The sequence below is a fragment of the Dipteris shenzhenensis genome, chromosome 17 (genome assembly GCF_047967505.1).
Source record: "Dipteris shenzhenensis isolate YYH24624 ecotype China chromosome 17, Dip_SZ_1.0, whole genome shotgun sequence".
Classification (NCBI taxonomy): Eukaryota; Viridiplantae; Streptophyta; class Polypodiopsida; order Gleicheniales; family Dipteridaceae; genus Dipteris; species Dipteris shenzhenensis.
The window spans coordinates 2,291,871-2,342,335 of NC_141612.1; the positions used below are offsets into that span (position 1 = coordinate 2,291,871).

The 50,465-nt window shown below is 43.6% G+C and overlaps 1 protein-coding gene across 2 annotated transcripts; it reads right to left on the bottom strand.

Moving 5' to 3' along the window:
• Positions 1–22,078: 22,078 nt before the first annotated feature.
• Positions 22,079–49,335, bottom strand: LOC147891517 (putative LRR receptor-like serine/threonine-protein kinase At1g63430). Of its 2 annotated transcripts, none has more exons than XM_087388740.1 (13): positions 48,955–49,335; positions 48,702–48,834; positions 46,628–46,699; positions 46,230–46,373; positions 45,966–46,112; positions 26,851–26,970; positions 25,519–25,604; positions 24,846–24,905; positions 23,692–23,879; positions 23,433–23,565; positions 23,172–23,329; positions 22,828–23,043; positions 22,079–22,673 (listed from the first exon to the last, which is right to left on the bottom strand). In XM_087388740.1, the coding sequence occupies exons 1-13, from the start codon at positions 49,049–49,051 to the stop codon at positions 22,419–22,421; spliced, it is 1,809 nt and encodes a 602-aa protein (XP_087244866.1). In that variant the 5' UTR covers positions 49,052–49,335; the 3' UTR covers positions 22,079–22,418. The 2 variants fall into 2 exon arrangements, with proteins under 2 accessions (XP_087244866.1, XP_087244865.1); XM_087388739.1 differs by having other exon boundaries at positions 22,082–22,673; positions 24,516–24,905.
• Between the last annotated feature and the right edge of the window lie 1,130 nt (positions 49,336–50,465).

Below are 50,465 nucleotides of genomic sequence, written 5' to 3' on the forward strand. Positions count from 1 at the left end.
CGTCTCTCTCTCTCGCGACTCTCTCCCTCCCTCTCTCTCTCTCTCTCTCCTCTATCGCGGCCCCCTCTCTCTCTCTCTCCTCTCGCGCGGCCCTCCCCTCTCTCTCTCTCACTCTCTCTCTCTCTCTCTTTTACCTCTCACCCTCTCTCTCTCTCTCTAAACGTCTCTCCTCTCTCTTTCTCTCTCTTTCTCTCTAAAAGTCTCTCCCTCTCTCTCTCTTTTGCTACCAAGGCAGCAAGACTCTCTCTTTTACAATCTCTCTCTAAAAGTCTCTCCTTCACTTTTCTCTCTCTCTAAGTTCTCTCTCTATAATAAAATTTCAAAGAATACAAATTTTAAAAAAAGTACCTGGAAGAAAGTTGAGATCTATGCTTGTGTTTGCTTTTGCTCTTGCTCCTCTTTTTGCTTCTCCTCTTGCTCTTCCTTGTTGAAATGAGAGAAACAATGAGAGGAGGAGAGTATATATAAGAAAAACTAGGGTTTTAAGTGCTTCTCTCTCATTGGTCCTTCTATATCATTATCTCCTCTCCCATTGGCCTCTCCATCGCATTATCTTCTCTTCCTCTCCCACCCACTCCCATTCTCGCACCTTCACCTCTCACTCCCACTCCCATGCTCCCACTCCTACTCCCATCCTCCCACACCCCCACCCCTCCCCCCCCATTCCCACTCCCACCCCCACCTCCCCCATTCCCACTCCCACTCCCACTCCCACCCCCATCCTCCCACCCCACCCCTCCCACTCCCATCCTCCCACCCCCACCTCCCCCATTCCCACTCCCACGCCCATTCTCCCACCCCCACCTCCCCCATTCCCACTCCCATCCTCCCACCCCACCCCTCCCACTCCCACTCCCATCCTCCCACCCTCACCCCACCCCCACCTCCCCCATTACCACTCCCTCTCCCACTCCCACCCCCACCCCCACCTCCCCCATTCCCACTCCCTCTCCCACTCCCACTCCCACTCCCATCCTCCCACCCCCACCCCCATCCCCACCTCCCACAATCCCACTCCCTCTCCAACTCCCACGCCCACCTCCCCTCTCCAACTCCCACTCCCACTCTCCCTTTCTCCCACTACCACCCTCCCAACTCCCACTCCCATTCCCACATTCCTACTATCAATTCCACTCCTACTTATGAATCCTAATTAAAACTATTACTTAAATAAATGATATTACTCAAAACACTCATAGGATTTAAGGTTTAGGGTTTAGGGTTTGGGGGTTAGGATTTAGGGTTTGTGAGTTAGGGTTTAGGATTTTAGGGTTAAGTGGTTTGGATTAAGGGTTTGGGGGGTAGGGTTTAGGGTTTAGGGTTTAGGGTTTGGGGGTTAGGGTTTAGGGTTCAGGGTTTAGGGGTTAGGATTTAGGGTTTGGTGGTTTGGGTTTAGGGTTTGGGGGGTAGGGTTTAGGATGGTAGGGTTTAGGATTTAGAGTTTGGGGGTTAGGGGTTAGGGGTTAGGTTTTGGGGGTTAGGGTTTAGGGGTTAGGGTTTGGGAGTTAGGGTTTAGGGTTTAGAGATTAGGGATTAGTTTTTATTTGTTAGGGTTGAGGGTTTAGAGAGTGAAGATTAACATTTACTGTTTAGGGATTAGGGGTTAGGGTTTAGGGTTTAGGGATCATGGATTAGGGATTAGGGTTTATGGGTTAGGGTTTTAAAATTAGGGTTTATAGGTTAGGGTTTATGGTGTAGGATTTAGGGTTTAAGGTTTAGGGGTTAGAGGTCTAGCATTAGGAATTAGAGATTAGGGTTTAGGTTTAGGTTTAGGGTTTAGGGTTTAGGGTTTAGGGTTTAGGGTTTAGGGGTCAGAGGTCTAGGATTAGGATTGAAGGTTTAGGAATTAGGGGTTAGGGTTTAGGTTTAGGGTTTTGAGATTAGGGATTAGGGGTTAGGGTTTACGGATTAGGATCTGGGGATTTAGAATTTAGGTTTAGGTATTAGGGTTTAGAAATTGGGATTAGAATTTTGGGATTAGGGATTAGGGGTTAGGGTTTACATATTAAGATTTAGGGGTTTAGGATTTAGGTTTATGATTAGGGTTTAGAATTTAGGGCTTAGGGTTTAAGGGTTAGGGTTTAGGAATTAGGGTTTAGAATTTAGGGTTTAGAAATTAGGGGTTAGGGTTTAAGATTTAGGCTTTAGGGTTTAGGAATTAGGGTTTATGGTTTCAAGGGTTTGAATTAGGGTTTAGGGTTTAGGGATTGGGGGTTAGGGTTTAGGGTTTAGGGTTTGATTAATTTTTTAAACAAGATCTAGATTTTTAAATAATTAATAAAGTAGATTATTGAGAAGAGACTAATGTTCTTTATAATGGTTGTTACAGCTTGTTTGCAAAGGAAACTCACAAAGGAGATGGCTACAAAATTTATTCCGGGGATGGAGGTGATTCTATGTTACAAAAGAGAAGTAGTTGCATTTGCTACAATCCATGAAAGTGATCCAAATTCTATTTGTCACTTTAGAAGACTTGGCGAAGATAAGGTGGCGGTTATCGTATCAAGGATTCTTAGTGCACATGTTGAGCTAAAGCATAAGTGTGGGGATATGGAAATCCTTGGAGATGTTATGCCCTATAATACTTCCAACAAAGCATTTATTGCATGGGACAGAGATGAGAGTTATCCAACACGTCATCAGGAATACAAAGTGCATGTCTTTGGATTTTAGAGAGGGAGATATTTTACAAATGTTATCATTTGCAAATAAGAATGTAGCAGAAGGTCAAGTCTTGGGATTTGAACAAGTGGAACACTGGACATTTGCGTAGATGAGAATTCAAAAAGTTAATGATGATGGTATGGATGGTAACTCAATCTCATTGGATGGTCCCTACTATGAGGTAGGTAAGGATTTGAGATGGATATAGTATCTTGACACTCTCTCTCTCTCTCTCTCTCTCTCTCTCACACACACACACAATAGAGAGAGAGAGAGAACTAAAGTGTTCGGAAGAGACTAATGGGTCTATGAGACTATGAAAACCCTGGTACAATCGAGCTGTGAGGGTGGAGCTACTAAGCGAGCATCCACACCAATGCATAATGAAAAAATAATGCAAAATGATAGTACTAAGTACTAAGTACAACATAGTCATGTCGATTATTGAAGTACATATCAGTCACATCATCATCATCATTCTCATCAGGACATCAGGGGTGGATGAGGCCCTGGAAGTAAGAAATTGGCGATAGAGTACTATGGGCCACTCAAGGGTGCGGTCCTATGATGTCTCCTGGTCATAAGTCTATGCCTAACAAGGGCTACAGTAACACCTATCGGCCAGGCTTTGATGCTAAACATGGAGAGGATATCCCCAAGTGTAATCTACGCATCCATCCTTTATCTGAGCTATCGAGTCCATCCTCTGTCTAAGCTATCGAGTCATTGGATTTGAGCCCTGAGCATGTCATCTCGGGGGGGTCCCAAGTGATCTAGCTGAAAGAACTCTGTGATAGAGCTCTGGGAGGGGTCTACCAAGGAGGAGGTCTACTCCTACCTCTGTGATTGAATTATCCTCTCGCGGTGCCTAACTACCTCACGCATGAAGCCTAACTACCTCATGCATGAAGCCTAACTATCCTCTTGTGGTGCCTAACTACCTCATGCATGAAGCCTCTTTCCATCACCTTAACAACATCCCTTGGAGTTGATATTTGCAAGTTGGGCAATTCCTACATCTTTTGTATGGCATATGTCGAGTTCTCCTTCCTACTTAGGCCAACCAATTTACCCAATTAGCATGAGTCTTACTCAAGGACTTCATGCAGCCCCCACTATTTCTACCATCACAGACTCCATTCACCTTTGGCATGAAATATTTGTGGGCCATCCCGATTGCCAATGTATGCAATAAATAGCCAAGAATTCATTAGTGAATGGGCTCCCTATCTCAATGCTTATTGTTGATGATCCCTTTTTCTACTGTGATCATTGTCTTAGGCAAGGACAACTGCACCTCATTCAAACAACAAGCTGGGCACCACACTTCCAAATTCATTGTCTTAATCATCATATATCTCTATGGTCTAGATAACTTTAGCATGTTCACTTACATCTACTTCGTGGACCACAAGCACCAAGTACTCGATTTCTTCTTGTAAGTTTAGCGTCTATTCAAAAGACATACTGGAAGTCTTCTCAAGATTCTTTGCTCAGATAATTGGGTAGAATATTGCTCCAACATATTCTGGTAGTAAGGAGAATTCCATGGTATCCATGATCCACCAACTAATGACCCCAACTGTGAATTCCATGGTATCATCCACCAACTGATGACACCCAACACCCCATCGTGTAATGGCATAGCCAAGAAAAAAGTTGCACCTTGGTTGAATTTTCATGCTCCATGATCTTTGGAGCTTCTCTTCCTACATGCTTCAGGGGCAAAGCGGTGGCAACGACCACATAACTCTAAAATATCTCTACCAAGGCAGCATGCATTAAACGATCATGCATAAGCTATGGACCAATTGGTGGCCAACACTGTATCACCTACATGTCTTTAATTACCAAGTCTATGATTGAATCTCAGATGACACGTGTAAAAGATTTGACCCTAAATCTCAATCTTGTGTGCTCATAGTCTATGGATACCCGCATGGTGTTAAATCCCAAAGAATATTCAACTCATGAACTCGCTCATTTGTTTACTCAAAGAATGTCATCTTTCACACATTAAGACGTGGCATTCTCTCTGTTATCCTAGTAGCAGATCCATTCAAGATTGTTGACATGGTAACCATTCTTCATGATGAGGTCTAGATCCCAATCCCATTGACCTTAACTTTGCATGTCCACGGGTTGCAACTGCTGGCCCATCCTACTCCCACTACATTGCTACCACCCGTCACTCTGCAACCCCATGCAATTGTGCATGATGGACTACATCCTATTGTCCTTTCACATGTGTGCCTCCCTCAACTAGTCACATAATGATGGGGTAGAACAACAACCCATTACCTAGATGGGTGCATTTGATTTGACCACTCCTAAAGCCCCTCAAAGGATGGACATAGACCCCAAGTCTTGCTAGCCTGCTTACCTTGGGGATGCCTCATGAATCTCACATTGAAACCACTGTCCCTACTCCTCAAAGGATGGACATAGACCACAAGCCTTGCTAGTGTGCTCGCCTTGGGGATAGTCAAGTACTCATTATCCATCATGATTTACATTGTTTCTTTCTCTACAAATTCCACCCCTAACATGGTGGAGGACTTTTTGCATGCAGAAGACCATGTTGCCCTTAATTCATCTAATGGACATCACTAGCAGGACGTGATGCATAATGAAATCTCTTCCCTATAAAAGAATAAGGACTGAGTACTAGTAGATCCTCCTAGGTAGGAATATTGTTGGTTTTGAATGCCTCCTCAAGATAAAGCTTCACTCTAAGGGAAGTTGGGCTTGATTCAACCCAAGCTTGTTGCTTGTGGATTTTCCTAGACATTGGGGGATATATGGAGTCAAGAAGGGCCTTCTAAGCAGAGCATTAAGGAATGAGTAATCTCCTAAATTTCATGGGGAAATAATTGGTAAGATGCATAAACTCATAGGATTTTATCGGTCAAAAAGGTGGCTCCAATAATTTTGAATGGTTAAGATGCATCAAGGATCTTGATCCAAGGGATCAAAGGGCTCTAAAAGACCCCCAGATTATTTCCATTAGATGGAGAAAGTTTACCATGATCCCCCATTCCCCTTCTCCTCCTTCTTCATCCCCTTCTCTTCCCCTCCCTCTCTCCCTCTCCTTTCTCTCCCCTTTCTTCTCGGTGGAAACCCCATTGCAATAATTTGGTAGGCATTGAGTGACACGGACGACCACATTGGACATAATACTCTTGCTAAGAGTTGCTACATGGGAGAGGAGTTCTTCGATGGCATCCCTCTAACATCCCCATGACACGTGTGTCTCTACTGAGCTACACATTTTTGGTACCGTTGCCAGGGTTTTGAGGTATGTTTTTGTGTTTTTATTTCTTCCTCCCGTAAGCCCACCCATTGCACATGCTTTAGGTATGGTTAGTGGAGAGTAGGGAGTGTTGGAAGTGAAGGGAAGAATGGTTTTGAGCTTAAAAACCAAAACTGTGTTTTTCTATCCATAGAGCTAGTTTACGTTATCCAAGCTTGTTTTTTAGTGTTTTTTGTTGTTTGTGGATTGTAGAAGTTATTTGAGGGATTTTTAAGGTGTGTCGGCTGTCAAATCTCAAAGAAAACAACCAAATGAGGTGCTTAAAGCAAGTTTTTGTAGAGGTTTTTGACTGAAAACAATCCCACCCATGAAAATCCTTCATTTTGACTTCAAAAGTTGTTGTTTTTTGTTGTAGAGGTAGATTAGGTAGGGTAGAACACCCCTAGATTCCCAAAGCCTGAACAAAACTCACATTTTGGAGGAAATCACAAAAAACCAATCGACGAAACTGTGTGGAGACATGGGGTTAAGAAATTAACTCCACATCATGTGGCATTAGGTTAATGCACCGCCACATGGGGTTAATAACACATTGCCACGTGGGGTTGGTCAACTTCCACTGATAGTCATTCATTGCATGTCACACGTGGCATTAGCATAACTCAACATCATGCCCACTTAAAGCCATGCCACGTGGCATTTGCCAAATCCATGTGGCATTAGCCTAGCACATTGCCTCGCCAACTTAATGCCATGCCATGTGGCATTAGCTTAATGCAATGACACTCTCAACTAATGCCATGCCACATTGTATTGAGATTGTATTATAATGCATTTCCCCACCCACTTAATGCATCGCCATGGTTGCCCTTAATGCCACATCACATGGTGTTAGTCCCTAATGCAACCCCACACCTCTAGAATGCCGTGCCATGGTGCATTATAATGCATCACCACACTGGGTCCACATGGCATTACGCATCACCACGCCAACTTAACGCATCACCACATTGGATCTACATGGCAATATAATGCAATGCCACATGGCAATATTATGCATCACCATGCCTAGGTGCAAAAAAAAGGTAATCATTATAGAAAAATCAAAGCTCATTTTAGGGCCTTTTAGCCCAGAAAGAAAATAGCCCTCCACCAATCAAAGGAGGGCCAATGTAACGTTGGAATAAATCAAAAAAAGGGAAAAAAAGAAATAACACCGAGTTTGCATTCAATGAGGCCAACGCATTTGGAGAGGGCAAAACCCTCGAAATGACTTTAGAAATGCTCCAAACGGGCACCCGAAGGCCCAAAAAAGGCCAAAAAGGCCCGGAAAGCCACATGTACAAATGAAAGTGAAGCTATCAAATCGCTTTCATTTGTACACGTGGCTTTTCAAGCCTTCAGGTGCCTATTTTGAGCATTTCAAAAGTTATTCTAGGGGTTTTGGGCCGCAGCGAACACATCGATTATGTCAGAAATATCAAATTCTACACTGTATGTTAGTGGGGTTATGTCATATTTTATTGTTTTAGAGGAAAGAACAATTAAGAAATCATGAATTTCTCTCAGGGCCCCGAAATGAGCTCCCTTTTTTAGTGCTATAAATTTGGGACCCTGAGCTCCAAGAAATGATAAAATTTGCATGCATATTGCATTGAAATAAACCCAATATTGCCGCCCCTTGAGCCCGCATCGAGAGAGACTCAATCTAGGATTGGGGCCTCAACTACGCCGATGAACACATGCTCCTGAGATCAAGAAGAGTCCTATAAGCTCACCTTGATCCTGAATGTTGTGCCTCAAACACCATCTTGTTGAGCTCTATACCTAGCTTCCCATCCCTAGGGTCAGTAAGCTCAAGAGTCAGTTCTTACTCCTTAGTCGAACCACCAGGTGACTTATCCATCAGCTCAGAATAGTCCATGATCCAGGATGGAGACATGGGAGAACCCTCTGATGTTAGAGCCTTAATGGATCCAAACTCTAGCCCCAATGATCTCTAGTCTCCCACCCCTTCAACAACAACAGCAGTAGCTAGATAAGGTTTGGATTCACAAACCTAGTTGACTTACTAAACCCATTTGTTGGGTAGACTAGAGCCCCAGAAGAGCCTCAAGTACCAACCCAACCACTAGTCTTAGAAGCCATGCTTAGGGAACCCAGTCCCACTATACCTATGGGCAATCAACCCCCACCGTACCCATTCTTCAATGGTAGAAAGTCATATGGGGAGGGATTTGGCCCTACATTCTTACAAGAGTCCCAAATGCCAAACCAAAGCAGAAAAAGTGGTAGTCTTGAAGGCCCACAATTTAGACCCTCCACCTTGGAAGCCCCAATGATTCCTCCTTGGTAACACAACATTCCTTACTCAACAAGAAACTCTTATAGACCTATGCCTAGGATGAACATTCCACTTCCTAGAGGACCTCCAATCCAACCCATTAAGCCCAACTGGACCCAAGTCATAATGCAAATGCCGAGTGGACCTGGATCCTCCCCTCCCAACTTTGTGCCATTAAATCCATGGAACCCTTCATCGGGGCCACCAATGTATGGGACAAGGCCCACCATTCCACAACCTCATCCTATGCCTCATACAGTCCTGATTGATGAAAGTGTTCCAAGGGAGAGACACCAACCCCTCAAGGAGCAAGCCCATCACAATCTCCAAGCTAATCACTAAGTTCGTAGGAGAAGGAGACCCAGTCTCCCATGTTGAGAGATTTGAACAAATCTATGACATATTTGGTGATATTGGGGACCTAGACAAGGTCAATGCTTTTGGCTTGAGTCTTGATGGCATGGTTCTACCGAGCCCTAAACATCGAGGAGAAAATAAATTGGGACATGTTGTGTGAATCGGATTTGGCCCCAGTGGAGCCTGATTAACCAGATTTACAAGATGAAGCAAAAGGTCACCCAATGAAGAAGGCAAAGAGGGTGCCTAGCAACCAAGTAGATATGGGTACGAAAGGATCTACTATTTAGTCTCAAGGATACTTTGAGGGTGAAGCCAATATTTGGATTCCAAAGAAACCTCAACATATAAAGACACCCCCTTCTCTAAACATCAAACCTCACCATTGCAAGCCACCTTCTCATGTAAACAACAAACCCCAACATCGAAGAAGAAGGCAATCCAACAAGGAAGGTACATTACTAATGGGTTCCCACAAGGCTACTCAAGGCTCAGGGATATTACCTTGGCAACTCTTATATATGGGTACACAAGCCTTGCCAAAGTAATCAACAATCCTTCCATGCTTTCCCTAAGACTAAATGTGCACCATTTTCATTAAAAAAAGAAGGAGCAAAGTACCAAGCCTATCAATACGAAAGCATCAATGAGTGTAGATGTACGAGTAGTAGTCACACAAGAACCTACACTGCAAAGATGCCAAGAAATGAGAACCTACTTGCAAGGGCAAGGGAAAAGCACCAATGCAGGAGTCTCACACACAAAGGACGTCATCTACCTCCTCTCAAGTAGTTTCACAAGAACCTATCTAGATAATAACACAAGAACCTGCTCGACCATAAGTCGATCAAATAGCCTATTAATATATTGCATCCTCTTCAAGGCAATTGGTAGTTACACAAGATCTTGTCTTCAAAATAGAGACAGTGACACAAGAACCTGCCCAAAAAAAAATGAATCCACATTGGGAGACACACAAGAACCTTCTTTACTGAGAAATTTGACATCTCTCATCAGGGCAAGTACACAAGGATCTGCCATACTAGTGATGCCTCCCACAACGGAAGTCCCACAAGAACTTTCCAATTCGAACAATGAATTATCTTCCTCGTCGACAACTTCCTCAATAGAAACCTGGGCTCAACAAAAGAAAAAGATCTCGAAGACATTGCAATCCTACTCACATTTGATACATAAAACATATATCATAGAAGTGGTACATGTGGGTGATCACATAAGTATCATAGAAGTGGTACATGTGGGTATCATAGAAGTGGTACATGTGGGCGATCACATTATTTATTATGTTGAGTATCATAGAAGTGGTACATGTGGGCAATCACAATATTCAATGGTGCAACACCAACAATAGTGAATGTGCCAGTAGTAGATCCATAAGAACCTACTCCTAAAAATAGAGTAGCTCCACAAGAACCTATTGCAATGAAAGATATCAAAGGTCTTCAAGAAATGTTGTGGCCAAATAAGAAGCCAATTGCCCACCCACAAAGGTCTCCATGAATGTGAGTGATGGTGGTCAACAAAACGATGTTCTTCGTAGGTCTGGGTTACAATGGATAAATGTGTCACTGCACTCCCCTCCTGATGCACTCATAGGTACTAAGGCCATTTAGGTGAATAGGAACTCAGCTCCAAGTGTTAGGTCTAGGCGTGTCCATGAAAAATCAATAAAGTTATAACATGTGGAAGTCCTACCTCTCTACTCGCTTCAAGGCAAGTGCAATGTGAAAATAGGACTAGGTGAAAATAGGTAGTCATTCCTCTTCAAGTCCTTAGCACAATACGTCAGCACACCACTTCTTGCACAAGCTCCACTGGGGCCCATGGCTTAACCAAGTGATGTCAAGGCATCCAAGAACTCAAATCTGTATTAATCCTAGGGTTACTTGATCAAGAAAAGGTTATAATTGTTACACAAAGTCAGTATACCACAATCAATAGAAAAAATGGAACATGGTCCTGAAGAGCTAGATGGACCCAAGAGAATGGGAAAAGGATAAGGAGAGAGAGTGGTAGAGAGAGATTAAGGTTGGCCCTCCCTTCAAAATGTGACATGTATAAAAGGCCAAGTTGTTGACTTTGGTCTTCATTGGTGTTTGCACACATTGAGAAATACAAGCTCTCTTCTTGCTCATGTGTTGAGATTGAGGTTTGCTTGTTCTCTTTGCTTGCCTTTCGAGTTTGCCTTACGATCCCCCATTCCCCTTATTCTCCTTCTTCATCCCCTTCTCTTCTCCTCCCTCCCTCCCTCACCCTTATGTCCCCTTTCTTCTCGGTGGAAACCCCATTGCAACGATCTAGTAGGCATCCGAGTGAAATGGACTACCACATTGCATACAAGAATCTTGCAAGGAGTTGCATGGGATAGGACTTCTCCACGGTATCCCTCTAACATCCCCATAACATGTGTCTCTATTGAGCTACACAATGATCTAAGGGCATGAAAGTGGCCTAGGATATCCAGCCGTCGAGAACCAAATCTCCTCCATTGATCACATTAGTTCATCCAAGGAGCCATGTTGAGCACCAAAAGTAGATCATTGATTGCATATCTTAATCCAAGGGCTTGTGGTGCACATTGTTTAATAGCCCAAGTGACCATCAATCATGGGATCCACAATTGTACATGCATGTCAAATGCGGTACATAACCCAAACGGCATAAGAGTTTCATTCCATTCTGGCTCATGTGCCCCAACCTGCAGTGCCACAAAGAAGTGCTTGGCTGCTCGGTTATTGCAACAACATGATCAAATACCCTTGATACATGTAAGGGATACAAAGTCCCACACTTGGCACCCCTGGCCAAAAGCATAGAGCCCTTCTAAATTTTCCAACTCTGAAAGCCAAAAGTGGTGTGAAAACCAGCATCTAGCTGACCCACTGAAATAAGACTCTTGGTCAGCTTAGGCACATGTCTCACATGTTTCAAAATAAATGCAGACCCATTTGCAAAAGAAAACTTTATGTCACCTACTCCCACTATGTCACATGCATAGTCATTTCCAAGATGCACACAACCTGTCTTTCCACTATCATAAGTAGAGAACCATTCCCTATGGGGAGTAACATGGAATGAAGCACTAGAATCCAAAATCCAATCCTTGGAATATGCATCATCTGAAGTGGTAAGCAACTCTGCAGATAAACTAGACATGAACAAAACGTCATTGTCACTATCATGTGTGACTGCATTGATCTCCTCGATCTTAATTTTTCCTTAATCCTCCCTTGGACTCTCTTCCTTTTGATTTGCACCCCAATTTGCATTCTTTTTCTTATCCTTTTGCTCTCTTTTCAGCTTGTAGCAATCCTTTTTCATATGGCCCTTCTTGCCACAGTGGTAACACTCCATGTTCCGTGCCCTGGATTTGCTACGAGACTTCCCTCTTTCTTGGGACTTCCCCCTAAACTGTGATCTACCCCTTTGCACATTTAAGGCTACATCCTGCTTGTTTCTATCCATAGACTTCCGTCTAATCTCCTCGGCCAATAAGCTACCCACAACATCATCAAATTTCAGTACTTCACCAGGTGCAGAGTTACTGAGAGCTGTACGACGGAAGGTATCCCATGAGGATGGCAATGAACATAAGAGAAATATTGCCTTAGACTCCGCATCAAAATTCATCTTCTAAGCTTGAAGCTGGCTGAAAATAATTTTGAATTCATTCAAGTGAGAGGCAATGGAGACCCCTTCCTTCATCTGCAGCTCAAACAACCTCTTCATGAGGTAAACTTTGTTAGAGGCAGTTTCCTTCTCATAAGTGGCACACAGTTTCTTCCACAAATCTTTCGTAGTCTGCTCATTTACTACTGTGAAATAAACTAACTCTGCAAGATGAAGTCTAATAGTAGACTTTGCTAATGCATCCAACTCATTCCAATCATCCTCAGACATATTTGCAGGCTTAGCTTCAATCCCTGCCAAGGGTTTAATCTGCTTCTTTTGAATAAGCACATCCCTTATCTGTTCTTTCCACAAAGAAAAGTTTGTCCCATCAAACTTTTTATTGTTGAAAAAACTCCTTTTCAGACATGGAAGAGGATGCCATGATGCAAATAAAGCAAAATCCCAAATGCTAGTGCCTGTAAGAGAGAATCACACCAAATACTAGGTGCACTCAAATGTGTATGCCATAATAGACTGAAATATCACCAAAACTCAAAGCTCAAAGCATCAAAAGATGCAGCTGACTCATGTGCATGTACTATGCATCCATATGAGCAAATCTGGCCCAAAAGAAAATGCCAACTGCAATGGCAATCCAAAATGCCAATAGGTGCCAAATGGCTCAAGCATAAACACCGTCCATGGGCATATGCATTAATAATATCTCATCCAAGAGAGCATAACACTATCAGTGCATCACCTACAATGTGTCAAAGCTATCCCTCAGCATAATATAGCATCCATGTGCAAAGCGTCCATAAAAATAGCATCCCACAAGGCAATCTGGGCCTATCAATGCATCCAATAAGAATTGCAATGCATCCAAATGGCCTATAAATCATCCACTGCAACCCAATGCACACCACAAATGAGCGCACATGGCTCAAACTGCAACCAGAGTGATCTGCATAAGGTATGCTCAAGAAATCATGGTCCCACGAAAAAGACCACTCCTGAAAATAGAACCTGAGATGCCTCAAAACATGGGTGCCATTGCATAATCGGAATCAACAAGAAAATCTACAAATATCTCTCTTCTGCCAAAACTCCAAAATCCCAACCGATGAGTGAGAAATGGGAGTCAACACTTATCCACTGCCATGTGGCATAAATCTAAGGTTTCAAAACCTTAGAATGAAAAATGCATAACAGAGAGACGAAATCAAATACACAGAGATATATAACTTTGAAAATACTCCACCGAATCGCGCAAGAACTGACAGGTAGGGGTTTTTGGACATTCGGAACGCAATGGGATAGACGGTTTTGGAAACCGTGGTCTTAATCACTGGGTCCAACACACGGACTGAAAAACGTTTTTGGAAACAGAGCTATTTGTAAACTCCACCAGAGTGCGAATGATGAGCAACATAGAAGTTTTAGGACCTCGTGAGTCCACCGGAACTGACAGATTTGCAAATGGTTGCTCCAAACTTGAGTTCCAACACCCGGGCAGAAAAACGCAGAAACTGACACAGTGAGTCAGAAATCCAATGAAATGATCCCAGATTCAAGAATGAAGGTGTTTCCAAGCTTTTGAAGTGAAGTGGATACCAAAAGCAAGCAATAGTTGCCTCTGCAAGTCAATACGGAGTCTCTGTCATCGAACGGAACAGGGAAAAGCTCAAAAAACGACTTTTTCTTTGAAAACACTTAACAAGCTCTCAAAACCACTTTGCAAAGCCAAAGTGACTTTTCCAAAGGTTCCTCCAAGGTCTCTACACACTTGAATGCAAGTAAAGTCACCCACAAAGCTTCCCACAGAGCTTCTCCTTCCTCCCACAGAGCTGCTGAGCTTCCAAGCATTCACACACGCTCAGTTAGATCACCCGAGCTCTGATACCAGTTGAGAGTGCTCTCAACGGAAGCAAGAACGGAAGAGGGAGAGAGAGAAACAAAGAGCCACATAAGTTTTGGTGGGTGCAGAACACCCTAATCTTCTTTTTCATTCATTTATATATGCATTTGAGTATTGTACATAACCGGGGTAAAGGCATAGTGACCTTTAACCCCCACAAAAAGAGGATGAGGGGTCTACTGGAAGAGTGGCTAAGAAGCATCGAAGAAAAGGGCCTCATCTGAGTCAGGGGGTGGTCTCTACCCTTGCACCCTTGACTCCTTCTCATGCAGGTGGAACGGGGAGTGTCTTCACCAGTGCAGTGGCATCAACGTAAATTACTATAGTTCCACCGAATACATCACCAGTCATGGCGAAAAGGGTGACGGTGACGGTGACTCTAGCGACCACTGCAATGGGGATTCCTTGCAAATACCTTTTTTCTTTATTAAGGTGAATCGATGCTTTTTAGTACAAATGAAGCCGATACTTATTCATATTCACATTTGTACGGGGATGGATGCCTTTAATATTTTTGGTTGGATTATTGAGCAATAAAGGGAAGGTTGGAGCTCTGAGGACAATTTTAGGCCCCCTCATCCATTGCAAATCACCCCTAGGCAAGTGAACTTGGCCACACAAGTTCCCAAAGGTACTATGCTTCGATGACTGCACTAGTCAAATTAGCAAACACTTTCACCTCAAGTCTACACTTTTATGATACTTGCACAAGTTTTTGTAAAGAAAAATGCATTTATATTAAGTGAGCGCATTCAACTCAAGACAAAAGTTTTTTCCCCTCTCATATACCATGACCACAACAATCTATAGACAATATTTTGGTTACATGGGTTATATCAAGAAAGATCTCCCAAGGCCCCATGACAGCAACCATGTTGCAACCCATAACGAGAGGGTATCTAGAAGAAAAATAAAATCCTCCTATGCCATCAACTCTCCCCAATCTGGGTCAAAGGGTGAGAGGAAACATCTAATAAAATCCATAATGAGGGAGTATATGCCTATCTAGTTGCAATTTATATAAACAAGGATGATACATACTACAAATAAACTAGCATGGCAACAACTATTCATATTAATGATTATTTGCTTCAAATCAATACATAGTAAAGCCAACAACAACAAAAAGGTGGATCAATGGCTGGTTGCAGTCAAAGTTTATCCTTAAAGACATCTACATAAGATAAATAAGAATTACTTTACCCTTCCTTGGGATCAAGAGGAAACAAGAGAAGTCCTATCCACTCGTTCAAACTGAGAACAAAAAGGGAAAGGTATTGACAATAGTATGCCAAAATGACCAAAAGCAATTTAAGTGGAAGACACATTTAATAAGGATGAGAAAGATAGAGACTTCGGAATCACAATTACAAACCTCTTGGAATAATTGATGTCTCAAACACTGTGTTGGAAGCATGGACCATCCAAAAGATGTATATGAGGCAAATAGTACATTTACACATGTATGCTAACTAAACCAAGCAATGCCATGTATGTGAGTTGCATGGGTGCTAATGAGTGGGTAGGTAAGCACATGGGTGAATGTAAGTAGGTAGGGGTGTAGCCAAGCACAAGCGCACTACAAATATACATTAATCCAAGAACATGCCCAATCTCATCCTCTAAAAATGCAACACGGTGTGCAATTCCAATCTCATAACAATCACTCAAGTTTGAAACCATAAATTCCATCACATACAGCAGGACGAGTAAGAAAGAAAGAAAGAAAGTTTATTAAAGTCTTGAAAAGACCGATGGGTCTATAAGACTGTGAAGACTCCTGATACAACAAGCTGGGTGGGTGGAGCTACTAAACGAGCATCCACTCCAATGCAGAATGCAAAATGATAAGTACTGAGTGCTACATAATCATGTCAGAATGATGATCGTCTACACAAAACTAACATTCTCATCATCACACCGTCAAGTGGGATGAAGTAGTGAGGCATAAAGTCAGAGATAGTGTTGGCGGCTACCTGCAAACATGGCCATGTGTCATCTCCTAGTTGTATCTCTGCGTCTGACAAGGGCTATTGTGACCCATGTCGCGGTGAAGGCCCAACTCTGAACAAGGAAGGAATATCCCCAAGTGTAATATGTGCATCCACCCTAGTCTGAGCTATCGCATCGTTGGCCATGTGTCATCTCCTGGTTGTAGCTCTGCGTCTGACAAGGGCTATTGTGACCCATGTCGGTGAAGGCCCAACTCTGAACAAGGAAGGAATATCCCCAAGTGTAATATGTGCATCCACCCTAGTCTGAGCTGTCGCATCGCTGGCTCTATGTCACGATCATGATGAGGCCTCGTGGTATGGGAGTCTCCATGGTCTGGCTAGAAGAAATCAGTGATCAAGCTCTAAAAAAGTCTATCAAGGAGGTCTCTGATCCTGTCTCTGTGATCGAATTAGATGCTCCTGGTGTCTCACTGCCTCGTGTGAATGAAGGAGGCTAAGCTTCTTTGGTCTGGAAAGGAGAGAAATCGGGACAACGTTCTGGAACTGTCTCTAAAGAGGCAATAAAAGCGCCCTCAAATCTCATAGTATAATAGGCATCTAAAAACAAAATGCTCCTCTAACTCAATCTCCTGTGTGTCACATAATGTGCATAAGCACCTCTCCCTGGGCAAACTCTTAGCCCTACCACTCTCAATGCGAAGTCTATGTGAGGAGACCCAAAATTGCCCAATAGAGATCCTAAGTGAGTGGGGTAGGTGGATCTGCATATATCCTGGTGGGTCGATAAATCCCTCCGCTGTGATATATAAACAATGATCCCTATAGAAGCTGAGCCTCACTAGAAGCTCACTCGGTCCCACCAACCAGGTCCTGAAAGTGTGTAGCTGCAAAAGATCCTCACGAATGACCTGGTTGACCTCATGAGACAAGAGAGGACAAAAAGGCGCATCAACGCTATACTGGAAAGGGGAGAGTCTATCCATGTGGAGTCCCAGTCGCTCAAACCATCTCTCTATGCGTGCAAACTAGCATCTCTAATCACCTACTTCTGATAGTGCCATAGAGGAGGACAATGCTACCCACGGTAATCTGATGCATCCAGAAGTGCAATCTCTGTACCCCCTAACCCGATATAGGTAGGTGATAACCTGAAATGTTGCATCAAGCTGTAGTGGAGATGATCCAAGCTCCAGCCTGAATGATCTAGTGAGGAATTGATGCTTACTGTGGATCATCCATGATAGCATAAGAACCTATAGGCACTCCTAACTAGGGCTGCCATACATCCCCACTAGGTGGACCAAGCAGTCAAAAAGTAAGCCCTTGGTCTGCGAGTCCTAAAAATGTGAACGAAAGCATAGTCTCTCTAGTCTGGCCAATGAAGCGTATCCTCCGCTCAGTCAAGCTTGCATCGCCGGTCTCATAGTAAAGATAGGTCCAGAGAAAAGGACCCCTAGGTATGTATATGACGAAAGTGAACTGCTCCTGGTGCATAGTGGCTCCGGATGTGTTGAAGATCATGACCTTGGTTTTACCAAGGTTGACCTTCAAATCATGGGAATCACAAAAGGACTGTAGTGTATCTAGGTGTCTCTAGAGACTCTCTGTTGAGGAAGCTAAGAGTGCCAAATCATCTACGTATAACAATATCTGAATCAGAGTGCCAATGAGAGAGTGTCCCTCCCCCCCAATGTCTACATAACTATCTCAAGCTCATCAATGTTGAGGCCAAACAGAGTTGGTACAGCCTTGTTTGACCCCAATAGTACTCGTGATCTCATTTGTCCATCCAGACCCTATTCGAACTCTATCTGAAACCCTCTCATAAAGTGTCATGATAGCCCAAATGATCTCCTGGCCATAACCCAAGTCCTATAGACCCCTAATGAGGCGAGCTCTCAAAACCGTATCAAAGTCTTTGCAGAAGTCCACCAAGTAGCAAAAAACCCTCTGTTTTCTTACCCTCGCCTCCGGAATGATACACCAAAGTGTGAGGATGTGATCCATGGTTCCATGATCATGTTAGAATCCAACCTGCCCATCTACTCCAAGTCCTTGCATCTCTACGAATTGACTGACCTCAAAATCAAGAGCTAATGCATACATCTTGGAAATGACATGTCCGATCATAATGGTCATGTAGTTCTTCGGGCTCATGGGATCCATCCCCTGCCATGTGGATGGGTGAAATAGTGTTAACAATCCAGGTGCGTGGGCACCCTAGACAAACATCTTTATTAAAGACCTTTGCTATGATCGGGGCTTGAGATTCCCATATGCAATGAATTCAGTGCATAGGTCCTCATGATCTTTCGCTCAGCCATTATGAAGTTTCATCATGGCATCCTTCACACCCCCCCTAGTGAAGAGTGTGCAGGATGTAGGGCGGGGTATGTGTGAGAGGTCAGGAGGAGCTAGCTTATTTGGAATATCATAAAGCATGCATGCATAATTATGCCAGACTTGAGTGTCAATGAGCGGTGAAGGATACCGCCCCTCTAAAAATCTCCGCCAAAAGTTCTTAGAGTTGTTACTAGACAAAATATTCAGTAGTTCCTCCTCATTTCGACAACGAAATCCAACTTCTTCCTACGTACCAACGGTACTCACGTAGCGTCTCGGGAGGTGGTTTTTGGTTTCAAACCTAAGTTGACGGTGTAAAGCCTTGCACTCATCATCGTACCAGCTATTACAAGAAATGGTCCCAGGTGGTGGTGGACGAGTGGAACGAGTAGTGTAAGGAAAAGTGTGAAGGGCAGCATCATGTAGTGAGCGGGTGACCAAAGCAACACGGTCCTCTAGTAAAGGGTATAAAGTCAATATATGTGAGTAGTATGTAAAGGTGAGCTGAATATATAGGCAAGAGGCTGCGGTCGAAATGTATGTCATGATAAGTAGTGTGAGCGATCTATGGAGTGGAAGGTGATATGAGATGGGGTGTAGATATACTAAAGAAGAGGTATGTGTGATCAGCTCCGGGAGGACAGGGTGCGACCATAAGACCAGTGATACAAGAGGCCAAGGCAGGGGATCCCATGATGTAATCAACAACGCTAGATCCCCCTCCATGTGGAAAGCAAGTAAAACCACCTGAGAAGGGCCATCTATCAAGACCATTATAAATAATAAGATCATGCATCATGCCTAGATCTAATAGAGCCTGCCCGTAAGATGTGACCGGAGCTCATCTGTCAGCTGAAACTCGTATCATACCTGTATCCTCAAGATCAACGTCTAGCAGTAGAATCGAATCGTCTCTAAAATTGAGAAGTGGTACTTAATGGACCCCTGTCCTCATGTTGAAGTCCCCAACTAGGAGGACTTTTTCGCGGCTCGAAAAGTCAAAAATGTCCCAGTAGAGAGCTACCTATGGTGATGTCTCTATCTCCTCTCGGACATCTCGAGCATCTCAGGAGAAAGTAGCATACTGCAAGGAACAAATCCCGGCTTTCTATGTGTTGGTGGATCTGGATCCAAAGATACCTGGAGTATGTATCTCTCCTCTCTACTGAGATGGTCACCAAAAGGAGAGACCTATAAAGAACTATTACTCATCCCAATCTTCGTACTCCCCCTGTGTCCCTCGTCTCATCTCTATAAGCAGACTCCCATGTGTACCAGCTAACTACTTGTAGTGAGCGCTCTGAACTCTGATGTGTCTGTACAAAAGACTATCACGACCTATATAAGACTCCGAGAAGTGTCCTGGTTCTAACCATAAGGTACCATTATAGTGGTATATTACAGGGTCTCAATATGCTGAGTCTTATAGACCCCGCCCCCTATGTGGGAGGAGGGATAGATGCCTGAGAGGGGTTCGTAAGGAGTCGTCCATCTCGAACTACTCACTTCTCATCCTTGTCGGCCTGATCCCACTAGTGTGTCAGGCCCTTGCTGAGATTAATGATAAGAGTGCTAAATGATAAGAATGCAAAAAAAAACAAGGTGGGGATCCCACTACGGCCCTACTTTTTGGAGTGTCGTTATAAGTCAAGTGTAAGTAGCTCGATAAATATTTCGAATACTTGTGAAAGGAAATGATAGGTGTAAATTGGAAGGAAAGGAAAAGAGAAAAAGCAAGTGAAGGTGAAGGAATATCGAGAAAGGTAGGTGAGTGAAAGAAAGGAGAGAAAAGAAGTGAAAAGGTGTATGGGGGTGTGTGTGGTGGATGGGCCATTAGATAAAAGTGAGGACGTGCCTATTTTGGCAAGAGTAATATAAATGTGGTGTCATACAAGATACAAAGAGAGCCTCCATCTTTAGAGAAAAATACCTAACAAAAGACAAAAGCTTTAGGATAAAAGACAAAAGCATTTAGAACTTCCACAAGCAAACAAAACCTTAAACCCTAAACACATTAAACTTCTACTAACCCACATTTAAGCCTCATACAAACCATAATTTGCAAGGTCAATTTGACCAAAGGAACTAACTTCAAAAGTATGGCCTTGATTAGCAACTCACTAACCAAGTCATCCCTCAGGACCCTTGCAGGGCCAAAAACCTAGTACAACTAGTATAAAACATAATAGGAAAAAGAGGACAATCAACTACTCAAAGTCAGAGCTCCAAGTACATGTAGAGGCTCTATATAGCCCAACTCCCTGATGGCCCTCTGATGTGATGCAAAGAGCTCATGTATTGTGTCTGTCGAGCTATCTCCCGCAATGGCGAAGAACGCGCTCTCCTGGATCTCTGTATCCGATGGGCTACATCGAGAGTAATGCCTCATCTCTGACGATCCTCTCGAAGGAGGACTGAGATACGTCGAACCTTAATCGTATGTGCTCTGGTCGCCCCACATGTCGTGCGTGATTTCCACATCTCTCGTCCAACCATATCATGGTCATGACGGGTCTCACTACTGATCCGTACTGCTCTCATCTCCTTGAGCTCCTCCCCGTCTATCTAATCTGACGTTGGCTCAGATGCGTAAAAATCAATGACATGTCTGTGCTCGATCTAGCTCAATATCTCGAGGCATCGACTGTAGCTGATCTTTGGTCTGGCGCACAAGCAAAACTTTGTCTCTCCACATCTCAATTAGGCAAAGCTCAATGAAGACCTGGTCGAGGAAATGTATCAACAGTGTGAGTGATCCAAAGCCAAGCTCCTCTTGAAAGAGAGTATGAGTGATCCAAAGCCGAGCTCTTGAAAGAGAGTATGGTATCACCCTCGGATCTCAGAGTAGGCCGAATAAACTCCTCTGTCTGGACCTCCTCCATCGTCCATAATCTACGGACCCGCTGCTCTCTAGGTATGCCGACCACTCTCCCAACGTCAATTAACAAGCCATTCTTAAATTGTAGACTAAGGATCTTTTCCCACTAGCAATTAGGTTATGCTAGTAAGCTTAATATAACTAGTTCTGTTAAGTTAAACCTTAAAATGAAAATTACATTCCCATTGATAACCCAATATGTTATGTGCAATCAATATATGTGTGTGTGTGTGTGTGTGTGTAATTTTCCATTGGTAACCCAGTATGTTATGTGCAATCAATATATATATATATATATATAATCTTAGGGATATTTTTTATACAAAATGGTTTATCTCATCGATCCAAAGTCAGTTCTTTAAAGTTAAGGTCACAATGGATTCCTCTTTTCAAGACCTTTCAAACAAGTACCCATGTTGTATAGTTTCGAGTTAATCTTGACCATGAAATTTTCTTAACAAGAATCTTGCTTTAAGTATCATTCCCGCTGCTCACCCTTAAGTTAACCATTAAATTTTCACATTCCAACAACTTTCTCTTCTTAAAAGTCCTTTAAGTACCTATTTTGAAGGTGTTAAATTTACAAACATTTTCAAGGGGCAGTTAGCTTAACTACTTTCTAAAAATGCTAATGGGAATGCACACTAATGTAAACAATCCATTAAGAGCCTTAACTAGTGCTCCCTAACTGGTAATAGGAATAGGCCCTAAAATTTAAAAACAAGCAAAACTCATAGCAAGTTATTGTTGAATCACTACCCTCCATTAGGTAGTGCTAAGAAAACCTCACAGCTGCCTATTCTTCTTTTAAAATAAGCACATACTACACCAGTATGCTGTTCCAATACAGACTACTGTAATTTCCACATGAATTTTGCAAAAACGATGTCCGAAAGCAATCCTAGAAGACAGCTCCTGCAATTTATAGTACAAGGAATTTGAGCTTGCAGAAACACTCAAACATGAGAGCTCAGCAAGAAAGATCCTTGGGAACACACTGCACATGGATGAATCAAACAGCTCTAACCAAATTTACAACTATAAATGTCCATTGCAGAACACAGCCAGGTGACTTAGTATTGTGACAGAATTTCCAACTCTGCCCACAGCAGAGGTGACGATTTAGACACCGCAGGTTCATTGAGAGAACCAAGCGAAGAGCTCAGAATGGCAGAAATCTGCTTCATTGTGAGTGTCCTCGATATATCTATTTGTAAACACTGTAGTGCCACATTGCAAATCACCTTAAGCTCTTCAAAGTTGTAGCCTTGAAGAGATGGATCAACGATATGATCAATCAGCCCTGGATTGCTTAGATAGTTGGACGCCTGTAAATGTAAATAGCCAAAGCCATCACATAAGTTATGTGTGAAAAAGCTTATGCTCTTTCAAATGGGAACAATACATCCATATAAAGAAGAGAACTAGATACAGGTTCACAAAGCACTTTCATCTTTGAATTCCAGCAGATCTCATGCTTACCCATTCATTGAGAGATCCACGCTGCTTGCAGTGAGGTTGTCTCCCAGAAACTATTTCTAGTAAAAAAACTCCAAAATCAGAAACATTCGTATCTGCATCTGGTACGAGCCTATCTGATAGTTCCAGGTCATCATGGCCAATGGCATCACTTCCTCCACTAGAAGATTTTGAGTCTCTTTGTAAAGACGATACTTTCCACACTCCAAAGTCAGCCAGCTGAGTGGCAATTTCACAATTCCAGCAATCCTATTAGTCTAGTTCCAATCAGAAGCTCAGAGCATATATTATCTTCAATTGTACAACTTCGAGTGCAAGAGTCTTTTTCTTCCTCAAAGGTTACCAACCTTAGCATCATAGTTCTCCATCAGATACACCGATTTGGCATCGATCTTTGTGTGGGTAATGGGAGTGTCCAGGCCATAATGCATGTACTCCAGAGCACATGCTACCCCCATAATAACTCTCATGCGAGTTGCCCAATCTAAATGTTCGGATTCTTTATCTAAAAGGACAGAGCACATTGAAATTGTGAAAAAACACAAGTAGACCCAACATGCAACATAGAAATCTCCAACATACTATGAAAGAGAAACAATTATACTCACTGTGAAGGTGTTCATGGACTGTTCCATTTGAGACATATTCAAAAACAAGCATCCTTACAAATGGCTGCTCCTCTGCACAGTAACCAAGTAAATTGACAAGATTCTGATGCTTCATCCGAGAGAGGTTTTCAACCTGTGAGCCAATTGAAATATGAGGCTTAGTAGCTAACAAGGCCCTTAAAAATACAAGAACAAAAAGAGTAGAGAAAAGTCGGGATTCCTCATTTAACTGTAATAGTGAGCAGATAAACGGATTTACCTTCCTCCAAAAAATCAATTCTGAATTACTTGACCAACTTTTTGCAGATTTTCTGATGCTAGTTACTGCAATTTCTGTACCATTTGTTAGTGTGCCCTTGAACAAAACAATATCCGGTGAAGTTCCAATAATATTGCTGAAATCCTCACAAGCCGCTTCCAATTCTACCCGGCTGATTGCCGGAACGCCTGCATTGTTACCGACATGATATTATCCCTTGAAAATTAAGTTCTTTTCCCAATAGCAAAAGCTCACCAGTGAAAGGAAACAAGAAACATGCCGATACATAATCTCACAAACAGCTTGCAGCAGAAACAGTAGAAATCAGCAAATACATGGACCCATTGTAGCAAGTTTTGGAAGCAACCTTTTAATATAACTTCAACCACACAAGATCTAGCTTCTTGAAGCACACACATATATATGAAGTGCACAACGGATTGATGATCAACCATTGTCAAAATTCAAGGGGATTCGCTGGGTCATTCAGTGCATCTAAGGCTACTTTCAGCCTGATTGCCTTCTGGCAAGGCAGTCCATTTTTAAGAATGATGTCGACTGTGTAGGGGTCTCAGTATATGCTACCCGCCTACCTCCTTTCCAAAACTGATGGTATCAATGGTCATGAATAGGTTCCATCAAAAAAACTATGGTAACCCCATCCATATGCTCATTCAAAATGACATCAATTTAAATTTTCCGACAATTTAGTATGGATGCATAAACGAATACTACAAAGGGGTGCAGACAGCATGCAAACTCTAAAGAGAGACACGTGTTTCATACAAAACCATCATATTCAAAGACGCTTGCCTTAGGGCTACCTTTTGCAAATCCTTTTTGAAGTTCACCACTCATGCTGCTCTTCCAAGGTCTAACTGCAGCACCCTTGTGTCGATAGCACAAAAACACAAAAATACTGATAAAGACCAAGGATAGTGCTACGGAACTAGCTATAGCAGCCAAGACAACTGTTTGCCTTGAATTTGGTGAAGAGGGTGGCTGCTGCAGAGCTGATGAGGGGCTTGATACTGGTGAATCCAGAGAAGCAATGGGTGTGGATGCAGGTGCAGTAGAGAAAAGCTTCATTACAGGAGCAGAGGATGGTACTGGAGCTTCTGATGATAGTTCCCAAACAGAACTGGTGATATTACCGCTTGGAGGTGCTGGACCTCCAGCTGCACCGTCAATCCCAAGAAGATGTCGCATGAACACTGCCAAGCAGATCAATGCAAACTGTGAATACGATTACAACCCCTTAAACAGAAAACCACACAGAACCACAAGCAGTATGAGCTGGCATTTGACAAAGCATTGTCCTCCTACGTTGAATATTTTTTCCGTGGATTAAAAATTCACTTGCACAGCGGCACGTTAAAGATAATGAATTTTACTACTGCTGCAGCACAGCTAGACATTTTATAAAGATTCACAGTGAAATTATGACGCATGCATGCAGATGCAACAGTAACGAGCACAATATCAGGTAGAAAAATATAGATATGATATGCTGCATTAATGGATCCCCACTAGCAAGTACGGAAAATGGCACGAGCATGCAGTACGCACACCCATCCACATCCATGCACATACCACCTTTCTCATATTAAGAATAGGAATTCTACAAAAAGTAGAAATTCACCAGAGACTGACATGATCAAAAAGGAAAAGAAATACATACTTTCAACTCTTAAGTAAAAGCCCTTTCAAAAAAACTTACAGACCGATAATCTTAAGGGATGTTGCCTTGGTCACACAAAATTTGTTAAGGCATCTGAGAAGAAGGGAGTACTCTTATATGGTCAAAAGATTTAAGCATTTTCTTACAAGATGAGGCTGCTTTCATGCAATCTTGGACAGAGCGTTGATGCTGAAGCCCGCCACTTGACAGACAATTATTATTGAAACTTGATCTGCAGAATCATTCACCAGAAAATGCTAAATCAATTTGAAAATTGATAACATGAGATTTTACTTTTTCAATCCTCTACAATGACAAATATAGGCACAAAATATGCAGACAGTGTATCACCACCGTATGAGGGGTGAAAGATATCTATATGTATATGTATTCGGGTATTCACACAGACACACGCACGTGCACGCACAAACACCTTTTCTTTGGGGGGGTGAAAATCCATGTAGCTTTATCTTACAAAGAGTAGTCCCCAGAAAGGGAACATGCAATTACAACATCAGAAAATATCATTATAAGACAAGTATACAGGATACTCTATCTGACAAGCACACAAGCAATCATTAAATGATTGCTGGAGTGACATCCGGAAGAAAGGAAACTTGGGAAAAGTGGGATCACCAAAGACTCTATGATTTCTAATCTTTCCATAGAATCCAGAGTCCCCAATAACGAACCCATGCCGACAAAAGATCCTCTGTGATTGGATCCCAAATAAAAGAAGTGCTTGCCAAAACAATCACTAGGAAACCGGGCCCTGAGACATTGCTGTATTTAGTGGAAAAAATCACGAAACTCAGGACAGTGCCAAAAGAGATGAGGCAAAGTTTCCCTTGGAGCCAAACATATGTGACAAACTGCAGGAGCAATGTGTCTACATGCCAAAATTTGGCCAAATGGAATGACTGCAAGTAACACCTGCCACAAAAAAACCTGTTGATGCATAGATATTTGCAGCTCAATCTTTTCCACCACCACTTTGCTTTACGATTCATAGACCAAATCTCTCTCACATACACACACAATTTATGCAATCTAATACGAGGTGAATGTAGTGTAAGAGTAAAAAATGGCATTACTAGCTCTCTGACGTACAACTAGAGAGCATGTCAATTTTTTTTCTAGGCATCCACATAATTACTCCTCCAACACCCCTATATCTAAATCCACTTTAAGTTACAGTGCATTCTTTGTTTGGGATCCATGACAGATTCCACATTTTTTAATATGGGATGATGTGCACAGTGCTGTATCATTGAGACATGATGTGCACAGTGCTGTACCATTGAGATATGATTTCCCTTGGTTTTGGATATTTTTGAAGTGTCAGCTGCAGCTTAGATAACTTGCAAGTGCACATTCAGAAATGAATGACCACACAAGATCAGGTTCACCATAAGCAAGCACAGAACTTTAAGAAGTCCTATCTTTAAATAAAAGGAACACGGTTCCTAAAAACAAACCTTGGTAAATGGTGTAAGCAAGTAGGCAGGTCTCCTTCAAAGTAGTTGCCAGAAAAATCCGCCATCCGCAAATAATTCATGTTACAGAGTCCAGTCTCTAAATTGCTGCTAGACTGGGACCTGCATTAGAAAACAAGGAAATAAACTGATAAAGCTTCTTGCAGATTAACAGCTCAAAACACCTACAAGAAAATGCAAACTCCAGACTGCAATGACTAAGGCAATAAAAGAATGTGCATATTTAATCTCAAGCTAAATACGGTCAAGAAATATACTGGATACAAAAATTAGAAACATGACCACAGTTAACAATATCAAAGAGGCAAGTGTTCAGAATTGCCCATTACTTTCATTCTCATTGTGGGCCAATGAGCCCCTATGTAGTTTCAAAGTCTCAATAGAATGCTAATCACACATATTAGAAATCCAAAGGAAATAATAGCTCCACTTGATTCTAGAAATGTCAGGGAGTACTATTGACCAATTAACCTATGCTTTGTACATAGGTTAATCCCATTTCACTTGAATAACCTAAAGAAAGGAATAATTTGTATTGAAAATTGGTTTCTCAAATGGGTGGGGCGATTTACCTATGGCATGGACCTTGGGAGGGTGTTTAACCCGATTAATAATGTCTTTTTAAGCTGAGTGCTCTTGATGATATGCTGTGTGCACACATCACTCAGAATGTTCAATGTAGTGATGAGATTCAAGTAAGCCATGAAACATAAAGCGGGATCTCTATTTTTCAAATTTGTTCTATAGCTTACCTAGTTAGCTGACAAAGATTGGCCATTAATGGCTTGGAGCGTGTTTAGATGAGAGTTTTGATGGTATGCTGTGTGCACTCATCATTCAGAATGTTGTGATGAAATTCAAGTAAGCCATGAGTCCTGAGAGCTGAGAACTATAACTGCAAGAGCTCGACTTGTTGACAAGCACAATGATCCACTTAATTTCAACACAAGGCTATGGGTTATGCCTTGGGATTGGTTGCTTGTGAAGCCATGAATGGCTTGTATTGCTGAGAGCAGAGGTTATGATGTGAACTGGATGCCTATAGAAAGCGTTCAGTCTTGGTTGTAATCTGTTTTTAGTTGAATAAATAATAAATAAATACCGCAAGGGGCACCAGCTGATTTGGGGCCAATCGGTGTACTGTATTTTTTAGCAGGAGCATTCTAGCTTCCCTGTGTTATTGTTTGCTATGGATGTTTTGCCAGTGGAGCAATGTTGGGATATCTCAAGGTGTATGCCTCAGGCACACCTTATGTTTCTATGTGTGAGTGCTAGAGGCATAGTTAGGTGCCCACAAGCACAGTTAGGTGGTGGAAAAGCCACATAGGATGATTGAGAGAATCTAGGAGCAGATTGAGGAGATGATTGTGGAGCTTTGAGGTCATCAGTGATGTCAGTGACCTTGTATGAGGTGCCTACTTAAGGACCTCTTTCTTCTTCATTCTATATGCAAGTATTCTGATTTTGTGTCCACTCTACTCTTTCCTTTCAGTATTCCAACATGGTATCAGAGCCATTTGATCCCCCTTGAGCCCATTTTTGCCACATCATCATCTTCTTCCTCTTCTTCTTCTTCACCATCTCTCCCTCTTCTTCCAAAAACTTGCTTAAGCTTGTTCTCCTCCATTTCTCACTCATTTCCCACGCCCTTCCAGCTGAAGATCCACCTAGATGGGGCGAACTCCTGGCTGCAAGGAATCGACGAAATACCCGCGCTGCTGGTCGCCATTGTACGAAAGTCGTCGAAGTTCTCTGCTGCAAGTTCTCTGCGCCTGCTTCGACTTTCTCTAATTCCTTTCAGGGGGAGTTAGTCCATACCTAGAGCTACCTTGTGCTGAAATCTGAGCAGCAATGGCTGCATATTGAAGGAGAAAACAGAGAAAAACCAGTCGACTTTGTTCATGAAGGTGAAGGCAACCTGACGCATATTTTCGCCTCTTCTTCCCAGAGGATCTACTGTGGTATACCAGCTTTCTTTTGCCTCAGAAAGCCCTCTTTCTTTTGCTTTGAAGAGTGTGATATGAGCCCTCCAAGTTCAGCTCTCTAGTTTTGACAGTTTTGACATACTTTTGAAAAGGATGCTACATAAAATGCTACTCTAGCATTTCTGGTCTTTTGAAGTTTTTAATAACTTCACTACAAGTGTTGCTTCAGTTTTGTTTTGACTTGCTAGACTTGGTTGTGATTGGAAAGTGTTTATTTCATCCACTCCTATGAAGCATGCAAAAAGTAGCATCATTGTTTGAAAACTAGTCACTACTATTTGCTACATCAAGTGCCTATACTTTGGAAGTATTTCAGTTCTTTTTCACTTGTAAGAGAGAAGACACTACCCAATACTTGGGTTAGAGCCTCTCATGGCTTGCTTATGCCAAATATGTGAAAAGCCAAAACATAAAGCAATGTCTTGTTATGCTACAAAGGATGAAAATGCCAACCTGACTTCCTTATTGAAGATTGCCAAAACAATGGTTGCCAAAAAGGAAGCAACTACAGAGATCTACCCTCTCATGGCACTTTTATTTGACTCCAAGTACAAGAAAAAGATGAAGGTCAGACACCTAAGATATGCTTCTCTACACAACTATGGAGATGACAAGATAATTGTTCTCTTGAAGGATATGACTTTCAAATCCACTTGTTCTATCATAGTACCATCTTATAAGGCACTAGACACTGCCCATGTGGTAAGACCTTGCCTTGACATGGATATTTTGCCTCCACAAGATGAGGCATCTTTTGAAGATTATGCATTTTGAAAATCATCTCTATGTATGCTCCAGATCTCTCTTTTTATGTCAAGGTACTCAGCCTGGATAGTCCTCCAAAATGAATGAAAATAAATTATTGTGTGTTGTGTGTTTTGTAAACACCTCTGGTCACATTATGATGTAGGCCATGTGTATGTTTTGTTCCATGGTACCTCCTACAGACATTGTGTGCATGTACATGTAGGGGAGATAACCATTGGAAGGTCTGTTTGTATCCCTTTCTGTTTACCTTACACCCAAGGGAACCCTTGCTAGCATGAGAACCTAGCCATAGATTTATCCTTGACCACCATGAGATGGCATGAGAAACTATGAGACTAGATGTATCCTTGACATAGCCTGAGGCATTTCCTTGAGGGGGGGTTTGTTGGGATATCTCAAGGTGTATGCCTCAGGCACACCTTATGTTTCTATGTGTGAGTGCTAGAGGCATAGTTAGGTGCCCACAAGCACAGTTAGGTGGTGGAAAAGCCACATAGGATGATTGAGAGAATCTAGGAGCAGATTGAGGAGATGATTGTGGAGCTTTGAGGTCATCAGTGATGTCAGTGACCTTGTATGAGGTGCCTACTTAAGGACCTCTTTCTTCTTCATTCTATATGCAAGTATTCTGATTTTGTGTCCACTCTACTCTTTCCTTTCAGTATTCCAACAAGCAATACTAGCTAAATTGTGTATTTAGCGCCATTATTATTATTAGAGGCCGGTTGCATGGTTCCATTGCCGGGATATATCATCAACTTTCGTAAGAGAGGAGCCCGTGGCCGTGTTGGGGAGCAAGTATTACTGGCTGAGTCATAAATTACAGCAAGGCAATTTTCCAGGAATCATGCCGCACAGTGATACTCAAGTGAGTAATGATTGGAGGATGATGACCCAGAACAAGGTGATGAGGTCTCTGGTTGCATGGTGGAACTACTGCAGGTGAGCAATATGCAAATGAGCATAAGTGACTCAACCTGGCTCTCGCGTGTCGCTATCAAAGATATCGAGCAAGAACCTGATGAGGGAGATTCGGATGCTTTGCTTTGGGAGCAGAAGGTTACGATGATGCGAGCCATAACTCAGCTCACTCAAAATCCACGATTGGCTGAATTGATGCAAGGCACGTCAAAGGCTAAGGGGCGGAAGGCTTCTTCAAAAGAAAAGGGGTCAAAGGGTGATCCAAAAGCATTTTCTGGGCCCATGCCACAGGAAGGACAGCAGGCTGCTGAGCAGGTGGCACAGTTGGCCTCCGATGCCAGGCTTGTATGCAAGGCCCAAATCAGAATTTTCACTTTGCAATTTTGGGGCAGCAAGCTTTTCCTTATGTAGGTGCTCACACAGGATATTTTGGAGGAGTATTTTTGGAGGAGGATCCGTGTTTCAGACTATGGCTGGTCAAGCAGGAGGAGGCCCTGGGTTGTATGGCAATTATGCAATGGGCTTCCAGCCGGGTATGCAAGGCATGTTATGTGGTATGCAGCCCAATATAGCAAAAGAAGAAGTGCTTCTACTGTGAGTGTGGTAATCAAAAAGTTGTTCCTAATGACATCACCGAGTGTTACCGAGGTCAGGATTTGTTGACCAAGAAATCACACTGAGGATGTCTAACATAAAGATGTGGGTCGACGAGAAGTCAGATGCCTTTGTGAAGGTGAAGGACAGCATGGAGCGCTTGGTACCTTCCAGGTGCGTGGCTGTTGACACTAACACAAGGATGGATTCCATGGAGGGCCCTGGGGTCTCATGGTCAAATGGATGCTGTACTTCAGAAGCGGACAGTACAAGATTACACAGGCTCTTGGTGGCTACCTCAATGAGGTACATGGTTTGCTTTCAAAGCAAACACACAGGCAGTACAACAGTCTGGTATGTACTTGATATTTTGCAACCTTTATAGCATGCTCTGGAGAGACTCTGCTCTTCATTTTTCTCAAGAGATACGAGATTGGAAGGAATTGGCCTTCTTCAAAGGCAGAAGGGGAAGTATTGGTGCTTCTTCAAATCTCGGACGCAGATTGCTAGAAGGTGATGAACAAAGAGTACAGAAGCCAGAAGAGTACCTGCTTGAGAACTCAGCGAGATTTCATGGTCCAGGTTATCTAGAAATATTCATTGGTTGCAGACCTTGCCAAAGGAAGGACGGGTTGAAAGAGACCCTCAGAGCATGGTGCCTGGAAGACTCCAGGTTGTTCACTCATTATGAGGGGGACAACTAGATGATTGTGACGGTTCGATTCCTCGAGTTCGAAGGCGGGAATGTGGCTGAAGAAGGTGGTGCCAAGAGGTGCTACCAAAGATGGACCTGTGTACCAGGATGGTGTGTGGAAGCGGAACCAGACCTGGTAGAGTAGGAGCCACTAGATGAAAAGCCAGGAAAAGATTTCGACATTGCAATGTTTCAGAGGTCTACGACCAGGGAGTTACTAGAGCATCGTCACCGACCTGTTGGCATTGGGCCTGGAGGTGTCGGTGAGAGGGGGTTTTGGAATGGTCACCTCCCCATCTGTAAGCCCCTATATGAGGAGAGCATGGGGGAGGTAGACCTAGTGATATTGGGGCTGTCACATGGGCAGCACATGAGGTGCCATGTGGGCAGCTGTCAAAGAAAAGGACAGGCGTACGGCCTGCAACAAGGCCCTGTGAAGGGCACGCTGACATCAGCAGGGTACGGCCCTGCTGTACAGGGCTGTACAGAGGCTTCTTTAATGGAGAACAGGGCTGTTGGAAGCCTGACAAAGGGCAGGACCTTGCACAGTGGCCAAAGGTGCCTGCATGGCAGGGCCTTTGTGTTGGAAAGGTCACCTCCCCATCTGTAAGCCCCCATATGAGGAGAGCGTGGGGGAGGGAGACCTAGGCCAGGATGTGCCCAAGAGAAAAGAAAGAGCAGATGGACAGCCTCCAACAGAGCCTATAGGGGGCGCAACCATGGAAGGGAGCAACAGCCCCTGGGTCAACCATTGGCTGAGGCTATGGGTCTGGTTGGAGCCAGCAAATCAGGCCTGGAGATGGGCTGGCCAGGGGGGCTGAATCCCTGGAACAAAGGCTGCAAAAGGGCCTAGAGAAGACCCTTATATAGGGCCCTGGTTGGGCTGGTAGGGGCAGCCAACCAGGTCGGTTTTAGGGCAGACAGAAAGTCGGCCATTTAGGGGTCTGCCAGTCGGTTTTTGCAGCAGGCCTTGGGGCCTATAAAAGGGGAGGCCCTAGGCCTCACAAATCATTCAACAGCTCAGCCATCAGAGGAGCAGCAGGAGCAGCTACACTCACACCCTCAGGCCTACATCCAGGAGGGAGAGGAGACTAGGAGTTGCTGCAGACACAGTTCATCTAGGGCTGGACCTTGGCTGTCTTCTAGGGCAGCAAGGGGTTTAGATCTTTGGACGGAAAGTCTAATTACGCTCGAGGTGGGCATTACTATCAGTCTTCCGCTATGCATACCCTCTGTTGGGTCATTTCTAACATGGTATCCAGCCTACAGGAGGCACAACCATGGAAGGGAGCAACAGCCCCTGGGTCAACCATTGGCTGAGGCTGGTAGGTCTGGTTGCAGCCAGCAAATCAGGCCTGGAGATCGGCTGGCCAGGGGGGCTGAATCCCTGGAGCAAAGGCTGCAAAAGGGCCTAGAGAAGACCCTTATATAGGGCCCTGGTTGGGCTGGTAGGGGCAGCCAACCAGGTTGGTTTTAGGGCAGACAGAAAGTTGACACTTAGGGGTCTGCCAGTCGGTTTTTGCAGCAGGCCTTGGGGCCTGTAAAAGGGGAGGCCCTAGGCCTAACAAATCATTCAAAAGCTCAGCCATCAGAGGAGCAGCAGGAGCAGCTACACTCACACCCTCAGGCCTACATCCAGGAGGGAGAGGAGACTAGGAGTTGCTGCAGACACAGTTCATCTAGGGCTGGACCTTGGCTGTCTTCTAGGGCAGCAAGGGGTTTGGATCTTTGGACGGAAAGTCTACTTACGCTTGAGGTGGAGCACGCGGGCTCGAGTCTAGAGATAGCAAGCAGATAGGAGGAGTACCTTGTGGTAAGATCAGAGGACCACACCATTGGTGGGACTCTGTATCTATCTCTTTTGTATTGTGTCCATAGCTTTGGATGGAAATACATTATTTTGGTGGTTTCTCTATGTGGCTGGTTCATTGTCTATTGATGAGTCTACACATCTATTTTATGCACGTAAGTTAAGAAGTTTGTGATTCCACACCCCACACCACACTGTGTGAGCTCCTGGGCATTACTATCAGTCTTCCGCTGTGCATACCCTCTGTTGGGTCATTTCTAACACTTTGGGCCTTGTATGGAACCTGCAACAAGGCTGGAACAGGGCCAGCAGAAGGGCAGAGGCCTGCGCCTATGGCGAGCTGCCATGTGGCCAGGCGGGTCTGTGGAACAGCCCCCAAGCCAAGTCGGTTTACAGACTGGGAGGGGGCAGACTGGTCGGCCCAAACAGACCTAGGTGTCGGCCCTACCAGGTCGGTCCATTTCAGGGCCCCTTGGGCCTATAAAAGGAGAGGCATTTGGCCTCATTCATCATCACTTGGAGCAGCCCTCAGGACAGCAGACAGGAGCAGCAAAGGGGGGGCCTTAGGTCTACATTCAGGAGGACAAGGTGACCTAGGAGAAGCTGCAGACTGAGCTAGAGTGGCTGCCCACCTAGGCTGGCTTCTGGACAGCAAGGTGGAAGGTATCTAGACAGAGAGTCTACATATGCTCGAGGTGGAGCATGTGGGCTCAGAGATCTAGAAGTGTCAGGCTTGTAGTAGAAGGACCTTTTGGTATTGTATCCTGTCCTAGTTTCGGGATGGACGGAAATATTAAGTGTTGCTTCTATATTTGTCTCTGAACAGTCTGTTTATTGGCTTGCACATCTATGCACATAAGTTAAGAAGTTTGTGATTCCACCCCCCATCACATTGTGTGAGCTCCTGGGCATTACTATCTTCCATTGTGCGTACCCTCTGTTGGGTCATTTCTAACAAATTTTACAGAGCCATTCAAGATTAGAAAGGCTGCTACTTTCTTAAAACGGAATGCATTGCAGTGGTGGACAAATCTGTTGCTGCAGAACAGTGCACCTATCTCTTGGGTAGTATTTTCAGCTTCATGGATGACCACCATTTTCGGGATTCATGTTATGACAGGCCAGCATAACAAATGCAGCCAGCTGCCATAATCTCGAGGAATATAATAGAAGTTTTGGCAAGCACTGTTACCTGTTAGTTCATATCGGCATGTGCCACTGCTGAACAAGTTGAGAAATATTGTTGTCGATTGCCAAAAGGAGATCCGTGACTATTGCACAAAAACACGGGTCACAAATATGTCACAGTTGATTGAAATGCCACAACAGTTGATGCCTTATTGCAGGGGAAGTCCAGTGGTTGGAAGGGTTCTAAGAAAGAGGATGCTGGAAAGACTGGAAAGCTTTTTTTGTTGTAGGCAAAAGGACAAACAAGGGCACTGGTCCGAATATTAAGTGGATAAGTCCAAAAGAGAGACAGGCTCTCAAAGATGCAAACAAGTTCCTTCACTATAAGGAAGAAGGGCATGTGGCTCATAATTGCCCTAACCGAAAAAGGAAAGAACCTACTGATAACAGAGCTAACAAGAGTGATAAGAATGATAGGGGCAAAAAGATGAAGCCCTCCGTGGGGTTATTGCCAGAAGTGATAAGTGAGAAACCACATGGAGAGATACAAAGTTATGCCATACTTAGGGTAAAGTGAGAGATCAGATAGCGTTGCAACTTGATCTTCTTTGACCTAGGGGCCAAAGCTAATTTCATCTCCCCTGAACTTGCAGCTAGGCTTGGTATTCGTGCATAGGCGATGGGACCCTCTATGAAGCCGGAATGGCCAATCCCGAGCTCATTACACCAGTAACTCCAATTATTGGGAAGCTGCATTTGCATATACAGATCCTTGTGGACAGTGAAGAGTTTTACATCATGCCATTACATAATTGTGATGTTTTGTGGGGCATACCATTGTCCAGGAAGCCACAGGTATTTGCAATCTCTATTGCTTATCATGATGCATTAGAGCAAAATTCAAATAAAGGGCCAGTATGCTAAGGATGCAGATTTTGCTCAGATTTTTATTAGTTGTGAGATGGACAGCGACAAGAACATTATGCGCTTAAGAATGGGTTTTTAATGATGCATGCCTGCTTGTGTGTAACCAAGCAATTAAGGGCCAAAGTGATCACAGAGAGCCATGCACCACCCTATGCACGGCACAGGGGCATCGAGCCACAGTCAAAGCGTGGAGCATTACTATACTTTGAAATGCCAAAAAGTTAAGTATGATCAACAGAAGGCACCGGGCTTGTTACAGCCACTGCCAATCCCTAGTAGACTGTGGGAAAGTATCACCATGGAATTTTTTTTCAATCTTCCTCGTACGCAAACGGGACATGATGGAATCTGGACCATTATTGACCGCTCCACTAAGCAAGCTCATTTTATTCCCGTCACGAAGAAAAGTACAACAAATCACATGGCAAGGTTGTTTATGCAGCATATCTTTAAGTACCACGAAATGCTGTGCACAATCTATTGTCAATGACAGGGATCCTCGGATGACAAGTCTTTTTTGGAGGAAGCTATTTGACAATTTAGGTACTACATTGAAGTTCTCATCTACATTTCATTCACAAATTGATGGACAGTCAGAGCAACCGAATTCAATGGTACTAAATCTCTTGAAATGCTATGTTTCTGACATTAAGGCTCAGTGGGAGCAGTATTTACCTTTGGTTGAGTTTGCATACAATGATACGGTGCATACTGCCACAAGAAAGGCTCCGTTTCAGATTGTAGAAGGGGGGAAGAAAGTCCCACCCATACTACATACCAAAGACAAAATCTTTGAGGCGGATAAGTTTGAGGAGAATTGGGATGAAGCTTACAGGAAGGTCAAGCTTGCTCTCCAGAAGACTCCAGAGAAGCAGAAAAAGGTTGCAGATAAACATCGCTAGCATATGCAGTTCACTAAGGGTGACAATGTGTTGCTGCGTTTTCCTAACAACATGCCCGCTGAGTAACTGCCAGAGGTTGAGGAAATGGATGAGCTCCTGGTTCTTGATCGGATCCTACAGCATAAGGAAAGAAAAGTTGAAGGTGAAGTATCACGTCGTTATTTGGTGAAATTTAAGAACTATTCTTCACTGCATGCAAAGTGGTTGGAGGAGGGCGAGCTGGCGGATGTACCCTATGTTTTGCACTTTATCTCGAAGCTTTTCAGCTTGCGCCGACCTTGGTCGAGGCTCCTTCAGGTTCAGCAGGGCGCAGGTCCAGAGTATTGCCTGATACTCAAGAGGGGAGTAGTATCTCCGCATCCTTGTCACGGACAAGCCCAGATGTCTAGAAGTCGCTTGGTGACACTACATGTTTCACCCGAGGTACTGAGCTGACAGTATACCTACCGTGGGACTTCTATGAGCAGTGTACTAGTCGATGTGTTTGCATTGATGTATGATTTGTTATCCATGGCTCTACGGATGTTGGTTTTGAAGTGCATGTGAACATATGTGAATCTGATCAATTCTTTTATTCATGTACTTCATCAGTGGATGGCAATCGAGGGTGTTTGCCTTGTGTCAAGAGGGGGGGGGGGGGGGGGGTATGTAACGACGACATAATTTTATTTGTGAATTCTAACATAATTGAATTTACACGTGAATACCTTGGACCTTGGTGGTACCGGAATTCCAAGCGTCCTGGTACATGTATCAGGCTCGAGGAATTAATTCCTAGAGACCCCAGGCAAAGTGTGCACTTGGTGGTGTATTAATTGTGCCTTGGGGTAATTTTCTCGTAACCCCAGAAGAGTCCATTTACTGTTTTGGGATTAAAATATGCCAATTGTATCCAAAGGCCAAGAACAGCCAAATTCAGGTACACCCAGAGCAAGAGGGGTCAGTTGTAGGCTTGCAGGCGTCCAGGAGAGTGAATCGCCCAATTCGTGTGTACAAGAGGCTGCCAAGAAGAGAGGCAAATTGACTATTGCTGTCCACAAGCTGATTCTCGGCAGTTCTGGCCAGGGCGAGTTTGTTCTAGCAGTCTCCTAGCTGTTCTGGAGCAGTATCTGCTTGGGCGAATTCATTTGGATCTAGATTCTACTGATTTCCAGGCCAGAGGAGCAAGGCAATTTCACCTGGGGCTGAGTGATTCAGGTGCCAAAGGAGCAAGTCGATTTCATCTAGGGCTGATTCTTGCTGATTCAGGCGCCAATGGAGCAAGGCAAATTCACCTGGAGCTGATTCCTACTGATTCCCAAGCCAGGAAGCAAGGCGATTTGATCCTACGGCTGCGCAGGGTTGTTCTAAAGTGTGCTAGGGCAGGGACGAATTGATTCGTGGCTGTTTTGTGCTGTTCCAGGGCTCCTACACGCTGGATGATTTGTTTTTGAGGTGTGGTTTTGCTCGCTGGCCTATCTGTTGCTGATTTCTAAAAGAGACCAGACTGTGAATGCTGCGGTTGGTCTGTTGCTAGGAAGTAGAAGGCTGGTCGTTGTGTTTTGGGCTGATTCCAGGCAAGAAAAGGTTGGGCGACCTTGTTTGTGGGGTTTTGTAGGTTGGGGCTGCTTGCCAAGTGATTGTGCAATGAGATCTCTTACAATTGGTCAGCTATTGTGCCTTGCTGAGCATTGCAATCCACAAGTTGGGGCACTGTAACAGCCCAGGGCTGAGTGCAGGCCTAGCTTGCTAAAGGATCGATGCCGTAACAACTTGGCAAGGCTGAGATTGTTGGACGATTTCTATAATGGGAGTTGGAGGCAGTTTGTTAGATGGGTTATGCCTTGGGATTGGATGCTTGTGAAGCCATGAATGGCTTGTATTGCTGAGGGTATGCTGTGAACTGGATGCCTACAGGAAGGGTTCAGTCTTGGTTGTAGTCTATTTTCAGTTGAATAAATAATAAAGAAATACCGCCAATCGGTGTATTGAGTTTTTGAGCAGGAGCATTCTAGCTCCCCTGTGCTATTGTTTGTTGTGGATGTTTTGCCAATGGAGTAATACTTGATAAATTGTGTATTTATCGCCCTTATTATTATTAGAGGCCAGCTGCAGTCAATATGGCATCAAATACATCAAAGGCTTCTACGGATGGCTATTTTTTTAAATCCAACCAAGGTTAAAAGGCATGCTTGTCACGATCTGTGACGTATTCCTTTCTCTATATCTTAGACTTATGGATGGTTTGATGAATGGACACTTGTGGAAGGGTATGCCCTTTCGACGGGACACTTCCTATGAGGCAAAACCCTTCACAAGAGACATTCTATGGAAGAGACACTCCTATTGTAATGTACCCTCTCATCAAGGGTCACACCCTTCACAAGGGGTACACACCTCTTCATGCACATACACTTTGGAGTACACCCCTTTTCATGTGTGACTCTTCACTCTCTATATAAGAGAGGCCCAACTGTATGGATGACACCAGACACTCAAGCAATACAAATATTCCTTGTTCTCTGCTATTTCAGTCTCCTTTCTGTTCCTTAGCACATTTCTAAATATAGTAAATCTAGGATTTCTTACAGTGGTATCAGAGCAAATTTCGATCCTGCCTGTAGGAAATGCCCCCCACCTTACCCCTGTACTCTCACGAGCAGTAACACCCATTTCGGCATCACCAATGTTACCTCAGACAGGACCTCCTTTACCAGATTTCCACAGCTGGTTCCATCCTGCTTCTCCTGCCCCCTCCAACATGAGCAACCTCAGAGAGCAACCCGAATCTTCTTCCAAGCATGGTACAAACTAGAGCGCAGGTTCGTGCTCTTCTCACAGGGACCTCAGATATGTCGCAACGCTCGCGTGCAGCCTCTCCGAAGATAAGCGACTCAAGTCCAAAAAAGACCCCTGAAGTCAACTTACAAGGCGAAGCACTACTTCAACTTCAAATTTCCCAGCTTCAAGACATCATCTCCGACTTGGTCCAGAAAGTCCAACTACTCCAAGATTCTCGCAGTACCACACATACAGAGAATGACGTGACGCAACCAGACGACTATGTGGACTCATTCCCACCAGAGGTAGAAAACACTGAACTCCGTGCCCACTACCGTTTACTCCAAGCTTCCAAAACTAAAAGACTTGACATTAAACTTCCGGAAGCCTACACTTGTCAACAAAATCGCCGAACAGTTGACTAATGGCTTGCAAAACTGCGCATGTACTTTGATACTGTTGACCTCACTGAAGGCAAAAAGATTACCTTGGCAGTCTCCCTCCTCAAGGATACAGCTTTCCTATGGTGGCGACGACGCTGAAAGGACGGCAAAAGTGTGTTAACTTGGGAACGTTTTGAACACGTGCTCCGTAAGCAATTCATACCTGCCAATGCGGACTTCCAAGCACGTTCAAAACTCAGACAGTTGGAGCAAACAGGCTCCCTGTCTTCCTACATCTCTCAATTCACCACATTGATGCTGGAGATTGATAGCTTAACTGATGATGATTGCCTTCATGCTTTCATCTCAGGCCTAAACCCCTCCTTACGCATTGATGTCCTCAAAGCAAACATCACCACCACAGCCATTCTATCCAGTTTGTCCACCAGGGAAAACTTATTGAGCTAACTGGTTCTAGGGACTCTCCTTTAGCCCTAGTTGCCTCTGCCCTACAAGTAAAAAAGTGGGTTCGTAAATGTCAAGTAAAGCCTTCATTTCTGTTGGTTACGGCAGTAGAGGAGACCCCAACAAAGGATCCTCCTGAATACCTCAACCAACTTTTTCCCAGCCCTACCTGGATATTTTTCCACAGGAATTGCCAAAGCAGTTACCACCTCGACGACCAGTGGATCACCCAATCGAACTTATTCCCGGCAGTAATCCACCGTCGAAACCTCCTTATCGGGTTTCTTACACTCAAAATGAAGAAATCCAAAGACAGGTGACCGAACTACTCGACAAAGGTCACATTCGGCCCAGTCGCAGCCCTTTCGGATCTCCTGTACTACTTGTGGGAAAAAAGAATAAGTCAATGCGCCTCTGCATCGACTACCGAGCCCTCAACAAGCTCACTATCAAAAACAAGTATCCATTGCCTCGCATCGATGACCTCTTCGATCAACTTCTACACGCAACACAATTCTCAAAGATTGATCTTCGTTCAGGTTATCATCAAATTCGCATACGAGAAGGTGATGAGTACAAGACAGCTTTCCGAACAAAGTATGGACACTATGAGTGTTTGGTCATGCCTTTTGGGTTAAACAATGCCCCGGCCAAATTCATGACACTAATGAACGACATCTTCAAGCCTTTTCTCGATAAGTTCGTCATCGTTTACCTCGATGACATCCTCGCTTTCAGCAGATCCCTACCTGAGCACAAACAACATCTTCACCAAGTTTTTGAAGTTCTCCGCGCAAATTCTCTCTACATCAACATTGAGAAGAGTGAGTTCTTCAAGACCCAACTCACCCAACTCGAATATTTGGGACATGTTATTTCAACTCAAGGCATCTCTGTGGATCCCAAGAAGGTCGAGGTAATCCGAAACTGGCCTACTCCTAAGAATGTTCATGATGTCCGCTCTTTTCTCGGATTGGCAAACTTCTACCATACAAAGGTCTATCAATTTTCCGAAATCGCAGCTCCTATGTCCGAATTATTGAAAAGCACAGCAGTTTTTCAATGGCTTCCCGAAACAGAGTATAGTTTCCAACAACTCAAGCAAGCACTCACTACCACACCAGTTATGGCTATTGCTGATCCAAACCTTCCATTCAAGGTCATGACCGACACTTCCGACATCGCTACAGAAGCAGTCTTGATGCAAGAAGGCAGAGTTATTGCTTTTGACGGCCATAAACATTCCGATATCCAAACCCGATACCCAATTTATGATAAGGAGTTTCTTGCCATTGTACATGCTTATCGCTCTTGGAAACATTATCTCATGGGAGCCGACTCAGTGGTCAAGACAAACCATCACTCTCTAAAGTATATCTTTACTCAGCCAGTCATGAACGCTCGACAAGCACGCTGGGTTGAGTTTCTGACCAACTTTCACATGACCATTGAGTACATTCTAGGACTACGCAATGTAGTTGCAGATGCTCTCAGTAGGTTAACTCTAGCATCAGCTATGGTAATCTCTACATTATCTGTGGATGTTCCGAATTCATTCAAAGGGAAGTATTTCAATGATAAAGACTTCAGCACAACATTACAAGTTCTTTCAAACGATCAACCTTCGACTTCCGAACTGAAGATTTTCTCATCCTATTCTTATACGGACAACCTTCTGTATTATCAAGATCGCGTCTGTGTACTACATGACAAGGATGTTCGACGTCTTTTGTTAAAAGAGCATCATGTAGTTCCTTATGCTGCCCATCCAGGCATCAACAAGACTTATAGGTTACTCAATGCAACATACTACTGACCTCAGATGAAAAGCAGCGTCATCAAAATAGTTACATCTTGCTTATCTTGTCAACAAATGAAAGCAAGCCGACGACTTCCAGCAGGACTTCTTCAGCCTCTTCCAGTTCCAACTGAAAGGTGGGAAAGTATTTCCATGGATTTCATTACAACACTACCACGATCCTCCAGAGGTAACACTCAGATTATGGTAATTGTTGATCGATTGTCCAAAATGGCACACTTTGTTGCTTGCAAAAGAAGTGCACAGGCTCCGGACATCGCCAAACTCTTCATACAACACATCTTCCAACACCATGGACTGCCCAAGAATATCGTATCCGACAGAGATCCTAAGTTTTCCAGGTATGCCCTTTCGACGGGACACTTCCTATGAGGCACAGCCCTTCACAAGAGACATTCTATGGAAGAGACACTCCTATTGTAATGTACCCTCTCATCAAGGGTCACACCCTTCACAAGGGGTACACACCTCTTCATGCACATACACTTTGGAGTACACACCTTTTCATGTGTGACTCTTCACTCTCTAAATAAGAGAGGCCCAACTGTATGGATGACACTACAGACACTACAGACGCTCAAGCAATACAAATATTCCTTGTTCTCTACTATTTCAGTCTCCTTTATGTTCCTTGGCACATTTCTAAATATAGTAAATCTAGGATTTCTTACAATGCTCAACAAAAACCATGTCTCTACTGACAATTACCTTGCTGCGATAGGCTGAAACAAACCTGTATCCTTTGCTCTGCGAATTGTAGCCCATGAAAATGCAATTGATGGCCTTATCATCAAGCTTATGCCCCAGCTAAGAGGATACACGAATTCCTAGGATAAGTACTCACCCCCCCCCAATCAATGCAGAGTGTCAAGAGTGTTTCCCCACTCTCATTCTCTGCTAAAAATGCTTGAAGCTAGAGAAGACATCTGACTTCAATTTCATGAGATAAATCCACGTGAACCTGGTGGAGTTATATATCTAGATGAATCCTGGAACATGCCCAAACTCATCCTCTAAAAACACAATATAGTACAGCTTCAATCTCATGATAGTCACTCATAAGGTTGAAAACCACAAACTCCATCAAGGACTAGCTACTATGACATCCCAACTGACGTCATCAGCGCCCAACAGTGCGTGTAGACCATAGTATAAACATATGCTCTCACACATACAAATCCACATACCCACACATACTTGAGCGTCCATTTATACAAAGTCTTCGTAACTGAGTTTTTGTCGGCACCCCGAAGGTGAAGGGCAAACTCAACCATGACAAAGGCTAGCACTAAAGGAGAAAACTAATCAAAAAGTAGTCCAAAATCTCTTCATTCAAGCTACAACTGCTTGTGAAGACTAAGTGATTTCATTTTAGTCTCTCCAAGACGAGCATCTAAAACTAGTTGATAGGACAACGCACCACTTAAGATAGAAAATTTATCGCAATACCAACACACCGCAACATGGACGAAAACTTCACAAGGTGAAATTTGCATTTCTGTTAATACGGCAGAAGCATATATCTAGATAAATCCTGGAACATGTTGTCACCATTTGGGACTTCTCCTAAGAAAATAAAGAGTAATCTTTATTAGAATTGACTTCGGTCAAAGAATGGTAAAGTTGGTTAACCAATAATAAGTCTTATTGTTTACTTTTGCCTTGCATTGGTAAAAACAAGACTGTAGGGACACCCACAAGGGACTAGAAACAGTCCAAGAACTAAGAATGCATGCATTTCGCTAACCTCTAATGGGTTAAAGTGTTGGAATTTGTTTGTGCAATGTGTAGGACCCAAGAGAGTGCAAAAGGACTCAAGATTGGGGAGAAAAGCACAAAAAGCAGGTCCCACAAGGCTCTTAAGCAAGGACAAGGGGGGCACCTCTTTAAAAAAGGGCCCACAAGACTAAAAAGGCACCTAAAGCCTCCAATTTAGGAAGAAAAGCCTGAAAGCTTAGCTTTTAGAAAGCAGGCCCTAGCTTTTTGCTAGGCCTAGTCTATAAAAGAAAGGCCTCTAGCCTCCCAGATGTATTCAAAATTGTACAAAGATTATTCTATTGCAATAAAGACCTTCGGGGGGGGGGGGGGGGGGCAGCCCTTATTTATGGGCCCTAGTGCTGTGTTTTTCTCCTTACCCTTCTCTCCCAACAGTCTACCTAATTGGAGATTCAACTTCCACAGCTACAGCACGTATCTCGAGAAGTGTACAGATTTTCCAGCGCCACGTTACACATGCCCAAACGCATCCTCTAAAAACACAACATAGTGCAATTTCAATCTCATGATAGTCACTCATGAGGTTGAAAACCATTAACTATATCACACATAGCAAGGACTAGCTACTATGACATTCCCACTGACGTCATCAACGCCCAACAGTGGATGTAAACCATAGTATAAACATATGCTCTCACATACTAGTGTAGTCATCCACAAAAGTAACAAAGTAGTAGTATCCTACAAGTGATGATGTCCGCCTCGGCCCACATACATCATTGTGTACGAGATGCAACTTCCTGGATGCACCAAGGGTCCCGTCTTTTGAAAATGGGAACCCATGCATTTTCCCCAACAAGCAGCCCTCGCAGACATGTTTTGTAATGCATGGGTAGGAGATCTACCACCATGTCCTTTGAATGCATTTTCACCAAACTATTAAAGTTTAGATGCCCCAATCTCTCATGCCATAAGTGAGTATTGGAAATCGCATATTCAGAAATGGCATTAGCTTCTATAGCAGACTGTTTTTTAAAGTATCAAGATGATGCAACCCGCTGTAGGGTGTCTCGGTGAGTATAATACAGTTATCGTGCCGATTATCATACACGGCACAACAATGACCATCTAAAATAACTCTGAAACCATTTGTGGAGAGGGACGAAATAGAAATGAGATTCTTCTTGATATCTGGAACATACAAAACTTCCAAAAGGGTCACTGTATCACCTGACAATGATGTGACCAGCACCTCACCAATTCCATTGTTTGCACAAATGACAATGCCCCCATGTGAAGCATTACTCAAGGATTGAAATAGAGATTTGTAGGAGGTAATGTGCTTAGAAGCACGGGTGTCAAAATACCAGGCTGACTTCGAATCTGAAATAGACAAGGCTGAAGTATGCATCTCCGAATTTGATGGCAGGTCACAACAAATGCCCACTCATCTTGAACCAAGTTTGCTGCCTCATGGGGATGATCATGGGCAGCAGGAGCATTTGCAACTGCAAGACCTTGCTGTTCTTTCTTCTCCAAAGCAATGCGCTTGCGACATTTAGAGATGCCATGTCATGACTTCCTGCACTCTAGCTCTTGCTTCAAGCAGCTTGCTTTTCTGACTCCTGAGATAATGTGTTATCTCCATGTTATATTGCACTTCACAACAGAAACGGATACTATGGACAAACACTTAGGCTCTCCCTTGGTTCTTTGACCACGTTGTGCATCTTTGACCCAGATCATTTTGGTCTCTCAGAAACACTGATAGGATGGGGGTTGGGCCACAACTCCCCTGCTCAATCCAGCGGCTCTACACTGAGTCCAATGGCTCTACATTACATGATTCAGGCAGATGCTCCCATGGACAGACAGGCTGGATACACTTATTCCATTCTATTGGGTGATGACGGCATACCTCAGCTGATCAGATTCGCATCTCATCTCAGTTCATGCTTCATGAGAGTTGTGCCCTATACTTAGTTGCTTATTCTCTTTAGAGAAAGAAAGAATTGTGTGCATGCATGTCTCTCATGCACATTGTTATGCCTTAACAATCCTACCAGTACACATGATTTTTTTAAAAGTATGTTAGAACAAGATATGGAGCATGCACAACAAAAGAGAAAGAAGAGATTAAACTAATAAGACAGATCAATTCTTAGGTCATAATAAATATGTGAAAACGCATAACAAAAAACGGAAATGTATAAAACCTCGCTCACCCATTATTTGCTGCCACAAGTGTATTGCTTATTCCTCCTGGTATGGTACCCCTTAATTTATTCATGCTCACGCTCAGCTCATACAGATTTCTCAACTTTCCTAGCTCAGAGGGTATAACTCCTTCAAGTCTATTGTTCTCAAGGTAGCTGCAAAACGTGGTGCAATAGACAGTGTCAGTCAAACTTGCAGCCTTACACAAAGCATGCGGCGGATGCTGCAACAAACCAAGCAATGAAAATTCACCAAGAAGGTTAAGTTCTTACAGCCTAATTAAACTCGAAAGGTTTCCCAAGTTTTGAGGCAATTGGCCTGTTAATTTATTGTAAGCCAAATCAAGGACCTCCAACTTTTCCAATTCACCAAACTGAAAGGGAATGGACCCCATGAGATCATTCTCCCGCAATAGCCTGCACACAGGGCTTCACACATAAGCAGCTCATGGAATTCTACCCAAGTGAATAGGGAGTGGTAAACTTCCGCACAAGAGAGGAATACAACCCCTTCAATACACAACCTCATCACAATCTCAAGACCTTTGACAGACTTCCCCCGTGAAAAAAATGCATGATGAATGGAACTGGCAGATCCAAAGGCCTAATCAAAGGTACTTCACAATCCACGCCATATGGGGGGAAAGGGGGCAAAGGGGGCGGAATATTACAGTTCTCGAAGGCTTGTCAGTTGACCAAGTTCTGGTGACAAAATCCCTTTGAGAGAGAGACCTGCAAGTTTTCTGCAACACCAAAGTAGAAAGTTATTCACAAGGCTTCAGATCAAACTCAGACATGACCTCATTTCACACGACAGCTAAATTTATTTTTCTTCCAACTGGCAAATGAGAGGGGTGTATATGAATGTAACACCCAGGTTTAGTCACAAACTTGATTACCCAGGTTTCTTGAAGGCATTCAGTCTTCAAGAAACTCTGCTCACAAAGCTTCAGCATAAACTCCATCATGCACAGTGAATAGTGTAGAGATCCAAACTTATTTCCTCAGCACCCCAAAATGGGTGCAAATCACAGGTACACTTCAAACATTTATTCAAAAACAGACATACAGAGTTTCTATCACCTCTGCATAGGCAAAGATCCGGCTAGCCATGATTAAGCAATAAGTTTTTAATCATTGACATAAAATAAAGGGCATGGGACTTTGGACCCAAACTCAAAAATTATTAGGCAGATTGAGAAAAGAGGCAAACCTAGGTCAATGCCAGGCCACAAAGAAGAAGATAAAATGCTCCATTGCCAAGATCATAAATGAGAGTCGTTTACTATGCAATCAGCTTTAAAGGTGGTACGAATTGAGTGAAAAAGCTGCATGATGCTGAGCTTATATTTCAACTTGTGATATTATTGTAATCTTTGAATAGTATGAACACCCTTCACCTTCGCATTCCATTGTAATTCAATTCACAAAATGTCCCGAATTCTCCCATGTAAGGAAAGGAAAGGGGCGCATGTAGACGAATGAGTAAAATGGCAAAACAGGTGGGAAGGCTGCCTCCACCCATACCTCTCGCCAAGTGCTCTTTTGAGGATGGAGATCTCATAAAACAGCAAGCTGTAGTTCCCTTGTATGTGACTTCAGTGATGTATTCACAAAGGTGAGATCGGTACTAGCCAAGGAAGAGACCCCCCATGGCTAAGGATCTTGGAGACAGGCACCTCAAGGAAAGATCTAGGGCTAACTTCTAGTCCTACTAAAATATAGCTTTGGGGCTAGTACTATATAAGAGGTTTGGCCACGATCATTTTGCTATCAATCATTATGGAGCCTCAATTCCTTAATGTTATCCCATGGAGTTAGACAATAACACAACACCCTTGAGTGTGCCATGGTGGTATGGCCACTCTGGCTTCTTGTTGCATGCCTAGGCCAAAAATGGTGAATCCTAGACCTTCAGAGCCTGCTTGTATCCATCTTCACCTTGTGAATGTAAAGAAGTGCTACCCCTTTGAGAGATATCGTTCCTACGTCTACTAGCATGAGAGGGTAGGGGGTTTACACTTTGCTCCCCAGCTTTCCTATTAGAAACCCTTTGTGAATTGTTTCTATTCTTTTTCAATTTTCTATGGAGAGCCAGGTACCCAAGCTAGGCAGCCATATAGTACCACCGTTTGAACAAGCATTGTGTACAGAAACTTCCTCATTTCCCAGCTCCAAAGGTTTTGGAAGCTGTATAAGGCTTTCGGGCCTCCTACGAATCTTCTTTCCACGCATGCATTCCACTTGTAGTTCTTCTCAAACTCAAGCCCTATGTATGCTTACAGACATTGGGAAAATAATCATGCGCATGGATACCTATGGATTGTGATGTCCCTTCAAATGTAAAGGACGTGTGCTTGTTTCTTGTCCAATTATCATGACCTTTGTCTTTGCAAGTATTGGCAGAATTTACCTAGTGCATCCAGGTGTGTTTGAACGGCCTTTTTGTCTTCTACAAAGAGAACTACATCTCATCTGTGGATGAGGAGTAACGCATATCCAGCGATCTGTAGCCCTTCACAACTCATCCAATCTTCTAACACGTTTTATGAATAAACCGAAACCGAAGAGAGGTGGCGAGAGAGGGCAGCCGTGTTTCCCCCCAAGCGTGCAATTCATCACCCGAAAAAAACTCTTTTCTTGGCACATCCAACTGTTCAGCTACGGATTGTTTTTCGTGGTAGAAAAAAAATCACCGATGAGAGATATTAAAACAATGATTGTTAGCGTTGGCGTTCCACTTACAAGCTTGTGACCTTTCCGTTCGTACAACGGACACCACGCCATAGGCATGGGCTTTCGTCGTAAGGATTCCACGTAGCAAGCGCATAGTGCGGGTCGTCTTCTATTCCCGAACGAAAATGGAGCAACGCCCGGCCTGTAAACGAAAGGATTTGTGTGAGCCGTGAAAAACGTCTAGCGGACGAATTGGTAATTCTGAGGCTTGCTGCCTCTTGAAGCCGGAGCGTTCGATCGAGGACGGAAGCCCTAGACTCACCTTCAGGAGAAAGAGCTAGCACGTCGCTCGGCAAGAGCAATAGGAGCAGAGCCGAAAGACGGCAAAATCCCATGCTGAAGGCATTCGTTACAGGCATCCGCAAACGAAACTGGTGAGGACAGCAAACTCAAACGTTTCTGCAATCTATCGATGAGGAAGATGAGTTCCAAGTGGAGAAGGTGTGAAATCAAGAAGGAAAGGGCGGAGGTTCCGATAAAAAAGGCTGAATTATGAGTGCAGCAAGGGCAAAGGCAGGTGTGAAGGAGAGATGGGAGCTGGAAGGGAAGCCGAGAAGCTGAGGAAGCAGGGCGGAGGAGCGGCAGAGATGGGGTGAGAGAGGATTGGCGATGGGGGAAACGGAATGACTGAGTATTGCAAGACGGCGATGGAGTATTGCAAGACGGCGATGGAGAATGGGAGACGATGACTTTTTGGAGAACAAGTCCTTTCTGGGGCGGGCTTTCCTGTTGTAGTAGTAAAAAGTTCGTCCAACATTCCCTGCACACGTGCCTTTCCAAGTTTGGCCAATGCAAACCCCCCACACACATGAGAGCTTTCCAATTGCAATACTTCAAGGCTCTAGATATCGGAATAGAGAGCCACATGCATCCCTGCTGGAGTTAGGGCCGCATGCAATCCCATTGCGTGGTTCCTCAGTACTACCCTCTCCTCCTCTCGAACCTTACCTCACTGTGCAGCATCGACATCCGCTTGCCTTTTGTGCCGGAACCTTGCCAAAAGGCCTCCATGTGCCCAAGGTGAGAAGTGTATTTTTCCCGGCTGAAATTAAGAAATCCCGCAGTCATAGAAACACGCTTGCAATGTACTTTTCCTGACTTGGATTCGAGACTGCCTGTCATTTTACAAGACAGCATGTACATGCTTTATTTGAAAATCTCGGCATTTATATGGTTTTTGAAAAATTTTAAGATCCAACCTTGGTTAAGCTTTCGGATTTCCTTAATACTAAGGGCTTGAAAAAAACGTTTTATTCCAGCACTCCTCTTCTTCTCCTTCAAAGGGCATTCCCATACTGTAATCGCATTGAACACCATCCGTAATCACATTCATTGTTCGGGGCACCCCCAAGTTAGAAGCACTCGCAGCTCACTGGAAACAATCTTGGAGTGTATTTTATCCGGCTGAAATTAAGAAATCTTGGAGTGATCATAGAAACACTCTTGTAGTAATAAAATCTCAACATTTATATGCTTTTTTGAAAAATTTAAGTTAAGCTTTCGGATTTCCTTAATACTAAGGGTATTTACACACTTTGGGCGCCCAAGATGCAATAAATGCATTAGACCATGGGTAGGCTATGGGCGGGCAATCTTGCCTGTCCATGAGCCTTGGGCATGCCCACGGGCAAGCAAATGTGTAAACACCCTAAGGGCTTGAAAAAAACGTTTTATTCTTGCACTCCTTCCCCCTATGTTTGGATCCTCCCACTTTTTGAGTTTATCAAGGAAGACTACCAATGATCTTTTTAGAACATGGTTCCGCCTACGAAC

Excerpts from the sequence above, each read along its gene's own strand:
- LOC147891517 (XM_087388739.1), bottom strand. The coding sequence starts at position 49,051 with ATGCCTGTAACGAATGCCTTCAGCATGGGATTTTGCCGTCTTTCGGCT. Across the intron at positions 48,835-48,954 it reads GCTAGCTCTTTCTCCTGAAG|GCCGGGCGTTGCTCCATTTT; the intron begins GTGAGTCTAGGG and ends TTTCGTTTACAG. Across the intron at positions 23,566-23,691 it reads AATTGATTTTTTGGAGGAAG|GTTGAAAACCTCTCTCGGAT; the intron begins GTAAATCCGTTT and ends ATTGGCTCACAG.